Below are 72,089 nucleotides of genomic sequence, written 5' to 3'. Positions count from 1 at the left end.
TAGCATCATGTAGCCTATTTGGTAGTGTACCAAATCTAATCCAAGACTTCTCTAAACCATCTGGCCTTGTCGGTCACCTTTTTGTGTGAATACGGGAATCCCAGGCACCTAGGCTACTCAATCATAGCTACTCCTAATAATGGGAGCCATATAGACATGGGTGCCTAGATAATACACTATGAGGGTGGAGCATTGATATCCAATACCCTCCCCAATGTCCACCCAAAGGTGAACTACCTCTGTGGTCCGATGGAAAGTGACGATGAAGATACCACTCTCCATCTAATCCCTCCTAAGAGCCTTTGTGAATATGTCTACACAATTCTCTATCATTGAATCGTAGACCATTGATCTCTCTGAACATGATGAGCTCATGCACAAAGCGATGATCAATCTCCATATGTTTTTGTGTGAGCATGAAACAGTGGATTTTGAGCAATGGCCATGCAACTCTATTACATTTGATTTTACACCACTCCCATACCCTGTAGAATCCTCTTCATCCACACAATGCCTTACATGATGCAAAGCATGGAGCTTTGTACTCAACCTCTATAAACAAGAGTGCAAGATTGAGCTGTTTCTTATTGTTCCAAGAAATGCACCCCAAACCAAGAGAAAAATAATACCTAGTTACTAAGCACATGATGTCAATAAGAAATAGTGACCTATTTCTTATTGATCCAAGGAATGCACCCCAAACCAAGAGAAAAATAATACGTAGTTATTGAGCGCTTGGTTTCAAAGTCACCCGAGTCACAAAATCTTCTGAGGATCTTGCCTATAACATAGGTGATGTCGTACTCCTAAGTACTCTTGAGCATGAAACATAGGATTTCAAGCAATGGCCATGCAACTCTTAGTTGTCATACTACAGTTGCTTCTACTCCACTCCTATATCCTATAGAATCTGCAGCCACAATACCTCACATGATGCAAATCATGGAGCTTTGTACTCAACCTCTATCTCGTGACATAGTGACATGTTTCTTATTAATCTAAGAAATGCACCCCGAACCAAGAGAAAAACAATACCCAGTTAGTTATTACTAAGTCCCTGGTGTCAGAATCGCCTGCTTAATATGTTAGTCTCGTAAAAGCTTCTAAGGATCTTGCCCATAGCATGGGCGACGTTGTACTTTAAGTACTCTTGAGCACCTTAGATATATCGCAACACTTGTATAACTGCTTTTCAATGGCTCTCTTGGGGCTTCTTAGAGAACACAACAACAACAAAACTGATGTCTGGTCTAGTATTACATAAGAAGATAAGACTACTAGCTAGTTTCCTATATAAGGTCTCATCCACAACATCTAAGGTTTCTTTGAATGGATAGCTTCAAATCAACCTCTACATTGGGGTACTAGTTGCCTTGCATTTAGTCATGGACAACAAAACTGATATCTCGTCTAGTATTACATAAGAAGATAACACTACAAGCTAGTTTTATATATAAGGTCTCATCCACAACATCTAAGGTTTCTTTGAATGGATAGCTTTAAATCAACCTCTACATTAGGGTACTAGTTGCCTTGCATTTCATTAAATGCCTTGAGTATCTCACCTGCATATTTATGATGAGAGATCATTATGTTATCTGGCTGCTACCATACCTCAATCTCCAGATAATCATTCAAAAGCCCAAGTTCTATCATCTCAAACTCTACACTAAGAATTTGTTATGTTTGTGAGATATTGTTTTGGTGATCCCCTATTAAGGTGAGGTCATCTACATAGAGACCAATGACCATATACTTCTATTGCTCATAAAAGATGTATAAATTTGCATCTAAAGGGTTGCGTAAGAGACTAATACTCATAAAGTAAGCATCACTCCTCTGGTACTATGCTTGTGGGACCTATTTCAGCCTTTAGAGTGTCTTCTGTAACATTTTCACATAGCCTCTTGCCTTTCATCTCCTTCATGATTCAAGCTAGAGGGTAAGGGTTAACATTGCTCAGCGGACAATCGTAAAGATTTACCTATGGTCCCCAAAGTCTTTCCGCATGCTCATTACCACTAAAACCATTGGTACCTCCAAAGGAGGGCGGCAATAAGGCAAGGGCTACCTTGAGAAGTCACAGGCCCACCAAGATAATAACTCCTTATCCCACTTATCATGAATCAAAGAGGTCCAAAATTGGGTTAAGCATGAGGAGCTAATGCTAAATGAAATATTCACATGTAAAGAGAGTGTTTGAATAAGGGTTTGAAAGATAAGAGAATGGCAATGACACAAAATGCTCAATTGAGGAGGCTTCATTCATTTGTTTGGTTTCAACATCAAGAACCATAAACCAAGGTGGTTGTTCCACATATACCTCCTCCTCAAAGTTTCCATTGAGGAAAGAAGATGAGGAAAGAAGATTTTACATATATTTGGAGAACATGCCATCCCCTTTATGCTACCAATGGTGTGGATTATGGTGGACTTGGCTATAGGACCAAAAGTCTCCTAAAAGTCAAAACCTTGTACCAAAAAATTGGTACAACCAACCTTGCCTTGTACTCTTTTAAAGTAACATTAGATTTGTATTTTTGCTTTGTAAACTTATGCCTTTTAGGATGATCACAAGGTCCCAAGTGTGGTTTTTAGGATGGTGTCAGATTCTACTTGCATGGCTACCATCCACTTTAGATCGCTTTGTGCTTCAACAAAGGTGGTAGGCTCCTTAATCTTGAGTACCTTTTATTAAACAATCCTAAAATGGGATTGTCATCATGGTGATAAACATAGATTAAGCAACATAATTAGGGTAGATTAAACCACACTAAGAACTCCATAAGAGAGAGAGAGAGAGAAAGATTGCACACTCAACACTCAATTCTATTGCATATCACAAATGAACCATACAGTGATATAGGCTTTCTAGCCTTATCCCACTTTACACATCAACATCCATGTGGCACTCCCTTTTCCACTCTTTTGGTCAACACTCACACACCATACAATATTACATGTGGCATTCTTATCTTACCACAATATCTTGCACCTCCAGGGTGCGTTCTCACATACACACAACACCATGATTACATCTCTCAACACCCCCTCTTAATCGAGGTGTTCCACAACTCACCCATCAATGTAGCATTGCACAACCACAATTGCTACCTCTCAACACTCCCCCTCAATGATACATTGGAGTGTCCATCAAACAACACGTGTGCACGTGTCTACCATCTTAGACACCAAGTCCATTTTGAGCCGACTCGGGAACCATTGAGTCCAATTTGAACATAGAAGTTCGGGTGTGGAAACCAACCCATGCGCATGCATCTCACACATACATTGCTCATACACACATCATGACAACCATTTTGAGCTTCTCGATGAGCTCAGGCAGGGCAACCCTCATACCAATGTGGGTGATTACAAAATATTCTTGTTTTGAACACGCAGGCTCGGGGACGATTGCCCATCATCAATTGTGGGTAAAAAATAAAAAATATACAAACCATTTTGGTCGCAACCAAACAGAGGACCTGCATCATGTGAATGCATCCTCAAATAGCATTCCATTTTGACAGCATGTGATCAACCTCGTAACAGTATGTGTGTGAATTAACCCTTAATTCCAAGGGTTAAAGAACCTTATCAAAAAATGATATATATATATATTTATTTATTTATTTTTATTTTTTATTTTTTTGAAAAGCTGTGCTCCTTGAATGCGTGAGCCATTTCTTTACTCCAAATTCGCTGTCATCGGAGGGAGCACTGGCATGTCTTCTCCACCACGGCTACAGGTTCCAATGTCCATCTTTTGCTGCCCTTTAATGTGTGTAGCTTTCATGGTGGCCAGCTGACACTCTGCTACGGCTACTTTGTTATCATTGCTGCAGCTTTCTTCTACGCGGATGCGTGCTTTCAATGCCAACCCTTCGTTGCCTTACAGCCACCCCTTTGCTGTGCGCCAGGTTTGCAGCCTACCGTGTGGTCATTGGCCAGCCCCTTTCTTGTAGAAAATTGCCTCTTCTACACTATGTTCTTCACCAATTGACTGTGTGCTGACTATTCGTCTCGTTGCTTCTAGTTTTCCATCGCCAAGGCTCTATAATCATTAACTATTCACTCCCTGTTCGCTGCTTGCTATTTGGCTACTTGCCTTTTTCTGTTCGTTGTGTTGTTCGTTAGAATGCATCTTATCGTCTTCTGTTGCTTTCCAGTGACATGTATGATGTGACTGTGTCCTCTCTCCAGCATCATTCGCCACCAAACAACTTCATAAATTACCTCCACAAACTTCTTAGCAGCTTCCTTGTTAATACCGAAGACTCCATAGCCTTCATACTTGCTGAAATCTCCATTTTCAGCTCTCCATGTTGCAAAACTCCCATTTGCTCTCTGTTGGGCAGCTTCTATACAATCTCCTTGTTGCAAATATCCTCTCAAACTTGAGAATGGCAGCTCCAAATCTCTCTCAAATCCCCACAAATGCAAATCTAAATGATAATATGAGTGTGCTTAATTTTTTTCATAATAAACTGAAAATAATGCTTACTCAAATAAACACATGACCAAGAAAACTATACATAGATATTCACCATGACACCCAAGCTCTGATACCATGTTAAACAATCCTAAAGTGGGATTGATCATCTTGATAGACATAGATTAAGCAACATAATTAGGGTGGATTAAACCACACTAAGAACTCCATAAGAGAGAGAGAGAGAGAGAGAGAGAGAGAGAGAGAGATTGCACACTCAACACTCAATTCTATTGCATATCACAAATAAACCATAAAATGATATAAGATTTCTAGCCTTATTCCACTTTACACATCATCATCTATGTGGCACTCCTTTTTCTACTCTTTTGGTCAACACTCAGACACCATACAATATTACATGTGGCATTCTTATCTTACCATAATATCTTGCACCTTTAGGGTGCGTTCTCACATACACACAACACCACGATTACATCTCTCAACACCCCCTCTTAATCTAGGTGCTTTACAACTTACCCATCAACCATCAATGCAGTATTGCACAACCACAATTGCTACCTCTCAACACCTTTGTCATAAGAGCAAAATTCACAAGATTCTCCTAAGCCCTATTTTGCTCCTCTAACCTTCTAGATCTGCAAACATATTGAGGTGCATCCTCAATAGTGGGAGGTTCTACTCCATCTAAAAATTACATATACTACTTAGGGAATGGTTTACCTTTTATGACACATCATATTCTTGTTCTTTATCTTTAAAATCCATGTCCACAAGAAATGGGTCGAGCTACTCTTCATCTAAATGCAAGGAAGCCCATGCTACATGTGGAGTTTGTGTTGCTTTGGTGATTTCCTTGTTGCATGATGAAGAAGAAGGAAGCTCCTCCTCCATCCGATGAGGTTGTTCTTAGAATACCATATCATAGTTTACTATGATCTTCTTTGCATGAGGGTCATCGTTGATATTCATTTGACTCTATGCTATAAACCAATAAGATGTATTTATGTCTTTTAGCATCCAATTTGGTCCTATGAGCATCTAGAACATGTACATAACATTCAAAGCTTAAAAACTTTCAAGTGTGTAGCTAAAGGTTTGTTACTCGAGTAGGCCTATAATGGAGTCATCCATTTGACGAACTTTGTTGCACTCTTATTAAGAATGTAGGTAGGCATGTTAAGAATGTATATACGCATGTTAACTACCTCAACCCAAAAGAATTTATGTAGATTCTTGCCATTAGCCATCTCAATAATAGCACGATCTTATGCTCTGTAATACCATTTTGCTTGCGGAGTGTGATTGAGCTACCACTTTATGACTCTCTTTATAGAAACCCAAAAATTCATCAAACATGAATTTTCATCCTCGGTCTATTCTAAATTTCTTTAATTTTGTTCATGTCTCACTTTCAACCAATGCAAGACATTCCTTAAACTTTTTAAAAGTTTAATACTTTTCCTTAAGAAAATACACCCAAATCTTCCTACTATAATCATCTATCAATGTGAAAAAATAGAAAGAACCTTCAAGTGCAATTGTAATTATCTTTCAATAGAGATCAGCATATATAAGTTGAAGAGGAGCCTTGGCCCTAAAATTAGCCACTTGCGGCAGAGGAAAGGGTTTCTCATGTGCATGCAAGCTTCACATACATCTGAACTATTAGAAATTGGTGGCAAATGCTCAACTAAATTACCTTACCGTATCTCTAAAAGAGTCTACATACTGAAATGCCCATATCTCTGCATAGCCTCTTTTATGGAAAGGTTTTTTAGATGTGTATGCAAGCTTCACAGCTTATCTTATCGTGTCTCTAAAAGAGTCTACATACTAAGATGCCCATATCTCTCATGTCAAAGTTTGCTACTACTCAAGTCGGTCTAGACTAAGAATGCCAAAAGCTCATACAAGTTGTTCTTCAAATGCCCTTTGCAATGACTTTATGATCTTCATTAAGAATAATTGCACCATTCCTATCGAAGTGAGCCCACAAGTCACAGTCCATGATGGCCAAGATAAAAAAGAGTTTTCTCTTTGTATCTAGAATCCAAAGAACATTTGAAAGACTTTTCATATAACCTTCTTTAGACATAAGTAACATAGTACCAGAACCTTTTATTGGGCACTTTGCATCATTGCCCCATTACCACCATGATGTCATCTCTCCCACAAGCTTTAAGGAGGAATACCAATCCTTGCAAGATTGGTCATGTGCCTAGAAACCCCACTATCGATGATCCAAGAATCATGTGATGCAACATTAGCTATCTCATCGTACACTTCTTCAACTATAGCATGAATGGATTCTACCTTGGTCTTTAGAGTGCCATTCTTGGCTTGCTTTTTTCTACATTCTTATGTGCCCTTTCTTGCGAACAGTAAAAGAATTTAACCTTTTTGTTTTGATTTGAAGAGTTAAAATACTTACCCTTCATCTTTGTATTAGCAAAGAAAGCCTAGTCCCCACCATTTTGACTCTACATCTTCATCTCCTCATCATCCTAAATCAATGAGCTAAACTCCTCGAATGTGAGAGGAGTAGGCCCAACACCAACATTTAAAGATGTAACAAAACTATCATACTTAGGTGACAATACCCTTACATAATGATGAGCAAGATCCTAGGAGGCTATATGCCGATTGTAACCATCTGGTCATCACGAAGATCTTTAATTCTAGTGAGAAACACCTCCACCATCACTTTTATTCAACTTCTCTTATTGAAGCTGATTTTTAAGATTTTTAATCCTTGAGGAATTTATAGTCTTGTAATAGCTCTGCCAAGGTCTACACTTCTGTAGTTGTGGTGGAGACATGCTCAATCATGCTCAGCACACACTATTTTCCATACTCATGACAGTGGCATAAAGAGCATCATAATCCCTTCATCTCTAAGCTTGGGCAAGGTCAAAAGCAAGTGGTACAGGGCTACCATCTGCATCCCTTATTGGTGGGATAGTGAACATCAACACCGATGGCAATGTCCCAAATCTCATGGGATGAATGAATAGCCTTAAGAAGGTGGTACAGGGTTACCATCTGCATCCCTTATTGGTGGGATAGTGAACATCAACACCGATGGCAATGTCCCAAATCTCATGGGATGAACAAATAGCCTTAAGCAGGTGGTACAAGGTTACCATCTGCATCCCTTATTGGTGGGATAGTGAACATCAACACCGATGGCAATGTCCCAAATCTCATGGGATGAACGAATAGCCTTAAGCTTGAACTTCAAGAGAGGATGATTGGTGCTATTAAGCTTTCCATCAGCACCAAATCCAATAACTAGGTCGTATCATTTTCAAGATGATGATGAAATTTGAACATGTATATAAGAGGCTAGATTGCATAGATATAATAATGAAAACTTATTAGAAATATTTGTTCATATGGAAAGGAAAATATTTAAGGGAAGCAATATGGTTCAATGAAGAGGATCTAAAGAAGAGAAACCTAAACTTATGGATGTAATATTATCAAACAACAAGAAGGTGCCAGAATATTCATGATAACACCTTTTAAGAATACCCAATGCTAGAAGGTTATGAGAACCTCTTCTAGGGGGTGGAAGGGTATCATCTAGGTGCTCCACTATTCCATCTTGTCCATGTACCAGAATGGAGTGATGACATCACTCCATTTTGGTATCATCTAGGTGCTCCACTATTCCATCTTTGTCCATGTACCAAAATGGAGTGATGACATCACCCACCACCACTACCTAGCCAATGGTCTCCCACATGACCCATTGTAAAGGATAAATCTAGATGCCTTATCAAGAAGGCTACCCCTTAACAATTGTGATAGAAATAATGTTATGCAAGAAAGGCCAAGATGGTATCATGAGAAGATGTGATCACAAAGATGAACTTATTGTCATCCTTGAGCAAGCTCATTTGACAATAGAGAAGAGCACTTTGTAATTGATACCACCATGGCTTTCAAGGTCCTTAAAGCAAGTTTATGAGTGACACACACTCTTTTGAAGATGCTCTTAAGATATGCTCTTTAGAGATGTTATAGAGCTTGTAAAATGTTGTGACATGCCAAAGGTTTACCATGGTTAGAGAAAAGGACATGATTCAACCCTTTGAGAAGTGGGGCATACATTTTTTTGGCCTGATTAGCCTAGCCACTAAGGGATCATAGGTGTGTTATACATAAATGCCACATATTTCTACACCAACTGGATAGAGGCCAAGTAAACTATAAAAACCAATGCAAGATTAACTACTAAGTTTCTTCACATGAATACATTTACATGCTTTATTTACCCACTTGAGCTAGTGAGCAACCAAGGGGGTGGGGGGACCATGGGTTCACATTTCATAAATGAATGAGGTTATAGCCTTCTTTCTAGTGAGCAACCAGGGGGTTCACATTTCATAAATGAGGTTATAGACTTCTTTCTAGAATAATCCCTTGAGGTACACCATAAGTATATTACCCACCACAAGAAAATTCCCAAGCTAAGAGAATTAACAAAATCATGTGTGCTATCCTAACCAAGATGGTAGAAGTTGCTAGAAAAGATTGGGAGTAATTTTAGTAAAAGTTACCATCATCTCTTATAGCCTACAAGGTAGCTATAAATAACATTCCTTTGGCACTTGATGTAGAGTATGTGGAACATAAATTCAAGTTTGGAACTTGATGTAGTCATGCTGGTAGAGCATTTGAAATATAAATTCAAGTATAGAGGCCTAGGTCCCTTTAGAGACTTTCACCAATATAATTTCTTAAGGAGCCATAAGAATAGAGACTTGAGACAAAAACAAAATGAATGGCTACTTCAATGGTAGTAAGCTTAAATGCTACTATAGACCTCTCATCCAAGGTATGTTATTCCAAATCCACAAAAATAAAAGCTTACCCCCCCCCATGACAAATATATATCTTTCCTTGAGGTGATGGCTCAACAAAGAATGGCCCAAAGGGCTCAAAGAACTAAAAGTGTATAGATATCAATGCAAGGAAGCCTTTAATGGATGGCATAGCCAATCATTAAGCCATCTCACGTAAGTCATCTTAGGCTCAAAGAAGAAAGGCCAGGGCTCAAAGGACTAAAAATGTATCTCTTAGGCTCAACAAAGAAAGGCCCAGAGGGCTTAAAGAACTAAAAATGTATAGATATCAGTGCAAGGTAGCCTTCAAGGGATGACATAACCAAGCATTAAGCCATCTCACCTTAAGCTAGATTTTTCATAAAAAGACCACATTATGGAAGGATATTTCAATAGAAGTAAGTTTAAACATGCTACAAAAGACCCCTCACCCAAGGTATTCTCTTCCAAAAAATCAAGAGGAAAAAAACAAAAGTGTGCCAATGTAGATATGGCTAGAAAAGGCATAAGGCATCAATGTATTGTGCCATACACACCTCAGCAAAATGGTGTGGCTGAGAGGAAGAACAGGTCTCTCATGGAGATGGCACGATGTATGGTGAAAGCCCAAGATTTACCTCATGGGCTTTTGGTAGTTAGAGGCAACTATGTGCGCAAACTATGTGTTGAACAAATGCCCTACCAAGGCCTTGTAGGCTAAAACTCCCTCTATGAAGCTTGGCAGGGCAGGAAGCTTTCTGTGGCTAATTTTCGTGTTTTTGGTTGTCTTGCTTATGCTCTTGTGCCTGAGAGCAACAACGCAGTAAGCTTGATGATAAGGCAATTAAATTCATATTTGTGGAATACAGTTCAGAAAGCAAGGGATATAGACTCTACCATCTGGCCTCAAAGCGGATTTTGGCAAGTAAAGATATTTTTGTCGAAAACTCAGTTCAGCCCCCATGCTTTCATGCAAAAAATAGTAGAATATATGCTCACAGGACATGTTTGATTCGCTCTCCTACCTTTGTTGTTTAATGGAGGGCAGCCATATGTAGAGCAATTGAATGCTCAACCAAGTGATGAAATTCAGCCATTGCAAGTGAAAAATCAGCTTGCAAATCAGCTTTTTAATGAGGCAATTATTGAGGATGTACTGGATGAGGAGAGAGCAGCCATAGAAGAATCTAGGTGTATGCTAAAATGGCTTGTGCAGACATTGAGGGATAGCAAGTTGGCAGCTCCTTTACCTAGCAGAACTCGTGCAGGTTCTCATCATGTAGATTATTCTCATGTGGATCATGTTCTCATTTCTACTTTATGTAATGAGGAGGAACCTATTTCCTTTGAGGAAGCACAGGATGATGATCACTGGATGCATGCTATGTAGGATGAGTATAACTCTATACTCAAGAATGACACCTGGTATTTGACAGAAAGGCCATTGGTACTAAGTGGGTTTACAATTTAAAACGCAAAGCAGATGGTAGCATTGATCGCTACTACAAGGTCAGACTTGTTGCAAAGGAGTATGCCCAGCAAAAGGGCATACTCCTTTACAATTTAAAACGCAAAGCATATGGTAGCATTGATCGCTACTACAAGGTCTGACTTTTAAGTGGGTTTACAATTTAAAACGCAAAGTAGATGGTAGCATTGATCGCTAATACAAGGTCAGACTTGTTGCAAAGGAGTATGCCCAGCAAAAGGGCATTGATTATGATGAGACCTTTGCACCCACATCTCGTATGACTACCATTAGGTGTCTCATTGCTTTGGCAGTACATCATGGGTGGAATGTACATCAGTTGAACATTAAGACTGCATTCTTGAATGGTGATTTACATGAGGAGGTGTATGTATCATAGCCTCTTAGTTTTGTTGTGAAAGGAGAAGAGTCTAAAGTATTGTTAAAACCCTAAGATCTCTCTAGATAATTGTTATGCATAAACATGCATAAATCAGGCATAGCCCAAGGGATGCACACATGAAATATAATGAAGTACATCATACCTTTACCTTGATGTCCCATACCATCAAGAGGTATAACTCCAATCCAATAGCATGTAGCTATAGTGTGAAATGGTAGGTGAGTAGATATGATCCTCTACACAAGAGAACATAACATAACCTAGCCTCAAGATAACATCAAGAGACCATAGCCTAAGCCTCCAAGCCCCCAAGCCTCCCTTAAGTGTGCCCCATGCCCCTATTATATAGAAGGGCCCTCAAGTGACTCTTGACTCTCCATTTCCCATGTGTGACCCTTGGATGCCTGACCCTAACCTTAACCCTTAAGGTTAGTCCTAACCCATGCTCCACTAGAGCTTATTCCCATGCTCCCATGCTCACAAGCCTAATGTGGATTAGCCTCCTAGTATATGCACACATAATGTGCATATAACATACTTCCCCTCTCTCAAAACATTGCACTCTTGCAATGAAAAGAAGGAGAACTACACTGAATAATATCAACCGACTCCCAAGTCGAATCCTCTGTTTCTCTATCTTTCCACCTAATTTTAACCTCACGGATTAGTCAACTACAAAGTTTCCTTTCCCTGAATTCAAGTACCTTATCAGGTTTATGTGGAACATAGGATAAATCTTCGACCTCAACGAGTTCTTGAGGAGTACTTGTGTTATCCTCACCTCCCAGTTTCCCTTTCAATCTATCGATATGAAAGACTGGATGAACTCTGACAATTGGAGGTAGTTTTAGTTCATACGCAACCGTACCAATCCGATGTATAACTCGAAAATGGACCACAATATCCTAGGAGATAAATTCGAGTATTTTTCTATTGTGACAAAGTATGAGAATCTTTAGGAACTTTTAAATAAACCAACGCTCCTGGTTCAAAAGACCAAATTGAGTGTCCTCTATTAGCATAGAATCGTGCCCTATCCTGAGCACTCCTGATAGAATCCCGAGCTTCGGTCAGCATTTCATGCATATCACGCAAGAAATCCCTCGATGCATCAAGCTCGATGTCCTTAAGAGACCGACATCAATAGATGCCCTGGGTTGATACCCATACATAAGCATAAACAAACTAAAACCAATAGCCGTATGCTTAAAACTATTATATGCAAATTCCATCATTGGAAGATATTTTTTTCAATTTAATGCTTTTTCAGAGACATATGCATGAAGCATATCCTCTACAGCTCTATTTGCCCATCAGACTGCGGATGATCATACGAATTCATACACAAAGTAATTTCCTCATTGTAAACCATTCGGAATAAAGTAAGAAAATAGGGCATTATAACAGCAGAAACCAGGGATTCATCGGCGCCCCGACGTACCCACATCTTCACATGGAATAATCGACGTCCCGAGTTACCCATATCAACATAAAGAGTCATCAGCATCTCGATGAGTCACATATGTCCATCCGTAAACCATCAGGTTGACTGTATAAATCACCTAAAGTACAAAACTAGAGAAAGAAATGCAACAAAGGAAAAATCCAAATTTTCTTAATCTGAATACAACAAGAAAAACTCATTGAACTTCTAAAGAAAAAGATTTTAACAAGTGAAAATGCCGACAAGATTACACTCATCAATACATGTAGGCTATAGATAAAAGAAGTTTATCTAGAGAATGCCCACACTATAACTTCTAGTGAATTTAGAAAATGAGATTGTCTTTGAATGTTGAGATCAACATGCTAAGTGATGTAAGCAAAGCAACAATCTTGAGCCAAAATTATTCCATAAGATAATATATGTGAGAGATCGCTAGCATCCCATACCACCATGATACCACCCATACATACCTTAACAATTTGAAAACTCCCTAGTATGCCGTCTTAGGAAAAATGAATAAAATCCTGTATAAAAGGAATAAGATGGCCTTATCCTCGACTTTCACATACTAAAATCTCTCTATATACCTGAGACCACATCAAGGAATAACTCTTTTCGAGTACATCATTAGAAAAGAAATTGAATTATTGGCGCCTTTCTAATGATAACTACCCAAAACACAATAAAGTTAGGGTAGAAAAATAACTCACCTAGATATACAAGCAACTAGGTATCCGAGTTGGAATATGTACAAGAGTACAAGCAATATACTCCAAAATTATGTGCAAAAAACGAAGGCAAATGCTACCCTCAAAGCATATGATATTATCCAAGAGATCAAAAGATCCTTATAAAACCATGGATAAAAGCATAGAAGCTCCTCAAATCCATGAAAACCATAGTTGATCATAAAAATCAATGCATACCATCTAATGGATATTAATCATGCCAAAAGAAGCATTAAAATTAGTGGCCAACTCATCAATCCGAAGTATATAAACGTGGTGTCGTTCAAGCAAAACTCCAAAGTAAGCAAGTGAAACACATATGTGTAGCACTCAATAAAAAACCCCTAGACACAAGTGATCTAGGCAGAACCTGATGAGTCCATATAAAACTTGAAAAACATCCAATAAAATTCACCAAAACAAATCGATCAACTGACCCATGATAGAATTTGTCTTAGGCTTAAGAAATTAAGCATAGACCACACTTAAAAAAGTGCAAAATAAATTATCATGGAAAAGTGTCAAAGGTGAGACACACTTTGAACGTAGATTATAGCCATCAAAAGTATGGAACATGTCCAAAAAGAATGGCTAAACAATGGTAAAAAAACATGAAAACATCGTTTAGAATTAATCCAAACAGAAATATCTACTAATATGAGGTATAATCGTATTAATAATATGCGAATAACCCACATCTATCTAATGTCAGCACGAGAAAACGTACTTCAACCTTAAATAACCCTTGAAAATATTAAATTCTTGAGAAAAAAAAGTTATCATGATTTTTTTCTAATTTTATATGGCCTAAAAATACGATAATTTTTTCTAATTTTATACGGCCTCAAAATACGATAATTTTAAATTCCACCAAACCTATCTTATGGCATTCCAAACCTATATTTTTTCAGAAATTTTTTAGCAATTAGATTTTACCAAAATACCTTTAATATATTAAAAATACTAATTTTTAGGATTTTTAAAAATAATTTCTAGAATATTCCTAATTTTTCCTGAGAATCCCATCGTTCACGAAATTTCCAATTTTGCCCGACAATTCTCAAATCCAATAAAAATTTATAATTTTAATAGATTTTTTAATTTTCTAGGTCAAAAAAATATTTTTAAAAGAATTTGAATGGTCACGGGTGCCCGAATGGACACACCACATGCCAAACACCAACTCCACATTTTCCAGAAATTTAAAATAACCTTTGTCTAGTTTTTCACTAATTTTTAAGAATTTTTAAAAAATTTTAATTTACCCCCGAACGCATTTAGAATACGAACAGTCAAAAAATTTCTGAATCCCAGCAGTCTTCCCGGAATACGGAAAGCCAACAGTTTCAGGAAAATGAAAAGACAAAAAAAATCGAAATGTAAAAGGTCAAAAGTTTCCGGAATTCGAAAGGTCAAAAGATTTCCCATAATTCGGAAAGCCAAAAGGTTTCCCGGGAATGCGAAAAGCCAAGAGTCTTCAAGAAAATAAATTTAGAAATTTTCAGAGATTTTTTTTTCTCAAATTTCGTATTTCCTTATTTTTTCAGGCTTTTTCCCAAGCTTTTTTTTGAAAAGATTTCAAAAAGCTCTTTTTTTTAAATAAAAAAACTATGTTTTATATTTAAAAAAATCAAAATCTTTATTAAAGCTTAGTTAAGCTTTGATAAAAAAGCTTCAAAAAGTTTTAATAAAAAAGCTTCAAAAAATCAAGATCTTTATTAAAGCTTTAATTAAGCTTTAATAAAAAAGCTTCAAAAAGTTTTTTTATGGGGGGGCGATTTTCGCCCGACGGCTGCTACGCAGCCCCCCATCCCCTCCCCCCCCCCCCGGGCCTGCGCGTAGAAATGAGAGAGAGGGAGAAGGGTCTCCCTCTCCACTTCCCTCTCTCCTTCTTCTCCAAACATCTCTCTCTTCACCCCCTTCTTCTCTCTCTATTAAACATCTCTCTCTCCACTCCCCTCTCTCCTTCTCCAAACATCTGTCTCTTCACCCCCTTCTTCTCTCTATTAAACTGAGAGGGATATTAGCATTTAATTAATCGTTTTAATCATAATTATGATTAACATTAATAAAAAATATATTTTTTTAAGAGGTGTTTATACACGCAAGAGGAAAATAGAAGAAAAAGTCAGAATTGAGAGACGAAGAGGGTCCCACGCACACGGGAGAGCATTCAATGCATCAACATGCTGCCTCCTACTGCATTTCAGCAGAAAATCGACAGAAATTTGATCGCATACCCGCGAAAAAATTTACAAAAATGTATTAAAAATATATTTTTAACCATTAAAAATGCTCAAAAAATTTTAAAAATTTAGAAAAAAATTCCTAAAAATTTTAAAAATTTAGGAAATCCATCTACCAAAAATATCCACAATAAAATTTGTGGTATTTTTGTAAAAAATCTATATTAATGCTTATTTTAAACCATAAAAAATAGAAAAAAATAGCATTAAACTCACGGAATTCTCCCGCAACGTCGATTCGTCCATTGAATAGTAGTAACACATGTTCTAATCACTATATCGATGATCCATGTACAAATCATCAACACAAATCAATAAAATAATATTTTTTATTTAGTAAATATTAAAATTTACTTCAAAAAATGCTAAAAATTTTACAATAAGAAATAAAAAATAACAACAATTAACTAGAGATTGCTCTGATACCATTGTTAAAACCCTAAGATCTCTCTAGATAATTGTTATGCATAAACATGCATAACATGCATAAATCAGGCATAAACATGCATAAATCAGGCATAGCCCAAGGGATGCACACATGAAATATAATGAAGTAAATCATACCTTTACCTTGATGTCCCATACCATCAAGAGGTATAACTCCAATCCAATAGCATGTAGCTATAGTGTGAAATGGTAGGTGAGTAGATATGATCCTCTACACAAGAGAACATAACATAACCTAGCCTCAAGATAACATCAAGAGACCATAGCCTAAGCCTCCAAGCCCCCAAGCCTCCCTTGAGTGTGCCCCATGCCCCTATTATATAGGAGGGCCCTCAAGTGACTCTTGACTCTCCATTTTCCATGTGTGACCCTTGGATGCCTGATCCTAACCTTAACCCTTAAGGTTAGTCCTAACCCATGCTCCACTAGAGCTTGTTCCCATGCTCCCATGCTAACAAGCCTAATGTGGGTTAGCCTCCTAGTATATGCACACATAATGTGGGTTAGCCTCCTAGTATATGCACACATAATGTGCATATAACAAGTATGCAGGTTGAAAAAGGCTCTTTATGGCCTTAAGCAAGCTCCTAGAGCATGGTATGAGAAGATTCATACATACTTGGTTGCAAATGATTTTTGCAACAGTCCAACAAAGAGCACCCTCTATGTGAAGAGGAGTAAGGACACATTTTTGGTCATCGTTCTATACGTTGATGACATGCTACTCATGGAACCCAATATAGATCAGATTTCAGCCTTTAAGGCTGATTTGCATTGAGATGTCAAATTTGGGACCGTTGCATTACTATTTAGGGATTCAGTTTATGCAGCACAATGATGGCATTGTTATGCTGCAAGTCTGTGCCTACACATGACAACATGGCAAATTTATTCACGAAGGCTCTTCCTTGTGAAAAGTTTGAAGCTTTTCGCAAAACTTTGGGCTTACTGTCTTTTCAGGATTGATCGGCCATACCCTGTACATGTTCACATCATCACTCCAGGGGGGGATTTGTAGCATTATATGGTAGTGATGTGTGTGAACACGCTTAGGACCGCTGGGGCACTTTTTCCCTCACTAGGTTTTTTTCCCCCTTGCGTATGTACACTCTCTCATCTACTCATTTTGGGGTGTGTACTTATCTTTTGTATCTGGCACACATTTGTTCATTCTAATCTAGTGAGTTTGTGTGCTCTCAAGCTTCTCTATCTTGTGTGTGTGCATTGTTGCAACCCTAACCCTAATTCCAACAAAGGAAAGCTTTGCAGTATACTATTTTGAATGATCAACTGTATATGAAAGGCAAGGACTTGATTTGAAGGATAATTCCAAACAAGGAGATCTTTGCCATTATGGCCTCCTGCCATGAAGGGGTCTATGGAGGGCATTTTACCCTAAAGCTAACACTAAGGAAGATTTTGACGACTATGGCCTAGTTTGAGAAGAGATGTTTATCACTGGTGCAAGAGCTATGAGCCTTGTTAGAAACAAGGCAGAAAGGTTTTACAATATGAGGTGCAAAAGAGTATTGTATCATATGGGCGTTTTGAAAAGTGAGGATTGGATGCAATTGGTCCTTTGTCCACTACCGCTAGGGGCAAGACCTACATCTTGACCGAAGTAGACTATTTGACCAAATGGGCTGAAGTTAGATGTGTGAAGAATATAACTGGTAAAGAGGTAGCCAAATTTGTATTTGAAGACATATGTGCCAGATTTGGCATGCCATTGGAGCTGTTGACAGACCAGGCGCCTAGATTCAGAGGAGAGGTTGTACAAGAGCTCATGCAAAAATTACATCACACAGAGGTAGTCTCCTCCTTACTATCCACAATGCAATGGGCTAGTAGAGAGATTCAATGGAGAGTTTTGCACTATGCTAACTAAGTGTTTGGAAGAACATCCCAAGCAATGGGATTTTCATATTTCCTCATCTCTATGGGCTTACAGGACAACTATCAAATCAACTACAAAGTTTTCACCTTATCATCTTGTTTTTGGGAAAGAGGCCATGATGCCTATAGAGGTTGAGATTCCCAGTTTACAATTTCTTTTGAAACATCAAGAAAGGGGTTTAGATGAGTATGTAGAGAGGTTGCAAGATCTTCAAGAGTTGCAACTAGCTAGAGAGGAAGCCTTGGACCATTATATTCAATTAAGCAATCAGAGAAATGAGAATTTCAATCAGACTATCAAGGACAAAGGTATCAAAGAAGGAGATCTGGTGCTCGAGTACAACAAGAAGTTAGACAACACCTTCCATACCAAATTCGAGATTAAGTGGAAAGGTCCCTTCAAGGTTGTACATATATATGAGAATGGTACTTATCAACTAGCTAACTTGGATGATCAGCTACATTCCAAAAGAGTTAATGGTTATAGGCTAAAGCCATATGTTGGATACCAACCTACCTACCGGTGTAGATGATCGACCTGATGCAGCAAATTCTTGTTTTGGGAGTTGGATGTACTTTTCTTTGAGGATTATTTTGGTGGACCAACATGTTGTAGTTGAGCATGAATACTCTAAACATGGGGGTTGGGCAAACTATGATAGGATTTTTTTTGCCCAAGTAATATGCCCAATACAAGTATTCATCAAAACCCCAAAACTGAAAATAAATTGTCGTGTGTGTGTAGGACCTTAGAGAATAAGGATTGTTGCATGGCCACCTACTACAACTAGTGAACTGATGTTATCAGCTCGTGTGAGTGAAGGTGGAACTACTACATGGATAGCTAGAGTCAGGGGTAGTTGTGACGAAATTGAGAAGAAGATGCATGGAATTGGGTGGTGATGGAGTAAGAGAAAAAAGCACATTGTTGTAAGCAGGAAAGGGAAGAACATTGAGAAGAAGGGAGATAGTTGAATTTGGAGAGAGCATTAGTTGAGAAGAGAGTGTGAGAGCCAAGGGGACTTTTTTTATGTTAGACCTTTGTGAAAGCTACTGATGTATGGTGATTTTGTGTAGATGATATGGAATTTGATTGAGAAGTTTGATTCTTGACCAGAGCAGAGAGTGCAAGAGGTGATAGAGGATCTTATAGGAGGCTGGTGCCCTAGGATCTCTATGAGCTACATCTCTATTAGAACTTGGGTGCAAGGCTTCACTCAATTGCTCTTGCTGTTGTTGGGGATGAAGGCCTGTAGGGTGTGGTTGCAGAGCCCTTTATTACTTGTTCTTGTGGGAATTGAAGGAAAAGGCTTTGGATAGTTTTGTTGGTATTCCCTTGTTTCTTGAGGCTCTCTTTCTCTATTATTTGAAACCCAGGTCTCAAGGTTGTTGAGACAAGCTCATTAATCATCTATATGCAAGAGGTTCCTTATGTTATTTTGGATGGATGAGTGGATTTTGCTCTACTTTTGTTGTCTCGTATGATATTATTGAGAGAATATATGTGTGAGTGAGGCTCTACGGTCTAGTGAACCAGGTCTGAACCAAAAAGCTTAGATTTTGAGTCAGCAAGACCTAACAAAGTCGGTTGAGTCAGCTAACTTTGTCTTAGTTAGTCAGTTGACTCAGATATTCAGCTGAGCGAGCTGAATATCTGAGTTTGTCAGCAAGACCTGACAAAGTCGGTTGAGTCAGCTAACTTTGTCTTAGTTAGTCAGTTGACTCAGATATTCAGCTGAGTGGGCTAAATATCTGAGTTAGACAGCTATTGCTATTGAAAGGTGGGTCTTGTCTTGTTTAACCCTTGTGAACTCTAGATTGACCATCAGAGAGTAGTTAGAAGTTAGCTGGATAGGTTGGGCATTGGAAGTGGTCTAGGTGTCAGCAAGTTGAGAACTGTTTCAGGTTAGAAAGGTGTCAGCCCTAATCAGTTAAGGATTAATAGGGGTCAGTTGAGGGTGTACGAGGGTAGATCTAGCCTCTTTGAGTTGAAGGGGAGTGTTTGTAGGGTTTGGTCTGCTGACTGTCAGAAGTTCAATCAGTCAACAATAGTCAGATCTAAGTCAGCTAAGGCAGACAGTAGGTCAAAATCCAATCACCAAGGAGTCAACAAGGGTGTGCTGATAGGCTTAGTGAAGCCCTAGGAAAGTATTTCGAAGTTAGTTGGGTTTGGAGGACATCTTGGGTTGCTCAAAGGACTTTCTTCTGGCTAGGATTAGCAGCCAGAATCTGAATCAAAGTATAGTAAGAATCTGATAAGTTGGTGTCAGCATAAGGAGTTTTTGGTGGTGGTCAGCTAGGGCAACTGCAGGTTTGTAAGTGAAAATCAAAGCTATGGGAGGTCAGAGATGATTTGGGAGGACAATTGATGTAGTCACCTGGATGATTAGTTTGAAGAGTTTGGAGTGTGCTCAAGTATCCCGCCTATGTCAGCTGACAATCAGGGAACATCAGCTGAGTAGACTGGTGCTTTGATTTGTTGTTTTGTGTTGGTGGTAGTTCCCTCCTCACGATGGTGTGGTCGGACGGGCTATAGAGGCAAGTCTCCCCGACACATTATTGGTAGTTGCATCATTAATGGAGAGCCCGTCACACCCTAAGTAGGAGCCTTGTTGGATCCCTAAAAAGCTTCTCTAGGCTCAAGTATATTATAAAGGAAACCCATGGATATGGGTTTTAATGTAGAAATGCCCACTCCTCCTCTAGCCCCTAGTAGTAAAGAAAAAGCTACACTATCAAACAAGTGTTGGTAGGAAAATGGAGAGTGAAGGCATAAACTCTAGCCGAGCCATTAGAAATCAAACTCCCTAATGCCAAGCTAGCTAATCCAAGTTCAACGTAAAAGATAATGGTAGCTGTGACTTCCAACATCCCATACCATATAACGTATGTGTCAGCTCTTTCTCAGTGAAGAGGAGATCATGCCTCAAAGCACATTCATTGTAAACAATGGAGTGCAGACAATTTAAGAAACTTTTTCGAGCATCAAGGAGATCAGAATCCACACAAGATGAACTCTAAAATATATGTTGATTGACACATTCAATGCAAGCTCCATTTTTATGGATGCCCATGTGCCATCAAATTTCTTAACATGCACTATTTCATGTTTTGCCTATCAGCATGCAAGCTTTTGAAAAATTGCTTAGATGAGCAACCGTTACCTTACATCTCGATCTGATGTGCCATTTATGTATCTTTCTTTCTTGATTCACAGAGACACACGGTTTAACTTCACATAACACATTTTGTTGAGTGAAGTGAGCGATTGGATTTGTCTCTTGGCCATTTCAACTCTTTGCCTGGCATCTGCAACATAATACCTGCCATAGACTATAATGACTATCTACATTCATTGAACAAAACAAAACCAAGCAGTGTCAACATCATCTAATAATTGAGCAGAAAAAGAAGAAATGGCATCATGTATTGAAGCTTTGAAGGCATCATGTGAAATATAGATGTTATTTATGTGTAACAGTCTCTGATGATGTAGAGGAGGTTACCATAAGGGCATATGAAAATGTAAAGCCAACCATAGTGGTGAATGATCAGAGAGTGTTTAGGCATGATCAACCCAAAGCCTGCACGAAAAGGAGTCATACTGTCAGGTATGTAACAAATACCATCAGTCCAATCTAACCAAATATTGAGTGAGAGCATTATGGCGACAAGTAAATCCTGGAGTTCCAGCCATAGTAGAAAGTCAAAGATCAAAGGCGTCTATTTACAGAATGAAATTTTCCCAAGCCTAACGCTCAACATGCAACATATGAGAAAAGCCAAATGTATTATCTTCCCTTCATGGAGAGTTATTAAAATCTATTGAGATGTCAAGCTCAACATGAGCTGACACTCACGAGGCGCCTGCATAATTGGTGTTTCTATTGATAATGATGATAAGGTGGAAGTGTGTCTACGTAGTCTCGGACCACAATACAAGGCGTTCTCAAGACGTCTATTCAGACTTGAGAGAACATTCCCAATTTCATAGATTTGGTGCCAATGCTGATTATTGAAGAGAAGAATTTCGGTGAAGATTAACAGTCTTCACAAAACAAAAACAGTTTCAGAGCAGCAGCATGCCTTCTATACAAGTGCAGGTAGAGGACGAGGTAGAGATCGTGGACGTAGCCAAGGTGGTGGAGCCGAACAAATAATTAGAATTATGGTCAGCAGCAGCAACATCAGTCCTAGAATTTACAACAACACACAGATGGAAGAGGACAGTTTAGAGGCACGGGGAGCCAATGAGGTTGTGATAATTGGCAAAGGCAGCATAATGATACACAAGGCTATTTTTACTGTGGTAAGCCTGAACATGTACATGCAGATTGCTATAAGAAACAGAGTGACGTGAAATGAAAAAGTGCAACAAAATAACTGTGTCCTCTAGCAGAAATAATAAGGATAATGAGAGGTTGTTTGTCATGCAACATATAGCTAATGTTGTGTCTAGAAATGATGTAGCAGCATGTAAGAATGATATATGGTATGTTGATTCAGGTGCTTCGAACCACATGACAAGTCATGGTAAGTGGTTCAAGAAAATGAAGAGTCTTAAAAGACCAGGTTTTGTTCAAATAGAGAATGACACTACTCATCCGATTGCCCATGTTGGAGATGTGCCATTGTCTATGTAGGATGGTAAGGTGAAGTACCTTCTTATAGATGTTCTACATGTTCCGAACATTACAAAGAATCTTGTTTCAATTGGTCAGATAATTGAGCAAGCTTTGCAGGTCTGGTTTAACCCTGATGGTGGCTGTTATGTAGAAGACTTTAAAGATAAGTGCAGGAGGTTGGTTACAAAAGACAACGGAGTGGACAGAATGTCTACATTGAATGTAAATATACCTAAAGTGAGTGTTGCAATGTTTGCAAATGGTTTAGGAGAAGTTGCAGGTACAGACATTTGGCATAAGAAAATTGGGCCTGTAAATGTGCAAAGAATGAAGAATATGCAAACTAAAGAAATTGTGACAGGACTACCTAAGTTTAAGGTTGAAGGTATGCAGAAAGTATGTAAAGCATGTCAATTTGAAAAGAAAACAAAGCATGTATTTCCACATGACAGAAATGTGTGCAGGAATGTACTAGATGCTATGCATTCAGATGTATGGGGTCCTACTCTGCGAAGACTATGTCTATGGATGGCTACAAGTACTACATCACATTTATTGATGATAACCATACGAGGAAAGTGTGAGTGTATTTCATGAAGGAGAAGAGTGAAGCATTCACTCATTTTCAAAATTTCAGAGTGATAGTTAAAAAACAAACAGGAAAGCATGTGAAGTGTCTAAGGTCACATGGAGGAGGAGAATACTTCTTCAATGAGTTCTCTGAAGAATAACATTCAAAGATAATTTACATGTAGATAAACTCCGCAAAAAATAGAGTTGCTAAGCGAAAAAACATATACATTGCAAAAACACGAGTATTGATGGCAGAGATGAATATGTCGCAGAGCTATTGGGCTGAGACTATCTACAGCATTTTATATCATCAACAGGACTCCTTATGTAGCCATACATGATATAACGCCAGAGGAAAAGTTTACTGGCAAGAACCCTGATTTGTCTCACTTGAAATTTTTTGGATGTATTGCATATGTGCATGTGCATGTGCCAAATGAGTTGCGTACTACGCTGGATCCAAAGGCAGAAAAATGTGTGTTTATTGGATATTCCCTTGAGCAAAAGAGATATAGATGCTATAATCCTACTACACATGAATTGAGGGTAAGTAGAGATGTATTTGATGAGATGAGTAGTTGGTATGCTACTGAAAAAGATGTTGGGGACTGATGAAGTGAAAACGTGGTTACACAAAGTGCAAGTCATAATACCAGTCATTGAGTGGACGGGGAGAGTCCTCATCCAGCGGTTCTGTTGATATTCCATGGAGTGGCATGCTACGTCATAATACCAGTCCTGAAAATGTAGTTGGTACATCACATAAAGGCAAAGAGAAAGTGGTTGAGCCCCTTGGTATGCCTGATATTTCTACAGGGCATTCTCTTGTTAATGGAGAGTCTAATGGCTCGGAGATGAGCCTTGATATGAGAAGCTTGGGATTCCAGCAATGAGAACACTTGGTGTGAAGAAGGTTATGGAAGCCATGAATGCAAAGTTACGAAGTTGTGGAAGAGTCAAAAACCCTGTGCAGAGGTTAACTTATGATTATTATGTGGCACATCATTATGCTTATATGGAAAAAGTTATGCACGTTGTAAAACCCACATATTTTGATGAGACTATTGAAAATGTGTGTTGGAAGAAAGCTATGGATGAGGAGATGGATTCATTGTATGAAAATGAGACTTGGGATTTGGTGCCATTGCGTGAGGCTAGAAAGCTATTGGCTGTAAGTGGGTGTAAGATGAAACATAATAGTGACGGTAGCATAAGCAAGTACAAGGCTAGATTGGTAGCCAAAGAATATGCGCACACATGGGATTGATTATCAGGAGACATTTTCCCTGGTTGCAAAGATGGCACCTGTGACAGCTGTGATTGCAGTGGCTACAACTAAAGGCTGGTTTTTACATCAAATGGACGTAAAAAATACGTTCTTGCATGGTGACTTGCAAGAAGAAGTATATGGATCAGCCACTTAGTTTTTGAGGATACATGTCACCCAAAGTATGTATGTAAGCTTCGTAAGGCTTTGTATGGACCGAAGCAAGCTCCACGAGCATGGCATGATAAGATTTCTGAGTATCTTGTCGCTATTTTCATATGCCAGATGCATATCACTCTGTATGTACGCAGGAGTAATAAGGGTATTGTGATCATCACTATCTATGTATAATCTTATTGTTGGGGGTGACAACTTGGATGAGATTGAGCATGTGAAAAGTCTTCTCAAAAGGAAGTTTGAGATGAAAGATTTCACAGATCTACACTCCTTTTTGGGAATTGAGGTCATTCGCACACCTAATTGTATTTGGCTGTCACAGAGACAGTATGTATTGGACATGTTATCCAAGTATGAGATAGCTGATTGTAAGTCAATCTTGATGCCATTAGATCAAAATGGCAAGTTTAGTGCAGATGCAGGTTATGTGTTGGACGATCCCACTATGTACAGAAAGATTTTGGGGAGTTTAATCTATATCACAATCAACAGGCCAGATTTAAATTTTACTGTTGGCTTAGAGAGCCAGTTTATGCAAATTCCGCGCAAACCACCTCTTGACAATGTGCGACCCACACTTTGGTATTTGAGGGCCACTATTGATTATGCATTGTTTTATGTAGCAGGTGTACCATTGGAACTATACAGGTACACAGATACAGATTGAGCAAGTAGCATCTCAGACAGGAGATCTACCAGTGGATTTATGTTTTCATTGGGGAGTGCTGCGCGCAGCAAGAAACAGCCCACAATTGCCTTGTCGAGTACAGAGACAGTACAGAGGAGCTGCGATGGCTGCGTGTGAGGTAGCTTGGTTACGCAAGCTACTTGCTGATTTGGGATTGCATGTGGACAGAAAGGTTATCATATTTTGTGACAATCTTAACAGTATACAATTGGCCAAGAACCCAGTTTTCCATGCGCGGACGAAACGCATTGACGTACATTACCACTTTATCAGGGAAAGAGTCTCGGTAGGCGACATTCACTTGGCCTATGTCAGCACACAAGATCAGGTTGCTGACATCTTCACGAAGACCTTGGGAGCTGAGAAGCTCCGCATATTTCAAGATATGCTTGGAGTTCATGAGCTGGAGTTGAGCTTGAGGGGGAGTGTTGAGATGTCAAGCTCAACATGAGCTGACACTCACGAGGTGCCTGCATAGCCGTTCGACATTTACACCTTGCTCGAAAAGAAGACCATTGCGACATTTTCAAAAAACTTCTTTAGTAGTGAGACCATTGAAGGGAGAGGAATATCAAACTTGAAATCAAGATCCGACAACTGCCATTCTTTTTTACTATCCAAAAAACCATCAATCAACATACCATGAACAAAACGTTCATCAGGGGAAAGCTCCCAGAGAGATTTCCCAAGCTCAGTACAAAGAACCTTGTTCTTGGGTTCATCATCTTTGTAAGCATGATGATAGACCTTGACATTCACATTCTGATCCGAAGCCAACTGGTTTGGAGAAGAAGCCATGCTAAACCACGTAGTGAACAGGTACAAAACCGGTCACTATACACGAAGCGCACGCACACGCGCACCCCCCCCCCCCCCCCCCAAAAAAGAAAAGAGGAAAAACACGAGGGCCAAACGAAGGCGAGAGGAAAAGTGAAGATGACAAGAGGCTGGAGCGAGCAAAGGACGTGAAAGGAAATCACAAGCGACAAGCATTGCTGCTTTATTGGTCTTAGTCGCAAGCAAAAAGCAGCTTTGAGGCGACACTGCCATGGAGGCGCTTAGTCTCGCAAATCCCATGCAGCATTCAATCGCAAGCACTCTGGCCAAGCAACGCTCCACACTCTCTCTCACGACCCACCCACCCCCCCCCCTGCCCCACACACACACATCCTCCACTGCACCCTCTGAAAAAGAGAGACAAGAGAATGCAGTATGAAATGCATGTATACCTTTCCAATTTTTGAGATTTTTGTTAAAATGCAAGGGATCTAGTTATTGATGGCCCCTAATGCAGATCTTTGCAAAACTATGTATACTTTGTTGCTTGTAAAACCATGTATACTTTTGTTTAAATTAGTTGATTATACTTTGTATAGTTGACTATACTATGTGCACTTTTTAAAAAATTAGCACGAGGCCATGTCTTGGGTTGGAATCTTGTTCTCCCTCACCTTTTTATGTGAAAATGTGATTGTACGTGAAAGCTATCCTAAGTGTGAATCCTTACGATATGGCTCTACATATTTAATATAGAATATAAAAAAGAGCCATTAGAACAATAATTATAAGTCATCTGCAGACACATAAAAAGATCACGAGTGATGAACACAAGCAACCAACTTCCTAGAATCAACTTACAAAGCCAGATTTTACTAGGCCCTTAGAAAGCGTTTGCCCATTTTATCAGATTGGATTTTGGTAGAAATTAAGGGAACAAAGTGCAAATTCAATGTGCACTTGGGGAGTTTATTTTTTAAGGGATCTGGATCAATAATGTAATGGGACCAAATAGATGAAGTACTTGCAGATCTGAAAAACCAAACATCAAACAATTTGTCCTAGCATTTCATCAGCATGCAAAAAAAAAAGCCTCTATGTGTGCATCTGCTCAGGCAACGATTGGAGATCCTCCTCGTCATATTCAGCCAAAAAACCCCATACTTTCTGCTCTACCTCTTTCCATGTGCCCGCCGTTTTCAATTCCTTCCAAATTCTGAAAACAGCACCCAGGGCGTTCTCCTCATGCAAAATTGAGTAGCACCTATCCACAAAAAGCTGAGATAATCAGAAAAAGCCACTGCAACAGTTTCTTGACCATACTCTTCAGTCCTTGAGTAACCAATATAGAAACACTTTCAGAAGTTATAAAAAGTGACAGTAGAATGTACAGGCCAAAAACATTATTAAAATCAATTTGGGCATTTAAATAAACCAAAAAACAGGTCAAAGTAAATGCTGAACTTCATTCAAAAACATCCATAGAACTGCAGAACTTGCAAGGTAGTATATCAACCTTAAGAGTAAACTATCTCAGCTGTATCAACCCTAGGTGCCATTTGAGAAACCCTAAGAATTCAAGCATATGATCCGTTCACACGCAGGTGCACGCGATACATCTAGATAGACAGTTAGTAAAAAGAGACATTGAAATGTTAATTCCTTGTCATGCACGTTATACGCACATAATGTGTTGGTGTGAGCTCATCTAGCAACATGTGTGGGCCCAAACTAGGAGGATGGTCATCAATACTGTGAGAGGTGCACAAGGCCCTTTCTCCATGCACAAGGCCTAGGCATTGCACATTCTCACACAGGCTAAGTATCTGGTTCTTGATGGATTTGCAGCTATGTTTTTCATGCAATACCAGGCTTGCGATGCAGCTCTTTGAACAAAAGTCATGATCACAAGAGGGACAAGAAGTCTCACAAGATGGACAAAGGACTTCCTCTTTAAGGAACTCATTTTTTTGTCTTGAAGGAGGGATGGACAGATGATGATCTGGCATTACCACCCACTTTGCTAGTCATTAACCAAGGCTATTAGTGTTCTGCCTAAGGTTCTTCATTCAAAACCTTTTTCACGTGGTTTGGAGGATCTTCATCCTCTCACATGACTGGGGGTGGGTTAGAGAGATGTAGAACGCCAAACAGCATCTTAAGGCACTGCTAGAAAATGATTACCCTTCGAAGAAGGAACTGGCTAGATCCTCAGCATAGATGGTTGGGTTCACAAGCAGATTCGCAAGTGGCAGCTTGACGGGTGTTTTGGATCTTTACAACACAAGGCCTGAGCCCTTTGCTAGCTTTGCAGCCAGCTTCTTCATGCATGACAGCAGCTACGACCAGTAATGAAGCATCACTGATGCACTGTCACCAGCGTTGCCATGACTGATGTACTCATCCCTTTAAAATTTACAGGTATTAACCCAACTGAGCACAAGAGAACATCTTCTGAAGACGCTACCAGCAAACATTTGGCAGCTAAGTGAGGAGGAGCATAGTACCATTCTAGGTTGATAAAACACCCCATTTAATAGCACTCACTAACCCCTGAGGTACCTTATTGGGCATCCCAAGAGATAAGGCAATCCTCATACACACGGTTCACTCAAGGGGAGCCTGTACCATGCTACTACCTTCCCCAAGAAGAACATGTCAGTATACCCAATTAGGAAGAGTAAAGCTCTTGGAACGTATAAAAGTAATGTAGAGCGTCCAAAATGAGTGATTTTAGTTGGGTACAGGACTATGAGGAGTAGATACAAACAGTATGTTTCATATCTCCTGCACAGCAGAAGACCCCCCACAAGGTTTGTAACAAGATTTCGGTGGGGGGGATTATTACTTCGTCAAGGTCGAGAGCGCATACACTCTAATGTCCACCTGTTCCCTCCCAATAAAAGCTGCATATTAAGCAACAACTTAAACTTCATGTGATTGCATTAAGGTCACACTTTATGTAAGCCACATGGTATATCAACCTTCAAATAATCAACATGAACTGGAGCAAACCAATTCAGTAAAGGAACATTACATTGCCCTGTAGGGAAGCTCATGTACAGATTCAATATTGTTCCATCCTTTCCCAAGTGTCGACAATCGACTAGAGTTTGGTGACAAAGGGAGCCTGTAGCTTGCTAGGAAGCACTTCATAAAATTTGAATTACCTCCGAACACATCTAGATAAATCGACACCAACTCGTACAGAGGGTCACCTACATAAGACAGAAAAACAAGGCATTAGCTAATGATTCACTCATCAAATATTACGGAAGCAGCAGGTGTAGAATTAGAAACACGCTCACCAAGACAAACATCTCCAAAATCTAGGATGTAGCATGCTCTTATCTTGTCAATGCTTTTGACCGTGGGTCTATCCACATTGGTGTGCGCTGTGTGCTGCTTGGTCTCTGTTGGTGTACCAGGCACTACCTGGATATTTTCATCAGTTACATCCATGTGAAGCCAGACAGGTTGTCCCATTTGTGCTACTCCATGGATCACCTGAAACTACAAGTCCACAGCCTGTGATATTTCCTGAAGCTTACTTAAACTTAGATTCAGGGATAGTCCAATGAGGATATGCTGCAACAAGGCAAAGGGTCACCTTGTTTACTCCTGCCAACAGTACTGGATCAGATGGAAGATAATCCTCCACTTGTGTGATCAGATGAGTAGGAACACAGTCCCTACATGAGTGAAACCACAAACACGACATTAAGGTTCATCATCACTTACTGCTAGAAACACTTGGAAGAGTAAAATTACCATGTCTGCAACCGGGTGATTGCATGCTTTCGCTGCCTCCGCATCGTATCAATGAAAAGATTCCATTCACCCGGGACCTTGCAGATCCAAGCCCCCTGTTGATTATCATCCACATTACCAATCGTACCATTTGTCTCCGTAATTTGTTGAATCTCTCCTGATTTGTCTGCTCTGTTTGCAACAGAAGACACAGGAGGTAGTGGCAGGCAATGTAGGTTGCGTATGTGCTCCCCAAGGAAACCAGCCAAAGCTAAAACGTGGCTTTCTTCCATTCTTGCACGCCTGTAAGAATTTTGTAACTTCATATTATGAGAAACACAAAAGCTTAGATGAAAGACTTACAGTTAAACATGGTGGTTGGACTATCTCACATATGAGCAAAGTCCTCGCCTTCACATCGAACAGTGATGATATAGGGATAAGATGCTGAGGCAGTGTCCCCAGCTTCTAATGAATCATCTTCACATGGTTCTAGATACAATGGGTTCAATACTGCTTGGTTCCATCTTGCTCTGCAAAAATCACACAATCTCAACCTTCCTTTTGGGCTTCTTTTGTGAAAGTTGTCCGGGGGCTCATTCTTCCCATCCCATGCAACAGCAGTGTAAGCTCCATCTTCAAAATAAACAACTCCACTAGCAACTAGATCTGGAACTGCATGCTTCAATGGTGATCCAGACTTCTTTAATTCAGAATAGAATTGTAGCTGCATGGTGACAGATAAGAATGAGTGAACTCTCTCTCTCTCTCTCTCTCTCTCTCTCTCTCTCTCTCACACACACACACAGAGTATTGCCACAGAAGGCCATCACCCATCATGGTATGCTGCAGTAGATGAGTGGTTCTCAGCACATGGGCTCGACATGGATAGATTACCACCCTTCCAGTATGATGACGACTCCCCATACTTTACACTCTCCCGAGAGGAGAGAAATAGAGTTCTGAGACAGGATTTGATCCAGATACACACCAGGGAGACTTGGTCGGGCCCCCTTCCCACCAAGATGCAGTATTACAGAGATCGTTTCGTTAGATTCACAAAGGATGGATTTGTCAGACGCCCAGGCTATATGGATGTACATATGTCTCACCCTACGAGGGTGACTATTGGTAATATCAGAGTTTCCTCACTCTGGAGATTGAGGCAGGGAGAGCAGCACGGACCCCTAGAGAGGACAGAGTATGCAGATTATGCCACAGAGAGGTAGAGACAGAGGAGCATTACATATGCAGATGCCCTGTATATTATGAGATCAAAGGGAGATAACCACTGCTTGTTCAGAGAGGGTTTTTGCCCACTTAGCCGGGTGATGAAGTATCCTGATCAGAGATGCTTAGGCCTTTTCCTCCTTGAGCTACACCGACATAGAGAGAGGCTTCTACAGGTGCAGAGCCAAAGATCCCAGCCACAGATCACCAGCTTCTTCAGGCCTATCAGCGAGCCACATCCCCCCCCCCCCCCCCCCCTTGTATCATCTACCTCCCGACGAGGGCTCACACTACAAAGAGCCTCGGAGATCAGAGCTGCCAAGAGACCGCGACTACCCGGATGTAGACCACCACTACTCCTTCAGGCTCAGTCTGCCCAGATCCAAGCACGATACTGCAAAGCTATGTTTGAGAGAGTCCAGAGGCTACACCAAGGCACAACAGATGTGAGAGTCCTCACCCCATGCCCCATGTATGATGTACTACACCCCACCATCTCCACGGTGGAATTAGTAGTATGCCACATATCATGACTGTACATCTATAGCATGCGAGACGGTGACTGCATAGTGAGCTGCATATGACTAGGATTAGCTTTTCATTTCAGTTTTCTTTCCATGATACTCAGGACATGGACTTGTTGTATACAGATTTGTCTCATAGGCCAATCTAGCCTTCCATAGACATTAATATATCTTTTCTTTCTTCTCTCTCTCTCTCTCTCTCTCTCTCTCTCTCACGTGCACGCACGCACTCTTTTTTTTGTGAAATCGCTGTCTAACTAACCACTTAAGGTATGGTACAAGCATAGCTGCCCATAAGAAAGGACAAGCTAGAACTTGTCCACACAAGAAACTGTGAGTAGTCTGATAATTCATTTGGAATGTCTGCCAAAAAGCTAGAATTTCTTGGAAAAATGATGCCGAGGAAAACAAGCCTTCAAATATCTAGAAAGCCTATCAAGAAGAGCACAAGAAGACGGAAAGTGCAAAAGCAAATGAGGTACCGTTTCTCGTGCTCGATAGCACCTATAACAATGTGGTGAGAAAATAGTATACCCACATGAAGCACCCCAACTAGGCATCTCCACAAGAAGATTCTCTGTTTCAAAGGGAGTTTATTTTTTCAAGTTCTATTAAGGCATGTTTTCCAGCAATGCAATGGTTTAGATATCCACCAAAGCTGGTTAGCATGCTCAGCAATCTATGGGGGAGGAATAATCAGCTTATACGTGCTAGCTGCAATCAACTAATCAAATGAAATAGACTTATAACCAGGTATCAGTCTATCTAATTTCCAATCCATTTGCATGTTTTGTGCAGTAAAGGGCATAGACTGCATTATCCGCATAATCTCTTGCCATATTGGTATGTGATGCATGCCCAAGTCATATTGACGATTTGCTTAAAGTAAGATGGGAACCTATCCATTCGCATCTATAACATCCTGTACATATTGAATACCTTTGGTGGATAGCAAATAAGCCTTTCGAAGTTCCAATAATGCTAGTGGTTCCTCGAAGACTCTACTCCAATGTATACTTTCCAAAGCCAAAGAGTTTCCAGTGTCAACATTCCTTCCAGACCAATGCAAGTGTGAGAGGATCTATTTCTAATCTACTGACCAATTACAAGATTGAATTGGGCGTTGCCTTAATGAGACCACTTTGTGTGGAGTTTGACATCCATTCTGACCAATTTTCTCTTTTTCCTTCTCTTTTCCTTTAATAGTCCCTATAGGCATCACATTTTGTTGCAACACATTAGTCGCAAACTTTTGTTTTCCTTTATCCAAATGGGTTGGAAAAGAAGTCATCGTAGGGGCTCCGAGATTGAGCACCTGTACTGATGGTTGAGCTATTGTCGGAGGAGGAACCCTTGTCACAGGCAGCCTATGGAGAACACTCGGGCATTCTGATGCATGATGCCCAAATTTATAACAGTTGAAACACGCACCTATAAAGACTCACCATTTCAATTCAAAATATATCTCACCTATTTTAACATCATCAACCTCAATCGCAATGGATGGGGGGGTTGGTTTATCAATATCCCATAAGATACAAAACTGATTGCGACTACTAGTAGGTCTGGGAGGGCATATAATGAAACTACACCGACTAGGTGTGAACGTGTCCTTGGGCACCGTCTCGTGAACAATATGCTCGTCAACACCATAGTTGTCATGGTATGAAAATACAACATCGTACAGGAAAATACGGTACGATATGAAATTTTGGGCTACCGTACAATAAAATATGGTTTTTTTTTTTTAGAACACTTACAAACATAGACATTTTCAATTTGGAAGGGTGGACTCTAGAGAAGTTATTTCAAACCAAAATTTCATTAAAAAGAAGTTTGAAGTGAAACGAAAGTACATAAGCCATAGAGGTGCAATGCGCGCTGGGCGCGAGGACAAAAAATTGAGTACAAAAAGAGGTCCAAGGCCCAAGGAGAGACTAGACAAAGACATCAATATCAGAGCTCTTGCTGAAATCATCCTCATAAGAAGAGGACACATCGGTGGCCTCATCGAAGTCGTCATTGCTAAGGAGGTTGCCCTCATCATCGAACTTGGGCTCTCTAAGCTCATGTGAGAAGCCAAAGGGAGCATCCTCATGTGCAACAGCGGGTGTGGAGCTCCTCGAACCATGCCGCACATAGGTATGCACAATGTCCCTTGAAGCGCGACGAATCGTGCATCCACGGCTTCCTACTTGCACTCCTCTGCCACTATCTCCACGCCCACGACAAGTGCGAGTAGGTCGTCGATCAAATGACTCGAGCTCTCAATAGATCCCTGCATAGAGCCTCTCCTCCTCCTCATCTTGCTCTTTGTTAACACTCTCAAGAGTGTCCACATTCACCTACATTGTACAATGATCAAATGACAAGCAATGTATTAGAATTTAGTTTCAATAAACATTGAAGTTTGAAATTTGAATGCTTATAACTTATACCTATCTCGCCGATTCCATCTTTTGCATCGCGCGCACCATGTGCAAGTTAGCGCGGCAATACACTAGCCACACTAACTATTGCGTGCTCAAGCGATTGCGTAACTTCGTGTGTATAAGTGAGTAGGAACTACAGTTCCTCTCACATGCACCTAAAGAGCAATCCTAAACGAGGATTCTCAAAGCCACCTTTTGGAGGCTTGAGAGCGTATACCCAAATGTCTCCCACTAGAAGAGGGGCTTCACAAGAGATTCCCTCTTCCAACAGGTAGTAGATGCAAACACGGCTCCCTCCCTTCGGTCATTTTAGCTAATAAGCTCCTCAAGGAACTTCCCATGGCGATCCTCCGACAATGCTTTGGGCAAGAAAGCATCTCGGTCTTCAAGTAATCAGTGAAGAAAGTGGGTGATTTGTAAGCCGGATGCAATAATGTGGCAAGACCATGGATAGGTCTTTGCATCCACTTCCATCTCTTCTCAACAATGGCCAACATACCATTGCCCTAGTGCGCAACTCCGCTATGGCCTCTCTCATATGAAGTGAACGAGAAGGCCCATGGTGGCCCCCTCATTGTCGGTCATCCGCAATACCCTATAGAACGGCGTGATGGCAATGATAATAGTGCAGACCAACAGCCAAAACTCCTCCTTTAGGCAAAGCCATTGCATGGCTTTGGCCTCCACCGATTCTCGCTCATCCCACTCATTCCTCCACATTGTTGATACCACTATTTGGCGAAGGGAGGATTTCACATCATAGAGGCGCTCCAAGAGGAGCCACATGTAGGCGAAGCGTGTGGATAAAGGCTTCTTTAACCCCAACTTGCTATGTTCACGGAACACGGCAAGCACTTTCACCTTTGTAGTGAAGAAGGTGACAATCGAGGCAGCTTCAGCCATTACTTCCTTCATCCACACTAACTTGCCCATATCCTCCATGAGCAAGGCAATGCAATGGGAGACTTCTTTGAGATAGCCGGCCCTCCTAGGAGGAGAGACAGTATTCGCAGGTTACGTGGCCAGGATGGAGTTATTGTTTCCGATCCCCCCGCAGGTGAGAGCCATCGCCACGGATTTCTTCCGGTCTCTTCTCACTGGTGCCCCATTATCCCCCCAGGTGATGGATGTGCGCGAGAGAGTCTAGAGACACATGAGAGAGGTGGTTCCCCCCTCCCTTCGGTCTTTCTTATTGACCCCTTTCACAGCAGAGGAGCTGGTGGAGGCGGTGAAGGCATTACCCAAGGGCAAATGCCCGGGGGTGGATGGGCTTCCTGCTTCTTTCTTTCTTCACCATTGGGACCTCATGGAAGATAGCCTTCGCGTTGCCTTCAATGAGATTATGCTCACAGGTGCCATGCCAGAGAGGCTCAGAGAGGGCTTGATACATTTGATTCCGAAAGAGGGTGATGATAGATTGGAGATCCGACAGTGGAGACCCATCACCCTTCTAGGGACGGCCTACAAGATTTTGGCCAAGGCCATCAGCTGGCGACTTCAACCTTCCCTCCCAGACTTGATCCATGACACTCATATTCGTTTTGTTTAGGATCGGAGTATTCTGGACAACATCTTTACCTTTTGGGAGGCAACAGCTTCGGCCAAGCTGCAATAGCAAGACCTCATTGTGCTACTCCTTGACTTTGAGAAAGCTTATGATAGGGTGGATTGGAGCTTTCTAGAGGGCACTATGAGCCGGATGGGATTCCCCATGAAGTGGATTCGCAGAGTCTCAGGACTTTATTCAGCATCTCACAGCCAAGTTCTCATTCAAGGAGCCCGAGGCGATAGATTCCCCTTTCCCGCTCAGTTCGACAGGGCTGTCCTCCGGCACCATACCTCTTTCTATTTGTCGCCGAGGCCATGAGTAGTTGTAGTTTTCTCTCCGCCTAGGAGACCGGACTTCAAGGATTGCGCCTTCCCCTCCGAACACATGAGGAGCTGCTGAACTCAGAGTTTGCAGACGACACAGTAGCCTACCTTGCTAGAGATGTTGGGAATCTCCAAAGATTCACGAAGGCGATAGAGATTTTCTATCATGCATCAAGAGCACAGATTAACTAACACAAGTCGTGTGGTTTTTGGGTAGGCTCAGCACCCACCCAAACTTGGCGACCAGTTGAGGCTTTCCAATGGATCTCGAGGGGCACTCCAGTCTGATACCTCGGCTGCCAGGTTGGCATTGATATCTCTCCCGAGCAGCAGCTCACTCCACTTCTTCTGAGTATTCGAAAGAAGCTTCTATACTGGAGCTCGGCGAGGCTATCCCTAACAGGCAGAGTGGTGGTGGCGAACCAAGTACTGCTTGCCACCATGTGGTACATCACCTCGTCGTCCTGGGCCTTTTCTCGGGATTGTATTGGCCAGGTACAACGTTTGATCCGGAACTTCTTGTGGGCCGGAAGTGATGGGAGGCCAGCCAGGGCCAAGGTGGCATGGAGAGTGATCATTCAACCACGTAGCAGCTACACAGAGTCGTGCCTTGTTGGGCAACTTGATTGTCAGAGGACTCCAACCCGGTGGTGAGCCTTGGAAGGACTCTCTCTCTCACACACCCACCCACCCACACATCACATCACATAGCATCACATGGATAATTTAGCTCATGTAGCTAGTTTCGTACAGTTTTTTTTTCATGGTTAAGATTCAATGGATACATTGTGCTACTTTGTTGGTCTCATAGACCCTCTGAGTCTTTTGAAGACGTTAATAAAGTTTTCTTTCTTTCTAAGCAGGGCTACCTTGTAACTTTGCCTTTCTTTCATATGGTTGTTTTCTTTAGGTAGCTAGTTTCATTAAAACGACAAGCAATAGGACCGGAAAGGGCCCAACCCCCTTGCAATATGATTGTATTATCAAGGATTCCTAAGATACAAGCTTCATGGGCATCACATGCCAAATTTCCAATGACATGAAAACAATTTGCAAACATGTTTTGTCGAAGCCGGAATCCATTCCAAAGCTTAAGTTAGGAAGAACCTCACTCCCCAGTCCCCAGTGACTTACCACAAGCAGCAATGCTCCACTGGCATCCATACACAAGCATGTGTGCGCCAGGCCCAAACATACGTCAAGCACACAGATGTAGAGTAGGTTAAAAGAACTCATAGAAAGCTCTTCCCAGTGAATTTGATGTAGATTGCAAGCTCCAATCAACTTTAGGTTGAAGTGTCGGCAATACAAACGCTTAAAAGCATTTTCAGCAGGTAGTAATCCATAAGAGAGCAGCTGAAAAGGGCATACAAGGACTGGACAGCAGTGTGGTAACCATGTGCCGGCTGTACCAAAGGTTGGAGAATCAAGAAAGCAGTGGGTGATTATCGGGATTGGGGAGGACTAGGTGGGCCTCCTCAATATTTATGCCCCCAATAGGGCAGCGGTGCAGATGGATTTCTGGATACAGGTGCAGCACAAGCCAGCCCAGGCAGATTTTGGTGCATGGGAGGGGACTTCAACATGCTAGAGGACACAAAGACAGACAAGATGGTGGGCTGGACACTATCTTGGGAGCCAAATACTCCACCTGGGAGTTGGTTCTCACCATGAGAAGACAGGATCCTCAGCACCTAGCAAAGTTTGGATGCACCCACAAGAGCCTCCGTATTTGCAGGTCAGACAGGAGGATGCATAGAGCGAACCTCTCTCGCATTGAAAAATCTACGTGGATGAATGGCCTTGCAGGGGCGGGCGGGGGGGGGGGGGGGGGGGGGGGGGGGGGGGGGGGGCAGGGCGGGTTTGGGAGAGAGAGAGAGAGAGAGAGAGAATAATTGGAACCATAGCCAGCACCACGTTGTCGGACCACACCCCTGTCCTCCTTCAATCATCGGACCACAGCCCTGTCCTCCTTCAATCAGAGGACCCCTGGCGGAACCAGAGAGAGCAAAGTGTCCGCATCCTAGAAAGCTTGGTCCAGGACACCAAGATCGGCACACAGATAGGAGAGATTTGGGACACCCTCACCTTCAGGCAGGGATCAGCTGCAGCAAATTTAAACTTGGGGCTGAGAGAGATCAGTTCGCTCCTACAGAGGGCAGCCCAAGGATAGACTCATAGCATTTCCAGCGCAGGAAAGGAACCTTCACAGGAGCCCTCCAGAGACTGCAGGAGCAGACCCCAGATAACCCGTGGCTGGAGAATCGTGACTCAAGACAGCCCACACCAGTTGAGACTTTTCAGTGGTGGATACCCAACGACACCCCGCTCAGATATTTGGGATGTCAAGTGGGGATTGATATCTCGCTACAGCAGCAGCTTGCCTCTCTACTTCTGAGCATTCGGAAGAAGCTCCTTTAGTGGAGCACCACCCTCTCTATCTCACTGGTCGAGTGGTGGTGGCCAACCAGGTGCTCACAGCCACCATGTGGTACATCACTTCCTATTCGGCATTTTCCCGAGCATGCCTCGGACAGGTGTAGAGGCTGATCCGGAATTTCCCTTGGGCATGCACAGACGGTCGGCCCATGCGGGCCAAGGTGGCCTGGAGAGTTATTATGCAGCTGCAGGATTGGGCATCATTGGTCTAGCTATTCAAAGCAGAGCCCTTCTAGGCAAGCTAATTGTTCGAGGCTTTCAGCCAGGGGGTGAGCCCTGGAAGGCTTTCCTCTTGGTGGACCCTGGACCCCCAGTGTGAGGTGGATCTTCACAAAGGCCACGCCTGTGGCCTGAACTCCTTCGAGGGGGACCGATTTGCAGCCAGTTTGATCAGAGCTTGGGGTCACCTCAAGCCATCCTCACCCAGTAGCGACTCTGCTAGCCATTGATTTGGAACCCCCTCTTCAGGATGCCCAGTGGGTGCTCACTCTCACACTGCATGGAAGCCCCTCAGTAGGGGACCTGCTAAATCTTTGCGAGAGTGGGACAGCTTCAGGAGGCTCCCCCTAGAGACAAATGACAGACGCCTCGCTGGGATACGGGGCCGAGAGCAGATCATCCTCGCCACCAACTCAGCCATCCCACCCGATTGGCAGATCCCTTTACACGACAAAAAACCCGCCCCCACCCCTCACCCCACCCCGGGAAGTAGTTAGGCTCCTTCACTCACCATGATATCGCCTTCACAGTCCTTGGACCAGACAGGGGCCCGCACTCATTTTTTGAGTAGGTCCTTACAGCTAGCTAACTCTCTCCCCCACTGGGGATTTCAGCGGTGGATCTCTGCAGCAGGTGAGGATTATTGGTTTCCACAATCACCAGTTTCACATTGACCCTCCTCTGGCCAAGGTGGCCCAAGACAGATCTTGATGACTTTGGCTCTGGAAGAGCCGACCTCTGACACTTGTCCAATGGGACCCAAGTGAGTGGGAGTGGCAAGACCGATTGACTTGGGAGGACTAGAGAGTTGTCACTGCGAGGGTACCATCGATCTCATATATCTGGAATCTCTCTCTGCTTCCTCGGAGATTTTTGGAAGCACGTGTGGGACAGCTATCAGCCAAGGAAGATCGCACTCTTCCTCGGTAGTTAGCCCGCCGCAGCCTCATGTCCGCACTTGGTTGGCCATCGAAGGACGACCGGCACAGCGTGTACATTGCAGCCATCCCATGGAGTCGCAAGCAGCAGCACTGCCTTTGGGATTGTCCCAAAGTGCAACAGGTTTGGCAGGGGGTCCTTCACCTCTACACGACAGTATGATCCGCATTACATACCATCACCTGGGGGGCAGTAGCTTGGATGACTGGCACCTGTTATTGTGTATAGCCACTGTGACTACATTTTCACTTGAATGAATGCAATGAAAAAAGATAGAAGGACATTACATAATTCATAACCCTGTGTGCAATTGTAAAGCAGCCCGGGGGCACACATGCACACATGCGCACACCCACACTCTCTCTCTCTCTCTCTCTCTCTCTCTCTCTCTCTCTCTCTCTCACACACACACACAGCACACTTACACACTCCAGAAACACATGGTAGTAGATTACAATGGAGGCATGTCTAACCTATCTTAAAACAACAAAAATTTTGCCAACTAAATTCCATAAGCAAATCCCCATTAGGCTCTACTCAAAAAAGCATAGAATTAGGGAAAAGAATTGAAGGTAAGAAAATCAATTATACCTCAGAAGACACACCATCAATAGCTTTGCCTTCACTTGCTTCATCAAGACATAATTTTACCACATAGCATCCAACAAGAAAGACCTGGAATGCCATTTTTCCCCTTAAAATAGTCAAAAATGAAAAGTACTTCTCATATACATACCACTGACAGAATCATGCATTTCACAGGTGAAACACAAGCTGTGAAAACATACAGAAAAGAAAAAAAAACAATTATGTTTCCTGAAAGCAACGCTAATCCTCAAGTTAATCCCTAATATGTAATTAAATATGTCCAAAAAGTTTAAGTATGCAGACACTGCTTTCAAATCATGAACAAAGTATTGTGAAGTGTCATCTTTGGTCCCATCGACCCAATGATAATCAACCGCACTATCATCCAGATCATCTGTGTTAAGACTATGGAGTATGCCAACGGGCTTGTAGTCCAGCGGCATGTATTTGTGCCTCTCGACTGGGAGGTCAGGGGTTCAAACCCCACTGAAGGCACCTCATTGGTGGTGGCTCAATGGGGCCACACGGATGCACTTACGGGCAGGCAAAAAAGCACCGACCAGCAGTGGAATGGTTAACTATTAGTAAGATCTACTGAATGGGGGGACAAAAAGAGTATGGAGTATGCAGATACTGTTTTCAAATCATAAGTAAAGTAATGTGAGGTGTAGCCTTACTGGATTGCTTCCATTCCCGACAGGTAACTGCTCGGCTTCTGTAGGAAGAGGAAGACCATGTGCATCACATATTGATATGACCCTTTCCAGCCAACTTTTGGCATTAAGCACAATGCAGGCACCCTTGGCTCCCAAAACATTGACACAACAGATTAACCCAATCAGAAATCTTGGCACACGAAAGTTCAAAAACTCAAAGAACAATAAATGATGTTTGACTGGCTCAAAAAACAGGTGGCGGCCTGTGCAGGGGGTTGGGGGGTGACTGTGTGTGTAAAGGAGGGGGGGGGGGGGGGGGGGGGGGGGTTGTTGTTGGTCTGCTGCTTAATAACCATAGTGTTACATACCTTCCAAGTCTGTTGCCTTAAGTCCGGCCTTGTGAGCCACAATCTTTGCAACCATTTACGCAACAATTGTGACCTTAAGAAGCCACTTTTCACTGAATTAGACAGGAAATGATTTGAGTGTTGGTCCACAAAGGAGGCCAAAAACTCAACAGTGAAGTTCCAATCACTTTGATGGGCACCTATCACAATTGTCTCATCAGCTTCTTTGATGTACCCCTTCGAAACCGAATCAATTACTGCAGAAGCATGCTCTTGCAAAGCAAGTCTTCCTGCACGAGCAACCCCTCTGTGGCGATAACCAGGGGTCAAGTCAAGACAGACAAGCTCTAAGTTGGTAGAGTTTACAAAGTTTTGGGTTATGGCCACAGAGGTATCAAGGTTCAGAACACAATGCCACCAGCCACTAGGCACGAATATAGTTTCCCCAGGAACCTGAATGCACTCCAAAGGCTTATCTTCATCTTTCAGGGCTGGATACACATCCAACCACCACTGCGACCATCAAAAAATATAGTGAGAAAACTGGTTAGCCAGAATGATGCCAGACTACCAGAGTAGCTGTACGCACCTGGAGAGATGAAGGGCTATCAACATCCACGTCACCATCTTCTTCATCTGCATGTACAATGACGGAAGGAGGAACCTGTCCAGGAGGGTACAAAGCCCATCTGAAAATGTATCCAAAAGCAAGCAGTTGAGTATAGTTTGTGAATGTATGCATGTCTCTATAAGCATGTCATTACGATCTTTCTTGCATGTTCTATAAACGCATCACATCTCTATATTATGAAACTTTTATACCTATACCTATAGAAAACAATGGTCGTGTGCTATGATCTTACCTCTTCCGCCCTCTAAGCAAGGTATTCCATGCACTTGTCAAAGCTGGATCAACATGCCATGATGCACCTGACCGAGCGGGACCAATAACCAACCATCTGAATGGAGGACGCTCTGGATCATCCATGAGACTCAAAAGATCCTCTTTAAAGATGTTTGGCACTTGATAATCTTGGATCAAGTCTGGAGCAACTTCACCAAACTGCATCAGAACACCAATCTCTTTATAAGCAACTCGAAAATTTTTGTACCCAAGTATGAACCTTAAACATGTTTCTTGCTCACCGACCACCATGCTCACACTTATGCTGCACCAATTTCACAGGGTCATGACACTACCGAATTTTGGTTAATTCAAGCATGCAGTGGATGAGAAGGGAGCCTGGCTGGATTCCAATGTGTTTGAGAGAGGTCTTGAAAGTAATCTTTTAAAGTAACCTAGTGTAATATATTAGAGTTAACAGCTCGACCTGTGTGTGCTTGTATGACAGTTTCCCTGCTATGAAGTTTACAATTGCACACAAGAGAATTAATGATGATAATCCCATGTGTGGACAACTCCAAGTGTGAAGGGGACAAAGAGAATTAAAGTTTAAAGGTTTTATAACTTTTGGTGGCCCCTAGGCTAATTTTGGAGGCCTAAACCACTTTTGGAGAGTGGGGGCTAGCACGCCTCTCTCTCTCTCTCTCTCTCATGCTTTTTGGAAAAAGGTGGCTGGCGGGCTGCGCTTCTGGCTATCTCATGCTTTTTGGGAAGGACTGCTGGTGGGCTGCGCTACAGAGAATACAGGCGCAGCTGAATACCTTCTTACGCATGCTTTTTGGAGAGTAAAGGCTGGCTGCTGGGCTGCGCTACAGAACAGAGACACAGGTGCTGAACCTTTCTCTCTCTCTTTGGTTTTCGGAGGGCTGGCTGGCTGCTGTGCTGCAGTGTATACAGGCACCTACTGAATACTCTCTTCTTTGCTTTTGGCAAGAAGCTGACTGTCAGCTGAACTGCTGTTCATACAAACAGTGCTGGACATAGAAGCGTGGACTGTAGGAGTGAATACAGGGCTGGACAGCAGGTTCACCCACAGGTGTGCTCTCTCTCGGCTGCAAGACAAGAGGGCACGACTGAACGGGGCTTTTCCTCGCGCCTCTTCTCTCTTGTGAAAAGCAACACAAGGACTGTAAGTTTCTCTCTCTCTTTGTGAGCAGGTGGAACTACAGGAGGTGTCATATTGAGTCTCTCTTTTCACTGGCTCGTGACTGTTACGGAGTTGATCTCTCTGGCCCTTTGTGAGAGGAAGGGTTTGGCAGTTCAGAGTGTGGAAACAGGGCAAGTTTGTGGACTGATTTGAAAGAGTTTGTGGACTGTTTTCATGGCTGAGTTTGTGGCTATGTGCATGGTTCAGTCAGATGCATATTCAAGGCCTCATGGATGCACTGTCTTAGCAGATTAGAGGAGATAACAGTGTGGTGTTTTTGGGGCACAATTTGAATAAAGAAATACCGAAAGGGGCTCCAAGCTTTGGGGCCAACAAGTGTCGTTCTCTTTCATGTGTTGGAGCACTCTAGCTCCCATATATTTGTTTTATTGGCTGGACTACAATTGGATTGGGTGACTGCTAGTCTACCGCACTTTGGTTTATACTAGAGGCCGGTTTCAAGGTTCCGTTGCCGGGACCATCACCAACTTTCTTAAGGGGGTGAGCTCGTGGTTGTCTCGAGGAAAGCCATTGCTAAAAATTTCAGCAAGATGTCTGACTCTGAAGATGACTATGATTATGATGATGAGGAAGAGCAGGAGACCACTCCTGAGAGGACTGAATCTGAGGATGTACTTGCAGGAGAACAGGCTGTAGAAGATGCACGTTATCAGGATGTAACGCAGCCAAAAGACATGCCAAGTAAAGAGGAAGATGATGCCCAGTTTAAAGCCCATTTGGCAGGGGCAGTGGATGTGCTTATGCAACTCACGCAAAGTGAGAAGTTTGCTGAATTTATGAGGGCCCCTTCTGAGCCTAAGAAGAAGAAGAAGAAGAAGAAGAAGAAGAAGGTGCGTTCTAGGAACCCACCTCAGGGCAATATTGGTGCCTTTCCACAGACAACATCCTGCATACATGCTCTCTTACACACCCTCTCTCACCCTCAGATCACATGTTTCAAGCATGCATGACAGATGACTGAAAAAAGCACAATACCTTTTCAACGGAGATCAAAACCCTAGCAAATACCACAAGGAAAATACCTGGGATTCCCAACATACTTGCGAGACATGCAAACCTTGCTTTTCCGCCTCCGTGTTCAGGTTCACTCTGATACCGATGGTAAGATTCCCAAGATCACCAAGCAACAAGATCAGTACCAGATAGAAGGGGTGCACAATAGCTCACCTCCCAACCGAATGTCCGTGTCCGCTACAGACCACCCTCCAGCCCATAGGCTAAGATTCTACCGTGGCCTTAGTCCCACTAGGCTTTCCAGCCTCCCACCACACTCGCAAGAGAGCTCAAGAGTACAATACCTAATCAATAGGCTCACCCCACTTATAGCGCCATAAGTCAACCTATAAATAGCTGACAATAACAGCTTATAACTTATGGGATCCTCTATTCAATCCTTAGCCCATGTTATTCTAGCCTGTTTCACTAATCCTCAGGGTCCCCTAACCCAAGATTAGACTCTCTAACCATGTGGTTAGCATCAAGTACGTAACAGGGGCATCCTAGATAACATCTTCACTTTTTGGGAGGCAATTGCCACGGCCCACCTCCAACAAGAGGATATTGTTAGCATATATCATCCCCTGTTGGTGGCTATTTTGGTGTCTACAGGTGCCCTTCCCATGCTCAAGAACCCCGCCATAAGAGTTTCCCTGGAGCTTCAAATGTTGAAGCTCAGTGCCGCTGTGACTCCATGGGATGGCTACAACACACACATTGTGCCGGCTGTCCTCAAGTGCTGACAGCAGGCTGCGGTGAGCTAATTGCCAAAGGAAGAGTGTGATCTTCCTTGGCCGATAGCTGTCTAAAAGGCACTTCCAAAAAATCTCGGAGGAAGTGGGGAGAGATGCCCTGAGAGGACCAATGAGCTGCCGCTGTTGGGGCACCATTAATCTCACAAATCTCGATCCTCCGATCCATCCTATGGCTGTTTGATTTTTAACTAATAGAAGGATCTCTTTTCCCAAAAAAAAAACTATGATAAGTTTATTTCATATCGGATGGGCCATATGCATGTCTTCTTCTTAGTTAAGAGGAACCATAGCCTCCCTTGTCTTGATGAAAATGGAAGCTATATGACTGGCATATAGTACACCATATGTGTAGGTAGAAGGGCCGTACCTCGGGACTCTAGAGTCAGCTAAAAGCTCTACATGTTTAATAGCTTGCTTTTTCATCTGGAAAAGTAAAACCGGTGATGCCATGTGCCCGTTTATCCACTGATTAGGAAGATTTGGAATTGTCCGTTTTGGATCCATATCTCTGTTGGGCTGTGATTTAAAAACTGACTAGTACTGAATTCTAATTTTGGTGTTTTGCCACCCTACTTGCTAGAAATAGATGTCCTCGGTGCGCTTGCTTTTGAAAGAATCTCAGGTTAAGGCCTGGTTTAAGAAATCAGAACTTTAACTTGTAGACCATCTTTAGCTGTTAATGACTACTAAGCCTCCCCCAAATCTACCCCAGGCACACTACAGCTTGCATGCTTTAAGTAAGAGCCCATCCAAACCCCTTTCCTATGACTGCTCCGCTACTTAAAGAGACCAAGTTGACTATTCATGCCAATGAAATATCCATTCAAATTCGATTAAAGTAAGAACTTTTTATTGATGGTAAAACCAATAACTAAGCTCAGTATCTCTTTTAAGCAGAATTGAACATAGCTTTCTTCTAGAAAATCTTGATAGTGTGTGCATAAACAAAAACCTATGTAACATGCCGTTACGTTCAAAACGAGATTTGAGCAATTAAGGTTACATCAATGTGATCATAAAAGTAGACAAGCTCAAAAAAGTCTCATGTCTACCTGCCTTCGAATCAAAAATGTATAGGGGGTCCTCATCATGTTGTTGGCTCATGTATGAAACATAGTCTTCAAAACACATAAGGACCTTCTTCTCATCATTTTGTGCAACTTTAAATACACACTTTCCGTAATTCTTCACCAAGTAATCAATGCTCCATTTTTGCATGGCCGGCCACTTGTCCACCAAGCCATCTAGCAGGAGCTGAAATGTCAAAATACTGCTTTAGTGTATATTGCAATGTCAAAAACAAAGTGATTTTAAACTTGACAGTCCCCACTTGTGGGACAGACAACATTGCCCATCCATTTCTGACCGCAGGTGGCCAAGATGGGGCTGTGCAGACGGTTCTGTCTACAGCCCAAAGGACTTTTACGCAACAAGACTATGGGCGATACCCAATTAGAAAAGTGGCATATATTTGCACCACATAGTTCCTAAGGCTTGCGCTCAATTAATAAAAGAAGGTGGTGGGGTTATAACTGCACCGGCTTTTTTCCATCATAATCAGACGCAAACTCCTCCAAAGACAGCCCATGTCTTCTATCTATCATCCCACCATCAGCTCCAAAATATGACAGATTCACATTGCAGCGATACCATTGTCTATACAGAAAGAGAGATGAAAACCCTGCAATATCCTCAACGCATATCAGCAAGAGCAAAAACCATCTCAATACAAAAGACTTGCTCGTACTTTTACCAAAGACAAGAGCTGTGAAGCTTATAATGACATGCCTTCAAAGTGAAGCTTAGTATTGCTGAATGCATGGCCACTTCGCTGGACATTGTGGAGCCTGTAGGAAAGCATTGTTGAGAAGAAAATGTGATTAAGATAGGGAGCAAAATAATATGACAACAATTTATGATAAGGTTGGCCCCATTAAACAATGGTTTCATTAGTACTCAAATTGTGAAGGCTCAGTATTGCAAAGATCAGATGCTTATCACTGATTAACGGTTGGCAGCTTAGAGTAAGACCCTGTGTTCATTCATTGCAAGGGTGTACACCTTTTTTTTTGTGCAAGATGAATGGCATCACGCACGATCAAAACTCATTCTAAATAGTTGCCAAGTGTGCTCTAAGAAAGTAAACCTACAGTATCTCATAATAGCGCCAAATGAGACATTTTTCCCCGCGGTTCCACATACACCAATTGGATTTGGGGAGAATGTTGTCATCGGAGTGTTAGCAGCCAGCAGACATGAGAGGGCCGACACCAAAGGAGAATCAAAGATAGTAGCCACAATCTGTGTGAAAACATGCCATTTTATCCAGCCCAAAAGGGTATTTTTTGGGTATTTTTGGTATTTAATTTGTCTTTTCTGTTGGCCGACAGTTTACCCTGACCGACCAGCAGTCCTTCAAGCATATAAAAGAAACTCAACATTATTCACTAGAAAACACATCACAACCCGGAGTCTTTCTGCAGCCGCTGCTCCTTCATCTTCCGGCAGTGCATCGTTACCTTCTGCTGCTGCTGGTGTTGTCGCATCTTCCAGCTGCGCATCCTCTTCTACTGCTGCTACAGGCCAATTATCTTCTCCGGCTGCTGCTACAGGCTGAGCATCCTCTCTACTACATTCAGTGCTTACATCAGCGTTTTACTTCAGCACATCATCAGTGCTTACATCAGTGTTTTACTTCAGCACATTATCAGTGCTTACATCAGCGTTTTACATCAGCAGATCATCACTGCTTACATCAGCATTTACATCAGCAGATCATCAATGCTTACATCAACACATCAGCATTTTCTCCACAGCTCATGGGACAGCAGCGCCTCTCTGTTCCTTGACCTCGACATCGGGACGGCAGCCCTCTCTGCTCATTTCTTCAGGACAGCAGCCTACTATCTACATTGGATTGTGGCCTTCTCCACCCTCTGCATTATCTCGGGACAGCAGCCCTCTCTACTCCTTCGGGAGCTCTTGTACTGGATTTTATCATATATACACTCACTCATTGCATGCTGTGTTGATTTGCTCTGATCTCTCATACTTTTGCTCCTTTCATCCTTTTGCCCTCACATGGTATCAGAGCTATCGTGAGCAAAAGGATTGAAGACCTTGAGAGCACACAGCATGGATCGTCTACCCACGATTCCGGAGGACCAGCCTTTCTTACCAAATATTCTCCTTATTCAGATATAGATCACATGGAGGATGGGACTCCTTATTCACTGGAGAGCCCCGTTCGAGGTCTTTCATTGGGAGACCACCAGCCCATTTTCACTTACTCACCCTCTACACCCTTGGCATCTCGTCTTTCTTCTCCGAGCTTATCAGACGTCACTTCCAGAGGAGGATTCATGCCTACAGCCTGTGTGCTAGTACTGGACCTAGGTATTCAGCCTCATCTGGAGAGCCCTGCTACTCAGTCTAGCCGACAGCCTGGACTTCGGTATGGGACTTTTTCTCAGGAAGGACAGGTACCTCCTCGGTCGTTCAGAGATCCATGATCCATCATCATCAACCCTGCCGGTGACGCGTCAGGTTCGTATGTGCCTTTGACTGCTTATGTTCCTAATTCTACCTGGGTGTCTTCTTCTATAGCACAGGTTCAACATATGGTACCATCAACTACCCTCAATCCCTGGAATTATGTGAACCCAAATAGAGGAGGGTCTAGGAGTACAATTCACTCCCAGACTTCTGGTGTTCAAGAAGGTAACATTGTTTTCTCTTCTGGTTCACCCAAATAGAGGAGGGTCTAGGAGTACAATTCACTCCCACACTTCTGGTGTTCAAGAAGGTAACATTGTTTTCTCTTCTGGTTCACCTTCTATTCCTGCTCCTAATGTGTTTTGGAATGCTGCTCACCCTCGAGCACAAAACTCTCCCAACCAACCCATGTCTTTTCCTCCTAGTGTTGGCGTGAAATTATTACCAACTGCACCCCCATTGGGTCCTGCGTATGGGTTTTACCAAACACAGGCATCTATCAGCATTATGCCTTCTAGCACTGCGGTGCCACCCACCATTCCGGGGCATCGGGTGGTTTACCAACCCATCTCTGGCACTAATGCTTTTCCTGCTTATGTGCCCACTCAAGGATTTGTGCCTCAGCCACGTATTCCACCTATGCCGAGTGCCCAACCTTATATTCCATCTTATGGAGTACCCTCGCCAGGTCCTACACCTATGCCTGGTATTAGTGGATTTTCTGGAGTTCCTCCTCACCCTTTACACTCCGGATATGGGTACCAGCCATCGTGGACTCCCTCACCTCCTTCCTTTCACGTCTCTATGTCCAGAAATGCCTTCACATAAAAGACTCGTTTCAATGGGTCTAATTACACCACCTGGGCTAATCTTATGGAACAAGTTTTCACTTCCCAAGGTTCCTAGAACCTGGTGACGGGACTTGAACCAAAACCCCACTCCTCACTAGCACCTCCTAACGTCATCCGCTATTGGGAGGCTAGGAATGCCACTGCCATAGTGGAGCTCATGCAAGGCCGTCTGCCGGAGTTTCGTTCACAACTCTAGCAATCCCCCTATGTCTCTGACAGATGGGCACACCTTGCAGAGAGAGATGCAGCACGTGATCGCACGCATCGCATTGATCTCGAACATCAAATCCAACTTTTCTCTATAAAAGAGAGTGATGACCTGACCGTGAAGGTTGCTGAATACCGACACCTTAACGCGGAGTACGCCACCACTGGCTCCGCCAAGAGACCAGGTTATCACTTTACTGAACAAGTTGCCTCCTAGTTTCTTTACTTTTGTCACACAGACCATTAGTCTAGAACCTATGCCTAACCTATATGAGTGTGAGTGCCAACTCTTGCGCTTCGCTCGGTCGCATGCCCAGTTTCATCCCAAGAAATCTTCCTCCTCTAGGGGCCCTTGTGTCCAATACCACCTCTACTCAAAAAGGGCAGCAAGGGAAGGGGAACAGCAACTCGGGTAATCAAGGCAAACCTCAAGGCAACAATACTGATCCAAAAAACCTTGCCTCAACACCCACTCCCTACTGGCAGAATATTCCCAAAAAGAATAGATTCTGCACTCATTGCCAAATGCCTAATCATGTTGATGATGAGTGTGGCATTACAGCCAAGGAAAATAGAGGTAACAACCCCACTAACTTGAATCGCCAAAACAACCAAGGTGGTAGTAATGCTCCTAATTGGCGGTCAAGAGGGGGTAATAATCCAGCACCTACTCTATAGGGTTCCCCCACACGAACCCGCAACAAGGCAATGGTACGAATTGGCCTAGATCATCTCCATGGCGACCCACTGGTCAAGTCGCTCAAGGCTCCCCGACCCAATCAGTTTCTTTTACCACCCCGAAAGAGATGTCTGATCGGTCATCTTACACCACATCCCGACCCTACGGCCAATGTCGCTCAGGTCACATTTGAGGTTGATTACTCTTCTAGATGGACGAAGAAACAACAACCTAGACGAGGCAGTCCACACGTGGAAGCGTCTGCCCTTGTTCGGATTTGTCAGTTACCTGATGATCGTTCTGTGCCTATCATCGAAGCCCACCCAACACTTCCCTGTGGCCATCCGGTCACTTGGGTAGTTGACAGTGGAGCTACACACTATATAGCACACAATGCTGACATTTTCATCTCTCAGCGACCTGCTAAGGGTGACGTTCGATGTGGCAACAACACACTGATGCCCATCAAATCTATTGGCACCGTTTTATTTGACACCAACACAGGCCCCAATCAGGCAACATTGGACAATGTCTATCTTGTTCCTAACTTGAGCCTCAATTTACTTCCTATATCCCAACTGACCCAACTTGATCGTGGAGTTTACTTCAACAAGCTAGTTGTAGAGGTAATTGATGAGACTACCGGTCTTGTTGCCCATGGCCAGGCACAAAAGGATGGCTTATACCAGATGTCTACTTTTTTATCTAAGCCATCTTCCGAGGATTCTGAGTTTCATCAGGTTCGTGCCTATGTGACCAAAGCTCCTTCGGACATTGAACGACTATGGCACTTTCGCTATGGTCACCTGCCCTATGACACTCTATGAATTGTCTCGAGACCAGTTAGTTGAAGGCATACCCAGCCTCAAACTGGCAAAGGATGTCTACTAGCCATGTCAAATGGGTAAGCAACATCGTTCACCGTTCCCACATCATGCTACTCATCGTGCTCAGAGTATCCCCAAGTTGATTCATTTCGACTTGAGTGAGCAATCCCCAACCTCCTCCTTGAATGGGTCTCTCTACCACATACTAATTGTTGATGATTATTTGAGGTACATGTGGGTGTATTTCCTAAAGCATAAATCAGATGCCTTCCAATACTTTTCCACGTGGGTTCGGTTAGTCACTAATCAAATGGGCATCTCAATTGGGATTGCTCACAGTGACAATGGTGGTGAGTTTATCTCCCATCAATTTACTGAGTTCTTGTAAGAACAGGGCATTCAACACCAACTCACCTCCACAAACTCCCCCCCACAAAATGGAGTGGTCAAGCGCAAGAGGCACGCTCCATGCTTTTTGCAGCTAAGTTCCCTAAACGCCTTTGGTCAGAATCGGTCAACACTACGGTGTACCTTCTGAACCATTGCCCCACGGTCGTCGTTCCTCACAGGACCCCATTTGAGGCATTTTATGGCGAAAAAACGACTGTTTCCCATTTCCATGTCTTTGGGTGTCGTGTGTACACTCACACTTCGAATGACACAAGGGGCAAGCTTGAGCCAAGGAGTGAGTTGCTCATTTTTGTGGACTACTCTTCTAAATCAAAGGCTTACAAAGTTTTCGATCCAAGATCGAACAAAGTCTTTGTTCGTCGAGACATTGTCTTTGATGAGCGGGATTTACTTCATCTTCCGCTGCCCATACCAACTGAACGAGAATCTCCGACTATGCCACATGAACCCAATCAGTCAACTATAACTCCACCTCTTGAGGAGCCTTCCTTCTCCCGACAGCCACCCAAGGACCCTTAACCCTGCTGATACCAACAGACCATGCGTAATTCTGGCATGCTTCCCCATGCTACCGCTTTAGACGGTCCTCGTCAGTCCACCAGGCTCACTCCTCATGCCTCATTTACCTCTGTTTTCTCCGTAGACTATGTCCAGCCTGGAAACAAGCTATGGAACAAGAACTTGAAAGCATTGATTGTAATGGCACGTGGTCCGTTGTGGATCGCCCTCATCATAAGGTCATTGGAACCAAATGGATCTTTCGCACCAAACTTAAAGCCGATGGTACCTTGGACAAATACAAAGGCCGGCTTGTGGTGCAAGGTTTTTGCCAAAAAGAAGGCATTGACTTCGACGAGACCTTCGCACCTACCACTCGAATGATGACAATCCATCTCTTACTCAAAGAAGGCATTGACTTCGATGAGACCTTCGCACCTACCACTCAAATGACAACAATCCGTCTTACTCAATCTGGCCGCACACCACACATGGCCAGTCTATCAGATGGATGTCAAGCGTGCCTTCCTCATTGGGATTGTCAAGGAAAAGGTATATGTTGACCAACCTCCGGGTTTCCCGCTCCATGGGTATGAGGACAAAGTCTTCCACCTACATATAGCTCTTTATGGGCTTAAGCAAGCCCCCTAAGCGTCGTATCATCGCATCGATAAATTTTTTCACATCCAAGGTTTTCAACCATCTCACTGTGATCCCAATATCTATATCCACACAGATCAGGGGATGGTTTGCTACCTAGTACTGTATGTCAATGACCTCATCATTTCTCGTTCACATCAAGCCAAAGTGGCTGATATCATGGCACAGCTGAGACGAACTTTTGAGATGACTGATCTTGATCTTCTCTCATATTTTCTTGGCATGGAGGTGGTCCAACATCCTGATGGTATTTTTGTGTCCCAACAAAAGTATTGTCTTCAACTCATTACTTCCTACTTTCCTGATGGTGCTATCCCTGTGGCTAACCCATTGGATCCAACTATCAAAGGAAGAGGACTCACCTCCACATGAAGAGCGAGCCTACCGCCAAGTGGTTGGGAAACTCAGATGGCTAACAAATTCTCGACCTGACATTTCCTATTGCACATCCATTTTAAGTAAGTATTTCAATGCTCCTAAGGGGCCACATTGGAGTTCAGCAACAATGAGGGCTGTTCACTATCTAGCAAGTACCTATATGTTTGCACTTCACCACGGCCGTGGGATCACCCTACATGGTTACACGGACTCCGACTGGACCGGTGATTTCAATTCCCGACGTTCTCATGGTGGTTATTTGTACTCCCTCGGATCTGCCCCTTTCTCTTGGTCTAGCAAGAAGCAGGATACCATTGCAGGTTCTTCCCCATTGACACCACTTCTACCATCTTCGTCGACAATCAGAGTGCAATTGCCCTTGCTGGCAATCCTATTTTCTCTAACCATACCAAGCATGTGGGTGTCCATTTTCATTGTACCAGGGAAGAGGTTGAGCTTGGTACCATCAGACTTCAGTACATTCCTACAGCGAACAACCATGCAGACATCCTTACAAAGTCCGTCAACCGGCCCATCCTCGAGCATCTTCACGAACGGATCGGCATCAGTCCTCCACCATCACCCTCCGAATATTGAGAGGGGGATCTTCCTCTCCTTTCAGATTTTTTATCATTGTTGTATCGGGCACATGAGTCAGTGAAAACCCCATAAGGGCACAGCTCATGTGAAAACCCACTGTATTGCATTTACCATCTTGCATTCCCTGTGCATAGCATTCTGTTTTTTGTGTTTGGGGCGCATGTGTGAATGAAAACCCAAAAATGGGCACTCATGCATGTGAAAACCTCTTGCATTGTGGCATTGATCTAGTACCGCCCAAGCTCACGGTTCTACACCATCGACAAAGCAACGCCCCATTCCTCTTCATGATCCTCTTCGAACCCCTTTTTTTCATCTTCTCTCGCAGTCCCCTTTTGGCCTGAGAGGGAGTGTGTGAAAACATGCCATTTTATCCAGCCCAAAAGGGTATTTTTTGGGTATTTTTGGTATTTAATTTGTCTTTGCTGCTGGCCGACAGTTTAACCTGACCGACCAGCAGTTCTTCAAGCATATAAAAGAAACTCAACATTATTCACTTGAAAACACATCACAACCCAGAGTCTTGCTGCAGCCGGTGCTCCTTCATCTTCAGGCAGTGCATCGTTACCTTCTGCTGCTGCTGGTGTTGTCGCATCTTCCGGCTGCGCATCCTCTTCTACTGCTGCTACAGGCCGATTATCTTCTCCAGCTGCTGCTACAGGCTGAGCATCCTCTCTGCTACATTCAGTGCTTACATCAGCGTTTTACTTCAGCACATCATCAGTGCTTACATCAGCGTTTTACATCAGCAGATCATCACTGCTTACATCAGCAGATCATCAGTGCTTACATCAGCACATCAGCGTTTTCTCGACAGCTCATGGGACAGCAGCCCCTCTCTACTCCTTGACCTTGACATCGGGATGGCATCCCTCTCTTGCTCATTTCTTCAGGACAGCGGACAGCAGCCTACCATCTGCCTTGGATTCTCCACCCTCTGCATTATCATGGGACAGCAGCCCTCTCTGCTCCTTCGGAGTCTCAAACTGAGCTCTTGTATTGGATTTTATCATATATACACTCACTCACTGCATTCTGTGTTGATTTGCTCTAATCTCTCATACTTTTGGTCCTTTCGTCCTTTTGCCCTCACACGATCATGCAAAGATTTCATGATGCACCATGGCCCACTCATCATGACCCGGAAACTCTTATTGGAGTGGCTAAGGAGCATGTATATTCATGTGTCTTATCTCACAAAGCCACATGCCTTTCTTCCATGCCACCCTTGTATCTAGATTTTATGGTCAACTATTTTCAGCATCTATGATGAAGTAGTCAGTAAGTTTACTTTCTTTATGTTTTCATTTCTTTAACAAAGAGCATTGAAATGTTTCCTTGCCTCTTTCTGACCTAAGTGACACCTACAGTTAAGACATGTGAAAGCATGTTAACATAATTTACTGATTGCAGAATAATAAAATGTAGTTTGAAAGTTTGCACTCACCTTTTCAAAGCAGTATGCTTCCAGCTACCAGTGTATCTAAGTAATCCCTCATGACCTTGCAAGCACAGCTTCATCCATAATGGATCTTCATTGCAAAATATGTAGAAGACGCTGCATTGACCAACACCAATAACTCTTTTCATATGTGTAGGCAATATTTCCACTGGCCCAAAATGCTAAATGATGTTGGGATTCCCCAAAAAAATCAAGATCACAGAACAAAAGATACAGGATGCAAAAGTGGAATAACCATCTAGCACTGGTAACATGTGAATTCTAAATCTAACATGACATATAAACAGACACCACGAGACCCCAATATACTCAAAATATGTTATTGAGTCATTTACACATAAGTAATCATGCTGTTTCTTTATCCTCTTTTGTGCTGAGCAATATAAAAGCATGAAAAGCCTTTCATTGTACTACAGCACATGGCTTTGATGCGCCTTTATGTCCATAGTGTCCAAGTAAATGCTTTGATCAAGTTTCGCCACAACAGCAGCCCGATTTCAAAATCATTGGTCAATCCGCCGATGTCTAGGTGCCCGTTCGATGAGCGTTGTCTAGATATTATTGGCCAGTATCAACATGACGTTGATGTCTACCTATGATTGACCCATGCCATTGATGTCTATATATGATTAATCCACATCAACATGACTTTGATGTTGAAATGTGATTGGACTATATCAACTTGGGGATTTTTTTTCCCTCTTTGGGTAGATCCTTCTGTAGTTACCCACCTGGAGGCGGCTAGGTCTTTCTGCCATGCGTTATAGCAACCACAAGTTGTAATGGGGGCCTGCGGGATTTGACTTCATCAGGACCTCCCCTCCACGTCACAAGCCTACACCGCTGGGCTGCGTGCCAGTTAATAACTTGGCGATTTCAGCATTGAATGCCCAGCAAAATTGACACTGCTTGCAAACTAAGGTTGGAAACCTCCTGCCTTTGGTGCATGCTAATATGCAGATAGGTACTGTAGTATGAAAATCGAGATCTGAATTACGTGAAAAGAAGGCGCCCACCTGCTGACACAAGAGAGGATTGCCAAGTCTTTAGCTGCGAGGAGCTCCAGGACGTAGCTGATGAGCTCATCAGAGAGCGTATGAAAACGGCCAAGGGCGAGCGCCCTGCGATCGCCAGGCTTCTCCATCACCGTGTTTCGATCATCCAACAATTCGAAACAAGAAGCCCAACGTTGTACCGCGTAGAACACGCGTACCATATGGTGTATACACACTTGGATGCCATGGACGGACGAAATGCTATACGGCGCCCAAAAGTTCCATCTGGCCGACCTTTGGAAAAGGAATGTCTCTGGCATTCCGATTTTATTTTATTGAAAATGACAAAATGTTTTAACATGGTTTTGTGTTTGTGAGGTTCCTCTAGCCTCGAGGCTTCCCCCCCATACAGGGAAGTGGATGACTATTTTGGAACCCATATGCAATCCCCATTCACATCTTTTGAAGCGGCAAGGAAGAGGTTGTGGGGGCTACCAAAACATGTTCCCCACCTCTTCTAGGCTTACTGTGTGACAGCAATTTCACTATAAGAAAAGCCTAAAAAGGGCGCCAGTGTTTTGTCCACCCTTCCATTGAGAGGCTTTAAGGGTGGCACCAATCTTGGAGGTATAACCATGCTTTGATTCTAATGGGAGAATTCAATATGTTGGAGGACAAGAAAAGGGGGAGGGGGAGGGGGAGGGGGAGGGAGGGAGGGTCTTCTATGACTAATTCTGGAATTAAAAAAGCTAAGAGGAGTTAACTAGTAGGAGAGGCCTCCTTGATGGATTGAAACTTGGGGAGTGGAGAGATCAGAGAGGCCATACCTATTTGATCCTATCACTACATCAAAATGAAAAAACAAACCAACAAGAAGTCACACCCCTAAGGGTGTGGTTTATGTTTCCCACTCTAAAGGACTTTGAGCTAAGACAAACTCTCATCCATTACCATAAAATTTGAGCAAATAATATACATCGGTAATAATCAATGGAAATGTAAACTTTTTGTAATTTATGCCAATGTGCTCTAGGACACAATTATCCTCAAAGGGAGTGGATAGAAGCTACCCACCACTTGACAAATTTAATAACAATGTCAAAAATGGTGACAAATGCCACTTTGTGATGAAAAAGAACTAGTTTGTGTTGTTAATTCCCATTAAGTTAAAGCCTTGCCTTGATAACAACCCATTCTCTCCCTCAACTGTCTTCATTGTCGCCAATGCCCTCAAGTCTTCAAAACCCTACTTCCCCAAAGTCTTGCTAAGTGAAGCAAACCTTCCAGCATGATGCCAACACTCCCTTCCATGACACCTTATCAACAAACAACCACCATTAATCAACAAACAACCACCATTAATCAACAATAATGTTTGCATAAGTGTCTACTAGAAATTCAAGGCTTCTACAATGGCAACACAATGATTTGGTTTCCCAAATGTAAGGCCCCAAGATATCACCATCTCCACAAAGCTCATAAAAATATACTCCAAAAGCTTGGATGATGTAGAAAACTAAGGAAATGCAAGCAGACCACTCCTAGGATTACACCGAAATGCAAAGGATAAGGGATAGAGAAAGTTAGATCTACCTCGTACTCCTTAGTACATCTCTTAAAAAAATTTGCCATTACCACAAAGCTCATAGAAATACACTCCAAAATCTTGGATGGTGTAGAATACTAAGGAAATGCAAGTAGGCCACTCCTAGACCACAAAAACCTCTGGATGGAATCAATGCAAGCAGCTTGAAAGGATTCATTCACTTATCTAAGCCATTGATGGAGGACACATCAAAGGTTGCAACTCAAGCTTTAACATGGCTACATACTTATCACATGATCCAAATTTGAGTCATCCAACATGTTAACTCGATAATAAAGAACCTATGCTACCTTATTCTCTAAGTTGTCTCTCTAAGTTATCTTTATCTTGTGATAGTACAGCTAGTAAACCCTATATAATTTTCTACATCAAGGGTGGACCGACATAGATGAAACCCTTCTTCTATCCAACCCACTATGGGACTTGGTACTAATATACTAACATGCATATATTTTCTACATCAAGGGTGGACCGACTTAGATGAAACCCTTCGTCTATCCAACCCACTATGGGACTCGTCGGTACTAATATACTAACATGCATATATTTTGGAAATGGAACCAAGTCTTAAATAAAATAAAAGTAATTACAAGGATCACAAAATGTAACAAAAGTCCACAATGCCACAACTAGTCCTTCGCCAACCATTGCTTTTAAATGGGTACACTCTTAATAAGTAACCATTGCTTTAAAACCGGTACACTCTTAATAAGCAACCGTTGATTTAAAATGGGCACACTCTTAATATAAGTAACCATTGCTTTAAAATGGGTACACTCTTGATAAGTAACCATAAGAACCTATTTTTAAAATAGGTACACACTCTTCATAAGTAACCATAAGAACCTATCTTGAATAATGGGGTACCACAAGAACCTACTTACTTTCTTGGAACTATAAGAAACTATCTTGAATAATGGGATAGCACAAGAACCTACTTACTTGCTTGGGAAAAAAGGAAAACTATCATGGGAGTACAAAAGCACCTTTATCCACCAATAACAACAAAGTACACAAGCACCTCATAATAGTAGCTCTTCATTGAGACAACCTCCTTTTCAATAACTGCAACAAGAAGGGTCACCATAAGCAAATCCTTCTCTACTTTTAGATCTAACACCAAACAATTAGTTGCACAAGCAAAGGATCCTACACCCTCATCTACATATGAAGCTATAAATCTTCATAAAAAACCACTAACATGAGCTACAACAATTAAAGGAGAAGAAAAAGTCAATTATTCATATAAAATATCCAAAAAGGAGTAGTCTGAAGATATCCAATAAGTGAGAGAAATGGTCATAACAACCAACATGGAGTAGTCTAAAGATATCCAAAAAGTGAGAGAAATGGTCATAATAGCCCAACATGGAGTAGCCTAAAGATATACAACAAACTATTATCTTCAATAACAAGTGAGAGGAGATCAAAGGACCCATTTTGGTATGATCAAACCAAAATGAGTGTAAACTCATGCCCAATTGGACCCAATTGTAACCCAATAAACTTTATTGTGCCAATATTAGACCCAATAAGAGTCTAATTGAGTTGGACCCAATAAGAGTCTAATTAATGGTGGTAAATTGAGTTAAAATTTGGCTCTAAGGAGGATCAAAACACAATAGAAATGTCATGATCACTAATGAAGTTAATTAGTATTAACCAAAATTAAACAAAGACGATGGACTCAAACAAGGGCAACTTCATTGCAAAATCAACACGCAATCAAACTCCATGAATATATCCATCAAATCTCCACAAAACACTCCACCTCCCTATGATTCTTTGAATCACATGATTCTCTCACCTAGAGAAGAAGGATCCATTTTGGTACGATCAAACCAAAATGAGTGTAAATTCATGCCTAATTGGAGCCAATTATGACCCAATAAACCTAATTTAACCTAACTATACCAATATTAGACCCAATAAGAGTCTAATTAAGGGTAAATTAAGTTAAAATTTAGATATAAGGAGGATCAAAACATAATAGTAATGTCATGATCACTAATGAAGTTAATTAGTACATAATTAACCAAAATTAAAGAAAGATAATGGACTCAAACAAGGACCCAATTTCATTGTAAAATCAACATACAATCAACATGGGACAATGGTAATGGGTCTGCATTAATTTATAATTAGATGGTTGAGCATCTAGATACACTTTCATCTCTATAAATATGTCTATCAAATCTCCACAAACCACTCCATTGTGATTTTTTGAAGCACATGATTCTCTCACCTAAATTCACTCTACCTTGTTTTACCTTTTACAATGTCACCAAAAAATAACCTTTGGATAATTAACTTTCATTAATCCATAACATAATTAAATGGTTGAGCATCTAGATATAATTTCATCTCAATGCATATATCTATCGAATCTCCACCTCCTCCTTGTGATTCTATGAATCACATGATTCTTTCACCTAAATTCACTCTACCTTGTTTTATCTTTTAAAATGTCACCAAAAAATAACCTTTAGATAATCAACTTTTGCATACCCAATTGTGGCATCTTTTGGGACAACGGGAGTGGCAAAGGCTAGGTCTGAGAAGAGATGAAAGATATGAGGGGATCAAAAGAGGGGATATCAAGAGAGGTTAAGGGAGAGGGGAATTATTGGGTTGATGGTGGGCTTAATCCTTGGGGACATCAGAGGGTGCAGTAGAAGATTTAAGCTCTTTGAGGGGTAGCTCCAGGTCGGTAGGTATGGGGATTGCGACAGCTACCATTATCTTTTACGTTGAACTTGGATTAGCTAGCTTGGCATTAGGGAGTTTGATTTCTAATGGCTCGGCTAGAGTTTATGCCTTCACTCTCCATTTTCCTACCAACACTTCTTTGATAGTGTAGCTTTTCCTTTACTACTAGGGGCTAGAGGAGGAGTGGGCATTTCTACATTAAAACCCATATCCATGGGTTTCCTTTATAATATACTTGAGCCTAGAGAAGCTTTTTAGGGATCCAACAAGACTCCTACTTAGGGTGTGACGGGTTCTCCATTAATGATGCAACTACCGTTAATGTGTTGGGGAGACTTGTCTCTATAGCCCGTCCGACCACACCATCGTGAGGAGGGAACTACCACCAGCACAAAACAACAAATCAAAGCACCAGTCTACTTAGTTGATGTTCCCTGATTGTCAGCTGACATAGGCGGGATACTTGAGCACACTCCAAACTCTTCAAACTAATCATCCAGGTGACTACATCAATTGTCCTCCCAAATCATATCTGACCTCCCATATCTTTGATTTTCACTTACAAACCTGCAGCTGCCCTAGCTGACCACCACCAAATCATCTCTAACCTCCCATAGCTTTGATTTTCACTTACAAACCTGCAGCTGCCCTAGTTGACCACCACCAAAAACTCCTTATGCTGACACCAACTTATCAGATTCTTACTATACTTTGATTCAGATTCTGGCTGCTAATCCTAGCCAGAAGAAAGTCCTTTGAGCAACCCAAGATGTCCTCCAAACCCAACTAACTTTGAAATACTTTCCTAGGGCTTCACTAAGCCTATCAGCTGCCCTAGCTGACCACCACCAAAAACTCCTTATGCTGACACCAACTTATCAGATTCTTACTACACTTTGATTCAGATTCTGGCTGCTAATCCTGGCCAGAAGAAAGTCCTTTGAGCAACCCAAGATGTCCTCCAAACCCAACTAACTTTGAAATACTTTCCTAGGGCTTCACTAAGCCTATCAGCACACCCTTGTTGACTCCTTGCTGATTGGATTTTGACCTACTATCTGCCTTAGCTGACTTAGATCCGACTATTGTTGACTGACTGAACTTTTGACAATCAGCAGACCAAACCCTACAAACACTCCCCTTCAACTCAAAGAGGCTAGATCTACCCTCGTACACCCTCAACTGACCCCTATTAATCCTCAACTGATTAGGGCTGACACCTTTCTGACCTGAAACAGTCCTCGACTGCTGACACCTAGACCACTTCCAGTGCCCAACCTATCCAGCTAACTTCTAACTACTCTGTGATGGTCAGTCTCTAGAGTTCACAAAAGTGTTAAACAAGACAAGACCCACCTTTCAATAGCAATAGATGTCTAACTCAGATATTCAGCTCACTCAGCTGAATATCTGAGTCAACTGACTAACTAAGACAAAGTTAGCTGACTCAACTGACTTTGTCAGGTCTTACTGACTCAAAATCTAAGCTTTTTGGTTCAGACCTAGTTCACCAGACCGTAGAACCTCACTCACACATATATTCTCTCAATAATATCAAACAAGACAACAAAAGTAGAGCAAAATCCACTCATCCATCCAAAATAACATAAGGAACCTCTTGCATATAGATTATTAATAATGAGCTTGTCTCAACAACCTTGAGACCTGGGTTTCAAATAATAGAGAAAGAGAGCCTCAAGAAACAATGGAATACCAACAAAACTATCCAAAGCCTTTTCCTTCAATTCCCACAAAAACAAGTAACAAAGGGCTCTGCAACCACACCCTATAGGCCTTCATCCCCAACAACAGCAAGAGCAATTGAGCGAAGCCTTGGACCCACCCAAGTTCTAATAGAGATGTAGCTCATAGAGATCCTAGGGCACCAACCTCCTATAAGATCCTCTATCACCTCTTGCACTCTCTGCTCTGGTCAGAACCAAACTTCTCAATCAAATTCCATATCATCTACACAAAATCACCATACATCAGTAGCTTTCACAAAGGTCTAACATAAAAAAAGTCCCCTTGGCTCTCACACTCTCTTCTCAACTAATGCTCTCTCCAAATTCAACTATCTCCCTTCTTCTCAATGTTCTTCCCTTTCTTGCTTACAACAATGCACTTTTTTCTCTTACTCCACCATCACCACCCAATTCCATGCATCGCCTTCTCAATTTCGTCACAACTACCCCTAACTCTAGCTATCCATGTAGTAGTTCCACCTTCACTCACACAGGAGCTGATAACATCAATTCACTAGTTGTAGTAGGTGGCCATGCATCAGTCCACCTTCACTCACAGGAGCTGATAACATCAGTTCACTAGTTGTAGTAGGTGGCCATGCATCAGTCCTTATTCTCTAAGGTCCTACACACACACGACAATTTATTTTCAGTTTTGGGGTTTTGATGAATACTTGTATTGGGCATATTACTTGGGCACAAAAAATCATATCATAGTTTGCCCAACCCCCATGTTTAGAGTATTCATGCTCAACTACAACATGTTGGGCATATTACTTGGGCACAAAAAATCATATCATAATTTGCCCAACCCCCATGTTTAGAGTATTCATGCTCAACTACAACATGTTGGTCCACCAAAATAATCCTCAAAGAAAAGTACCAACTCAAAAAACAAGAATTTGCTGCATCAGGTCGATCATCTACATCGCTAGGTAGGTTGGTATCCAACATTTCTGAATCCTTCTGAATTGTCATAATTATGCACCAATATGGCTTTAGCCTATAACCATTAACTATTTTGGAATGTAGCTGATCATCCAAGTCAGCTAGTTGATAAGTACCATTCTCATATATATGTACATTCTGGAAGGGACCTTCCCACTAATCTAGAATTTGGTATGGAAGGTGTTGTCTAACTTCTTGTTGTACCCGAGCACCAGATCTCCTTCTTTGATACCTTTGTCCTTGATAGTCTGATTGAAATTCTCATTTCTCCGATTGCTTAATTAAATATAATGGTCCAAGGCTTCCTCTCTAGCTAGTTGCAACTCTTGAAGATCTTGCAACCTCTTTACATACTCATCTAAACCCCTTTCTTGATGTTTCAAAAGAAATTGTAAACTGGGAATCTCAACCTCTATAGGCATCATGGCCTCTTTCCCAAAAACAAGATGATAAGGTGAAAACTTTGTAGTTGATTTGATAGTTGTCCTGTAAGCCAATAGAGATGAGGAAATATGAAAATCCCATTGCTTGGGATGTTCTTCCAAACACTTAGTTAGCATAGTGCAAAACTCTCCATTGAATCTCTCTACTAGCCCATTGCATGGTGGATAGTAAGGAGGAGAGTACCTCTGTGTGATGTAATTTTTGCATGAGCTCTTATACAACCTCTCCTCTGAATCTAGGCCCCTGGTCTGTCAACAGCTCCAATGGCATGCCAAATCTGGCACATATGTCTTCAAATACAAATTTGGCTACCTCTTTATTACCAGTTATATTCTTCACACATCTAACTTCAGCCCATTTGGTGAAATAGTCTACTTCGGTCAAGATGTAGGTCTTGCCCCTAGCAGTAAGCCCAAAGGACCAATTGCATCCAATCCTCACTTTTCAAAAGCCCCATATGATACAATACTCTTTTGCACCTCATATTGTAAAACCTTTCTGCCTTGTTTCTAACAAGGCTCATAGCTCTTGCACCAGTGATAAACATCTCTTCTCAAACTAGGCCATAGCCGTCAAAATCTTCCTTAGTGTTAGCTTTAGGGTAAAATGCCCTCCATAGACCGCTATTGGTTGAAGATTAACTCACAAGCCCATCAACAAAATAGTTCTTACCCTTTTGCTTGTTGTTGGTTGTACTTGTAAGAAATTACAACTTGTGCATTACCCCCAATGTTAAAACTTCTTATTGTAATCCAATGTTACAATTGATGGCAATTGCCTTCCACCTATTATGTGCTCCTGTGACCTAGATCGTGTGACCATGCAAGACACTGAGATGGAGGACTATATACAAAGGGTGCACATAACAATGAAGGTAGATCTAAAAATTGATAAAATCCATAATAGAAGCTATCTAATCCTTATCTTTATAGTACCTCTGGGTGGTTGTATGTAAGTTCGGACTATGTCAACCACCCTACATTAGTCTGACTATGTCGGCTATGTTAGTCACCCTTAGTCCTGCATTTTTAGGATTTTACGTTTTAAGGGTTTTTTGCATTTTTAAGGGTTTTAATTATTTTAGGGTTTTTGCATTTTTAGGGTTTCTATGTCCTACTGCGCATTTTTAATGCCTCTTCTATCCACCATGTAGCACCACACATGGCTACACTTTCACCTATCCACATCTACCCACTACTATTGTGCTGCCTCTACCTGTCATACGTGTAGTTGCACGTTTTTTGCTACATAAGTTACGTGTTCTACTATCCATCACCATAAGATCATACATAAGCTACATTTTTTCCTCTGCTACATGTGCTATGTTTTCTCCTTCATCTATTATCAGCCCACCATGCCTACACTTGGATGCAACTTGAAGTAATCAATGCAAGCAAGAAAAGACTATTAATGCAAGAAGCAAAAGGAGGAGTTTTGGATCACCAAAATGCAAACATCTATATCTACATACGCTGATTAGAAAAACACAACTATCTACGATGGGAACATCTTTCTTTCCCTAGAGTCTGAGAGAACAAGCATTGAGAGCATGGATGTTCCGGAGGGAGGTGTTTCTTGGTTAGTATGGACCTTATTCTATCTCTATTTTGAGAACATTACATATGGGAGGCTTCAAAGAATAGATTGTCCGTGCTGGCCCACAGGGCTACAGAGCTGTTGGCTAGTCTATCTTTCAGGCGCTCATTTTCTTTGTTTAGAGCTTGTTGGCATCCTAAAACTTCCAGACCTCAACGAGTAGCTCTCCTCGTCCTTTCCTTTGGCACACCAACCGGCGACATCTTTGTGTTTTCTATGGCAAATTTTGCATCAGCCTTCACCTTGGCGAGTTCTGCTTGTAGCCTGGTGACCTCTTCTTTCACTTCACATAGCTTGAGTTTCCACTGTAGTCTTGTTTTTTGGGTCTGTCGTACCCTTTCTACTACTAGACATGCCTCCTCTATCTACGTATGAAGTGTTGTCTTCTACTCTTCCTATTCTCTGAGCCTTTCTTGTCTGAGTTGATCTTCATTTTCGAGATAGTATTGCATTTCTAATTCTAGCATGTTCAGTTCTTTCACATGCTCTTATGAGCTTGCACACTTCAACAATGCATGTATAACATCCACATGAAAATATTGCTCTCCATTTTCGGTTAATGTCACTTCACGTATATAGCTTAAGAGGAACGACCACATGCACATTGCTTACATATTATAGTCCACACAATACATCGTTTACATTATAGCCTAGTGAATTTTATACAAATTTAGAGATGGAAAATAATGCAATGTTACAAAAACAAGGATTGCACAATTGAAAACTTTAATAATGTTAAATAATTATGTGACCAAAAATAGTTTGACTTGATGCCTTGCTAAACATCATCAATAAAATAATTGCAATACCGTGCTTTTTAACTGTTTTCATTGATGAATCATACTTTATCAGCATAGAATCTTATTGTTATTAGTGGGAAAAACTTTGCTATTGGCCAAAAATTAAAATTTTGATATAGTAGGATCCATTAATAATGCAATACATATATGTACTCTTAATGACTAGTTCATATGAGATTGCTTGGATTTTTGGATGGTGGTTGCTATCTTGGATCGAAATCATGCTTTATTTAAGAATATTGCACTTGTCTCATGAATTGAATCACGAGCTCATTGTTCAATGGTCCATGGTCCTCGTAGTTGCTTTTTGATGGGTGTCACACTTGTTTTTGAGCATTTTGGCTGTAAAATCCGTGCAAAATTCTAAAATGCCCCTATAAATTTACACTAAAATACAAAAAAACACTTGCTATATTTCACCAAACTTGTCAATTTTGAAGGGCAAGGGTGACCATAAAAAATCAATCCTAGTGGTCTTACTCCTCATTGGAGTTGTCCCCTAAATTCACACTACATCACAACTATGCCACAATTGGACTATGACCTCTTTTTCAGCAAAAATATTGGTCCTCAAAGTGAAATATGCAAAGAATCTGGGGAAAAAATAGTTGAATAGAATATGTTTTAATTGGATTATGTGCTTCATTTGAGTGGCATTGATCATTGAAATAAGATATTTCTTTTTCTAGAAGCACCATTGGGATGCTATACTTAAAACTATTAGGTTGATTTGATAACAAAATCAAGTACTGCCCCGGCAAAGAGAATGTGGTAGCAGATGCCCTCAGCAGAAAAGCCTCCTTGCTTGCAATTACTATAGTATCAAATCCCTTGATTATTGAAGCAAGAGAGAAGCTCATGCAGGACAGATTCTTTGGCCCTATTGCTACCCTACTTATGCAGGAAAGCAAAACTCCTCAGGAGTTGAACAGAGTTCAAGGGTACAGCCTGGATGATGGCATTATGTATTATAATCACAGGCTATACATCCCCAATGATGTGGGAACCAAGGATCGAATCCTGAATGAAGCCCATGACAGCCTTATAGTTAGCAGGACATCCAGGTTTCATCAAAACCTACATGTTTGTAAAGAAAAGCTTCTTTTGGCCTCATCTGAAAAAGGATGTACTGAATCATGTACGTCAATGTCTGACATGCCAAAAAGTCAAAGCTGAAAGGGTAAAAATGCCTGGGAAGTTACATCGATTGGACATCCCCCAGATGAAGTGAGAATGTATCAGTATGGATTTTATTACTGGATTACCTTCAGTGCAATCAGGTTACAACTCCATCTTCGTGGTAGTTGACAGACTAACTAAAGTTGCCCATCTGATCCCAGTAAAAGAAACCTACACTGCAGTTGATGTGGCCAGAGTGTTCCTCAAAGAAATCTTCAGAATGGCCTACCTAGGAGAATAGTGAGTGACCGAGATCCTAAATTTACTTCAAGGTTCTGGATTGCATTTTTCGAAGCAGTGGGAACTTTCTTGGATCTCAGCACAGCTTATCACCCTGAGACCGATGGTCAAACTGAAAGGGTAAATCAAGTAATCGAAGATATACTTCGTCATGCTGTGGTAGAGAACCCAAGAAGTGGCTAAGCTATATGCACCTAGTCGAGTTCGCCTACAATGCTTCTTATCACAGAAGTATTGGGATGAGCCCTTTCAAAGCTTTGTATGGACAAGATTGCTTAACTCCATTAACTTGGTCCGACCCCTTGATTAGGGTCGAGATGTCCAGACAAATGCTTGACGACATGGAGCAGCAGATGCAGGCAATTCATAAAGACATTAAAGCTGCCCAGGATTGACAGAAGCAGTATGCAGATAAGAAGAGGACAGACAGAGAATTCAAAGAAGCAGATATGGTCTTCATTCGAGTACGTTCCAAAAGAAGTTCTTTATCTCTTGGGAAGTACAAGAAGTTATCCCCCAGATATTGTGGGCCATATCTGATTACAAAGAAAGTAGGTGACTTAGCCTACAAGCTTCTTCTGCCTCCTCATCTCAAAGTTCATAATGTATTTCATGTAAGCCTTCTAAAGAAATATGTGCCAAGCCCAAATCATGTGCTTGATGATGAAATCTTAACCTCTTCAACCCAAGGGCAGATGGAACTCCAACTTGAAGAAATTCTTGATGTTCGAGAAAAGATTCTCAGGAACAGAATTCTCAGAGAATTATTGGTAAAATGGAAGTTCTATCCTTTTGAAGATGCCACCTAGGAGAATGAAGCCGATCTGCGGGATTACCCCCAGTTTGCGAGATGAGGGCATCTTGCATTTTTGAAGTGGGAGAGAATGTAAGATTCCTCCCCAGGCTCTCAAGATGTCCAGCATCTTCCCCTGTAATCAAATCCCTCTTCAGAAATATAAAAGATTTTGTTTCTACCAGTTTTGGCCTAGAGAGAGAAAATATTCTAGAGAGATAATATTCAGATATTAAATATTTTTGAATATAAAAATATCTCATCTTATTAAAATAAGTTCCCCTGAAACAGAAGTTCAAAAAGATTTCTAGAAGGTGCATTAGATATTGAGTATAATCTGTTCAAGAGGCATTATCCCGGGGGTGAAGATTTTTTTGAAATTTTAAATTAAGGTTCCTATGGACCAATAAGATTCATCCAAATGTAGGGAGGAGATAAATAGAAGAATAAAAGAAAAATCCCCCAAAAATGAGTAAATACTCACATAAGATGAAGAGTTGACTAAGGACAAGGTTAATAGTTAAAAAAGAGAGATATTTAGGTGAAATGATGCATTTTTGACACCTCTGCATGGGGGAATTTCCCTCATGAAGGAGGCGCCTATTTCACATACTTGAATGAGTTTTAAACTCCCAAATAATGGGATATTTTTATCTCTCCTCTCTCCTATTTTAGTTAGATCCAAAAAGTGACCAAAATTGACCCAAAAATGGTCAAAAATTGACCAAACTGATCTGGAAAATTCTAGAATCAATTGGCTTGGTTAGAAGCTCACTTTTTCCTATAAATAGAAGCCCTCTCCTTTGTTGAAACTCAATAGTGTTATGCATTGTTACCCTGCCTCTCCCAAGTGCCAAAAACAGTGAATTAAATTCATAATTCATTAGTTTTTTGACCTTCCCTCTTACAAAAAGATTGGTGGCCACTCTTGTCTCAAATAAGAGTTGAACCCTCAAACCATCAAGCCAAAGGAAATCTCTCAAAGTCATAGTAAGTTGGTGATTCTTCTCTTTTTACACTTATTTTATGGTTTTTATGATTTTAAATGGTTTTTTATGCTTTATGTCTTCTCTAAAATTGCAAATAATGATATGCCTCATTGTAAAAGGCATTCCCCTCTCTTCTCTAGTAAATCAACCCTTCTTTATCCTAGCTAAGTGATAATTGATGGAATTAAACTTTTTATAATGTTTTCTCTTGTATAAGTGAATTTTGATTAGTATAGATTACTTTAAATCAATTAGAGTTAATTTTTATGACAAAATCAAGTAGGGAAAATTAAAAAATGGTCAGCCATACAAAGGAGGTTATGGCAAAATTTTTGGAAATAAGAATTACTTTTTTTTAATGCTAAAAGAGTAATTCCTATCAATTCTATACTCTAAGAGTGTCATTTTCATGCATAGAAAATGCTTATTGATTATTATTATTTTTATGCATAAAGGAATAATTTTCTTTTATTATGAAAGTGTTACTTTCATCAAAATAGATTTTTATGCATAAAGGAATAATTTTCTTTTGTTATGAAAGTATTACTTTCATCAAAATAGATTTTTATGCATAAAGGAATAATTTTCTTTTATTATGAAAGTGTTACTTTCATCAAAATAGATTTTTATGCATAAAGGAATAACTTTCTTTTATTATGAAAGTTTTACTTTCATCAAAATAGATTTTTATGCACAAAGGAATAATTTTCTTATGAAAGTGTTACTTTCATCAAAATGGATTTTTTAGGCATAAAAGATTATGTTTTTATAAAAGTGTTACTTTTATCATAATTGATTTTCATACATAAAAGATATTTTTTTAATTATAAAAGTGTTACTTCTATCATATTTGATTCTCATGTATAGAAGTATGCATAAAAGATTATTTTTTTATTATAAAAGTGTTACTTTTATCATAATTGATTTTCATGCGTAAAAGTATGCATAAAAGATATTTTTTTAATTATAAAAGTGTTACTTCTACCATATTTGATTTTCATGCATAGAAGTATGCATAAAAGATAATTTTTTAAATGATAAAAGTGTTACTTTTATCATATTTGAACTTCATGCATAGAAGTATGCATAAAAGATAATTTTTTGTTACTTTTATCATATTTGAATTTCATGCATAGAAGTAAGCATAAAAGATAAATTTTTTAATTATAAAAGTGTTACTTTTATCATATTTGAATTTCATGCATAGAAGTATGCATAAAAGATAAATTTTTTTATTATAAAGTGTTACTTTTATCATATTTGAATTTCATGCATAGAAGTATGCATAAAAGATAATTTTTTTAATTATAAAAGTGTTACTTTTATCATATTTGAATTTCATGCATAGAAGTATGCATAAAAGATATTTTTTTAATTATAAAAGTGTTACTTTTATCATATTTGAATTTCATGCATAGAAGTATGCCTAAAAGATAATTTTTTTAATTATAAAAGTGTTACTTTGATCATATTTGAATTTCATGCATAGAAGTATGCATAAAAGATATTTTTATTAGAAGAGTGATTCTCACCATAAATGAATTTTTTATGATGATAAAAGGGTGACTTTCATCAGAATCAGATTTTATGCATAATTAGATGCATATAGAATCTTTATAATTAAATAAGAGTTCTCCTTAATCCCCTATTTAATTTTCGTAAAAATTGAAAAAAGGAATAAGTAGATAATCTGTGAGAAGAAATGCTACCGCTTCATATTCCACTAAGATGGTAATGATAAAACTATCAAAGTCGGAGATCGAGATAAATGATTATTTTATTCCTCTTAAGAAATCCATGTTTTAGAAATCTGTAAACAAATATTTATCGAAAGAAATTTAGAAAAAGAGAAATTGAAATAGTATCTTTCGAGAAAGATAATTTAGGAAGAACCTTTCCAGACCTAAACTCTGATTCAGACTATTGACCAAGACCAAATTCATTCGTCAATGACGATGTGATCAGTTCAGGAAAAATGCACTCAAAACACCCACTGAATCTGAAACTAAGTTAAGACTTTTGATTTTGATCTGAGGATCAAGTTGACAGAATTCGAGGAATTCTATTTGGAATTCAGACCTGGATCTAGAAGTATTGAGATACGGATTTAAGATTATTCATGGTTTTCAAACAAAAATCAAAACAAAACTTGCATAGAAACCCTGTTTTCTTAAAAGACCGTCTTACGCCACAATGCTGGAGAGAGCATTTGGCATATATGTTTATCTAAGGGAAGTTCGGTTGCAACAGCTGGCGGGGAGTGTTCGAGGGACAGCTCACACGGCAAAGCCTACCGAGGTCTTGACCAGCCTCGGTATGGTTAAAATGGTGCGCTTCCGGTACGATGGGCGAGGGCCGACGAAGCGGTCCCTGAGTGAAGTGCCAGGACACCTAAGGAGGATCCTGGAGGGTTCTGACCAGGCGATGCACGGGCTCGCGGTGCCGAGGACACCCATTCATATGTCGAGGAAGATATTGTATGACAGACCAATGTTATTGTAATCTATCACTGGATCTCGTTGTTGACTCGCTGGTCTCAACGGAGAGTCCAGAGTGATACTGTTTTGTGAGAAACAAAGACTCAATGGAAATTTTGAAGTATGACATGTGTAACCAGTAAATTGTTTGTCAATGGATTGTTTTTATTAAAGTTTTAAAGAGGAGTGCGTGCGTATCTGTTTTCTAAAGCTAAAGTTAAGAAAGGCATTTCAATTATGGGTGGGTGAGTACTTGTTTGGTTCCACCGATTCCAGTGGTAGGGTGGTGGCTAACCCATGGGCCGGATGGGGTTAGGCTAGAATCATGGAGTTTTAATAATCAAACCGAAAAATCTTAGGATTACGCTAGGCTAGGAGTAGATAGTTAATACCCTAATAAATTCTCAATTGAGTGGATCAACGGTTGTGCCTAATCTTGATTAGGAAAAAAGCGTTGAATTGCTCAGATGATCAAATTATATCAGTGATAGTTTCCTTCTATATCTGGTTCATTCAGGTGGAGGATAGTTTAGATTTTGATCTCGTTAGAAAACTCGTTAAGAAAATTTCAAAAAGGTGGAATCGTCCCCGCTTTCCGGGCATGGGAAATTTTCTCGGTTTCGGTTTTCGGAGTGACCACCAGCCTAGTCTCGT

The 72,089-nt window shown here is 41.4% G+C and overlaps 1 protein-coding gene across 1 annotated transcript; it reads right to left on the bottom strand.

The window, feature by feature from the left end:
* Positions 1-26,854: 26,854 nt before the first annotated feature.
* On the bottom strand, positions 26,855-56,105 carry LOC147622643 (putative glycosyltransferase). The gene is made up of 16 exons (XM_086822188.1): positions 55,931-56,105; positions 54,900-55,010; positions 46,635-46,693; positions 46,385-46,527; positions 45,903-46,100; positions 41,887-42,086; positions 41,613-41,712; positions 41,045-41,536; positions 40,698-40,820; positions 40,024-40,107; positions 30,170-30,504; positions 29,799-30,080; positions 29,638-29,719; positions 29,336-29,540; positions 29,065-29,245; positions 26,855-27,291 (listed from the first exon to the last, which is right to left on the bottom strand). The coding sequence occupies exons 1-16, from the start codon at positions 56,056-56,058 to the stop codon at positions 27,123-27,125; spliced, it is 2,892 nt and encodes a 963-aa protein (XP_086678314.1). The 5' UTR covers positions 56,059-56,105; the 3' UTR covers positions 26,855-27,122.
* Positions 56,106-72,089: the final 15,984 nt, after the last annotated feature.

This window comes from Cibotium barometz, chromosome 28, assembly GCF_041138505.1.
Source record: "Cibotium barometz isolate CiBa-2024 chromosome 28, ASM4113850v1, whole genome shotgun sequence".
Classification (NCBI taxonomy): Eukaryota; Viridiplantae; Streptophyta; class Polypodiopsida; order Cyatheales; family Cibotiaceae; genus Cibotium; species Cibotium barometz.
This window is presented reverse-complemented; position numbering and strand designations above follow the sequence as displayed.

What these genes read in the sequence shown, in the direction of transcription:
- LOC147622643 (XM_086822188.1), bottom strand. Translation starts at nt 56,058, where the DNA reads ATGGAGAAGCCTGGCGATCGCAGGGCGCTCGCCCTTGGCCGTTTTCAT. An exon ending in TTTTGGAGATGTTTGTCTTG is followed by an intron (nt 29,246 to 29,335) that starts GTGAGCGTGTTT and finishes TGTCTTATGTAG; the next exon opens with GTGACCCTCTGTACGAGTTG. An exon ending in GAGCTTCCCTACAGGGCAAT is followed by an intron (nt 27,292 to 29,064) that starts GTAATGTTCCTT and finishes TTTTGTGGATAG; the next exon opens with GTGCTACTCAATTTTGCATG.